Consider the following 72,089-nt stretch of genomic DNA (forward strand, 5'->3'; position numbering starts at 1 on the left):
GAAGGGTTCTAGAGACAAGCCACACCCCCCAAAGATCCATGAGCCCCAATACATTGGCATTAACCATTCTTCCACAGCTTAGGTGCCAAACCCATCATGCACTCAACAGATAACTTGGTCTTCTAAAGAAAAAGAACATCAGTAGAATGACTTCTTACCAACTCACAAACAAATTTTTGTTTAGGGCTGTTGTTCAAGCCCCTTACATTCCATGAAATAATGATCATTTCAAAGGAGTCAAAAAATGAGAATCCAAGGTCTTAACAGACCTTGACTCCACCAAAACCTCCCTTATCATTTTAATCTTTTCCAAATCTTTCTTCTTACCAAGTTTAGCGCTTTTCTCCAAAAACCCCTTCTTGCCATCCTTTTGCTGAATGCCTAGTTGAGGAGAAGGCTTGCCACTCTTAGCCACATTCGAACCAACAATCCATGTAGGAAAAGAAGTGCCTCCATCCCCTTGCCCCAACTCAACATTTGGACCCAACATCACCTGGGCCCCAATCTGCATATCTGTGACCATAGGCATGACAGACTCCTCCTGTGGAGCAAAAGGAGTAATGGAAGTGTGATTCTCCAGGCTAGAACCCACCACACTTGGATCCACACTTATTAACCTTGGATTAACTTCTTGTTGACCCAAATAATCTAGGACCTCAAACCTATTAAAAGTATCTTCATCTTGTCTCTCCATTAAAGTCCTCTTATGACCTCTATTTCGGTTATGAGCCTTGACAAGAAAATAACCCTCAACATCCTTCTCCTCACCAGAAACAAGATTCTTCCCCTTATCAACACTAGGGGTATTACGAGGAGGAGGTGGAGGCTGAGGCTCCATAGGCCTAGCCTTCGGGCATCTATGCAATAGGTGACCATATTCATGACAAAGGCGACATCGAAAAGGAAGGGTCTTATAGTCCAATTATTGCACCCAAGAATGGGAACCTGCACACATATCCAAAGCATCTAGCAAAGGTTTGCTCAAATCAATTTCCACACAAATTCGAGCAAAAGTCATTACTTTCTTACTTAGGGTTTGTGTTGAAGACCCGACCGGCTTCCCAAGCATTGAAGCAAGCATGTGCAGAACTTTCTCACAACAACATTCAATTGGAAATCTGGGCAACCAAACTCACACTAGAACATGATTCAAAAGCTCCTCAGGGGGATTAAAGCCTGCAGGCTATAGCTTGACAAACAACCCAACCTGATTGTGAAAATAACTCCCCCTCTCAAACCCTATTGCAATAAGCCAGGCAAATAAATGTGACCATGAAAAATTATTTGCAAGCAGCATGACCTCCATTTTTCCCTCTAGTTCCCAAGTCCTCCGAGCCCATGTTTCCAAAAATTGTAGACAAACTCTTCCCAAAAATTTACAATACAAAGAATGCTTTGAATATTATTCAATATCTTCAGCAATCATCTCAATTGGAATTACCAGTTTAGGTCTCTCTTTGTAGCGCTCAAGGCAACCATTAATCTTCGAGATCCAAGATCCACAAGACGAATTCAATTCCATAGATCCTATATCCAGAGAGAAGAGGGTGTTTTCAAAAACCCTCGCTCCTTGACTTGGTGATTTCAAACACACCGCAGAACGAAAGTCCATGTCAGACGCAACCCTAGATGGCTCACCTTGAGACAGCCACTCAAAGGCCCGGGACAGACCAATGCAAGACAGATCTAGCCCCAAGAACCACAAATCGGGAGAAGTCCTCACACGCAGAAAAAAACCAAACACAACCAGGCCGGAGCATCAAAGAATGACCACAACAAAAGATCACCCCCCCACATAACAAATTAGACGCCCACCCTCACCTTCACACAAACAGGGAAAGCAAACACAAACTAGGGCTCAGATGCCCTAGCTCGGCTCCTAACAGTTGCAAACCAAAATATCATCAATCAATTCCTTTACATGTCTTTTTACATAGGAGACACAACCTAATTTTGGGCTCAAATACACATGCCTTATTCGTCTTCATAAGCTTTGTATTTAATATTAAGAAAATACAATCTATTTCATAATTTTAATATTTAGATCTTCATATTTACAAATATATCTTCTTGTTGCCATAAAAGATTATATGGAGGTTGTATATGTTTAAATTAAGACAACTGTTTGACCTATCTATGTATCTTTTAATATTAAATTTTTGACATAATATTAAGATTTACAATTTTCAAATCTATCTACAATCTTGAATTCTTTAAAATCAAATTATAAATTTTATATACATTTACAATAAAATCAAATAGTTAATTAAAGATTTTATATATATTTTACAATAAAATCAAATAAATAATTAATAATTAGATAAGCTATCCTCTTCCAAAATACATACATCTTACCTAATATTATTGTTGGGCTTAATTTGACATAAAAAAAAAAAAAAAAAAAAAAAAAACCTTGTCTTCTGAAGTGATGATCACCTTTTAATAATAGACGATTTTCTCTCAAGACTATTGAAATAGAAATAATAGTGTATCGCACTCAATACTGATATTGACCCACCTCAAAAGAGACCAAAAGCGATCCATGATGATAAATATGGGAAACCCTGTGACCATACAAGAAGCGTACATGAAGTAAATATTTACATCAGCCTGCTGGCAATGGTGACAAAATTATCATAATTATATGCTTGACAATTTGTAAAAGCGGTCTTTTTCTTTCGATAATTTAAAAGTGGCGTTGGGATGACGGAGGGGAACCTGTAAAACCTCCTCTTTCAACTCCGCCTGCTCTCATATCTCGTAGAGAGCAGTAACAAAGGTACGCTGAATATTCTTCATTAAAATTGCTAACGAAGCGCATTCTTTTGTTTTAGATAGATTTTTATTTTATTTTATTCTTCTGTTGCATTCTGGATCGAACTATGGCTGTGGTGAGGGTATTTTCAGTTTCTTTAGTTTTTCTGTTGTCTGGTTTTTTGGGGTTTTTTGTTTCTTTGTTTTGAAGGTCGGAAACCCTAAAATTTCAGTAGTAACGGAGGCAAAAACAGTCTTATGAAATATTACCAGGCGTTGATCTTTGGCCTTAGTGGGGCATGTAGGCGCATTCTAAAACTTGGAGGAATTAGGGTCGAAAATGGTTGTTTTGATTGTTGTGTGCAGATTCTTAGAGTTGATTGTTTGAGAGTATATAGTAGCTTCGACCTAATCAAAGCACTTGGGAATTTATAAGCTTGTATTGCAGTTATTCTAAAAGGGATGGTCTTGGGTTGAGTGGGCCAGGGTCTATTTGTAAGTTGGAAGCGATTGCTATAATTATGACCTGGGTTCATGCCTTCCTGAGTTTGTACCCCGATGGTCATGCTGCTTGGTTGTTAAGCAGGTTACTCCTGGTAGACGTTGGATGCACGTATCCTTTTGAAAGATACTTTTCCAATCTTCCCAATGCATTAAACGGGGGTATTGGTCTCTCCTTCAAGTGTGTAATTGCGAAGTCCTGGAAAAATGGATCTGGACTTACTGAAGTGAATGATCTCATCATGGTTCTGTATTTGACAATTTGTTGGTAAACAATATTATAGCATCTTTGGAAGATTATATTCATATTCCTTCTTGTCAGTTGTGTTTTAAGTTTAACTAAGTGGGCAACTTAATCAATGCTGCAAGGAAGTTATACTTAAGAAAACTAAACTGCATATTAGTGCACAGGCCGTGTTTTTGGATAGATAGACTCTGGAGGGATTGACATTATGATATTTCAGTTTCAAACCCACTGGTCTTCCTCTTCAGCTACTTGTGTGACCGTTTGATTAAGGAGGCAATTAATGAGATGAGTTGGTTTGATTTTTGACATAGTATAAGCCCTTCGGAATTTAGTCTCTTAGCTGAAGGGCTTTCCAAGTTTGTTGGCGTCCTATGGTGGCTTTTTCTCTTAGATTTATTCCAGTTGACTAAAATTGCATAAAATTGCATAAAATTGCATCTGGGGGGGTTCTTTAACTCGTTAGCAATGAGTGCTGCCAGATTCTTTCCCAGTTTGTTGTTGTGCTATTGTGGCTTTTGTTCTTATTTTTGTTAGTTAACTAAAATTGCATCTGGAAGGGATCTGTAACTCGTTGGCAATGAATGGTGCTGTCAGAGACTCTTTCCATGGCTGATTTAAACATGGTTAATAATGTTGCTATCAAGCTGGCTAAATTATCAGACCAGGAATTTCTTGTATTATCTTGTTTATCTCTTAATCGGCATTAAGAACTATGTATCTCATACAATTGTTAAATAATTATATATATAATATGATTGGTAAAACTAGCTTACGAGAGCCATAGCCTTGTATATTAGGATCAAATCTCAAAAAGCATCATTTGGGCAACTCCATAAGAGAGCCATAGTTATATCACATAAATTTAAGACAAATACCTTGGAATTTAAATAGCTTACTAATAATATAACATATATCTTGTTTATCCCCATGCAATCATGGACTTGCACAATAGTCCCATCTTCCCTTACACCACCACTTCTCAAATCTAAACTATTAGACATTAACACAAATGAAAAATTGACCTCTGAGAGGTTGAAACACCTTCAATTGTCTTCAGGAACTCAAAGCCTCACTCAGCTTTGTGGTAACGTGAATTGTCATCTTCTCCCATTGCCTTGAAAATGAAAAGTATCCACGGGCTAGAGAAATGTGGACTAATGAGAGGCTGATTCTCATTGGCCTAGTGAAAACCCAACTCAAGCATTGTCATTGACAGCATTTTTCAGTCTGCAACACAACTGAGATTTGATGATCAAATCAACAATCATATGAGCAATCTCTTTGGAATCCCTTGCATCCAGTAGCATGCAAGAAGCACCACCACCATTTGAGCTAAATACCTTCAGCCTGAAATCCAACACCTTACTGGGGAAAGGAATATGGAGCTTTTTGCTTTGAGGCAAATAATTTTATCCATCCTGTATGAAATGAGATGAAGCCAATTTGACTAATCAGTAATTCTTCATCCAACTTGCACGAGTTCAACTGTAATTTTCTAATGAAAATGAATTGTAAATTCAAGGTCCTCATTTCATCAAGACATGACCAAATTCATTTATGTCTGGCAAGATAAAGGATAGAGATTGGAGAGTTAGTGAAATGATAGTCCGTTGACATTTTAACTGTGATGCTTTGCCAATTTGTCGGCTACTCCATTTGCTTTGCAGAACACATGGCTAAGCTGAATTTGTCAAAAAGTGTCTAATGCCTTCCCATACTAATTTTTGTTTTTGTTTTTTGAAGGGCATTGATGATGATCAGAGAGTCCCTTTCAATTATTTATACAAATGAGAAGACCTAACAATAACTAGAAATTCTGCTTCATTGTTTGTTCCTTCTGCGAGTTTTTTGGCCACAGTGCTAGCCCAACCTATTTATGGTTTGTTATTATGTAACCAGCCCCCAACGATCCCTGATTTTTGTTTGCTGCACGGTCGAAGTTGAGCTTATGCCATGACTTTGCATGTCTGCCCTAGAGTTGTAAGAAAAATGAATCTAAACTGCCCCATGAACAAGGGGAGTTGTATCAGTAAATAATTTTGAAAAAAAATTTAAATTTGCAATAAAAAATATCAATAACTTAATTTTTAAAATATTAGAAAATAATTAATTACATATTCCAAGTAAACAACGCTTATTAAATCAAAATTTGAAAACCCCCCTACATTTTAAAGAAATAACAGTAATGTTTTATAAAAGTGAGAATATAAAAGAAACTTTTGTAAAAATAAAGATATGAACTATTAGAAGTAAACAACGATATATCTTTTTTGAATCGCGCAATTTTGAAGAGGACCAAAGGTTCACAAAACACCCAGAAGTGGCTGTTAAAAATGGGAACCACATTTTGTCCGTTTTAATGGGAAACAACATGCTTCCATTTCGTTTTTGGTACCAGAGATTGTAACAAGTAGATAGTGATACTTGACATCCTGAAGAATGGGTTTTGAGTTGATAATATTCACAGTTTGTAGTTTTCAATTAGATTGTCAATATGATAGTATTCCTAGTCGGTTTAAATGAATTGTGTTGAAGCCTTTCTTTCTATCATGCTTATTCTGAATTTTAAGTTTTTATTGTTTAAACTGATACTAGAACTGGTGAGTTTGTTTGGATTTTATTGCAAGTAAGTGCCCATTTATCACTTTTGAGTCATGGCTTTGTATTTTTCTTATTCAGAGCAATTTTTGTGGTATCTTCATTATGTTTTCTCATTCAATAATCTTGTGTCTTTTAAATTTGCTCATTTGGTGTCTAGGTTTTAGTAAATTTCGAGGATATGCAGATAATAAATTGTTTCAGTTCTATGGTTGGGTGGTTGAGCTTCCATTATTCTATTGCTTCATTTGATGTATAAGGCACAATGGAGAATTTTATTTTCACTTATATAATTTTAATTTCAAGAGTAAATGTCTGTTGGCAATATTATCTCTATCTTCCTGTATTTGATTGACAGGTCTGTCATTGTTTCAGCTATTTCGTTAGACCTTTGAGGTAGAATAATACATTTCTTGGTAGAGCCACACCACTTTTAAGTCAGTCTTGCGGGATATTATATTTAGAACATAAAAGAGAGTTGGCTGGAATGATGTGGTTTAACTCTTAGCTACACATGCTTCTGATATTTGAGGGAGCGTTTGCAAGCAGCTGGTGAGTTCAGAGGGACTGCAGCTTCTCTGCAAACAAATCAAGAGGACATGTACAGGGATCGGAGTAAAGGAACGGAAGGGAGATCTGGGGCATCAAAATCTGAACTGGGAAGTCTACGGGATTCCACAGATAGTAGGAAGAGGATCAATGAAGCCTTGGATAAGCACCTTGAAAAATCCTCTGTGTTAACTAACAAAGGAAGTAGTGGTAAGGATAAAGAATTGTCATCATTCCCATCAACATCTGCAGGTAGGAATCCAAGCACAGGGAACTCATGGGATGCAAGGGAGCCACGCAACAATACCTTTGACAAGACAAAATACCCCGATGAAGGTCAGTGAACATCCTATACCTGATACATCCATGGTGATTTATATGAATACTCGTTTTATTTAGCTGAAATGGTTATCAATTTGGCAATAGAAAATGTTTCTAACTTTTAATTGATATTATTAGTTTACAGCATACTTCAATTTTCTCTTAATTCCAAATTTTAATTCTGTTGGCAGTCCTGCTTTATGAACTACAATCAGAATGAAGCTTTATAGCTCTGTAATAAACTAGGAAAAACAAGTTTGATCACAGTTTCATTGTCGGATTTTTTAGAGTTTTCTCATATCATCACTTACTGGGGCTGATTAATAATTAAGATATTGTATTACACATTTTGCGGTTTGAGGTGATCTTCAGTATCATTTGTGGTTACCAGAGTCAAGATGGTTAGGCATACATCTAGCAGTACAGGCATTATTACTGTTGGTAGGTACTGAATTGCACGCTTAAGATTGTGAGTGCCTCTTGTACACGATAATGTGTCAACAACTTCAGTACATGTGTGAACATTGCCCTGTGGCTTGTAGACAAAAGCAAAATTATAAGGTTATCTATACATATGGGAACATCATTCTTATTCCAATCTTCTTTGCTCAATTAAAAATATTATAAGACGAAGTTTCATGTTGTTATCTTGTGTTCTCAAGGTGGCAATGGTGGATCCAATTATTAAGGTTAACATTAAATTATGTAGGATTCTTGACAAACGATATTTCATGCACTTTCTGCAATAATGAAATCATTGCAAGGAGAACCTTTCTATGTGATGGTTTGTCTGTTATATAAATGGAGCATCCATGTGAACTTTTTGGTTGGAGGGATGCCAGCAAATTTATGCAGGGACTACAAATAGGATACCTAGAGGCTATTAAGTGTTGACTATTTTTTTCGTTATAGACATATCCAAATAGACACTTTAGCCAATTCCAGAGATGGAAAATACATGTTTGATAGGATGTACCGGTTTGATAGAAAATAGTGGTTTGAGCAATCATAAATAGGCCTAAGAAAATACAGGTTTGAGCTATTATAAATAGCCTGAAGGTAAGAATAAATAATTGCAGAATTGTAATATAACCATCTTTGTCAACAATCATTAAGATTTTGAATTAGAATGGACATCCAGATTAATGAAGATGGAAAGTGATAGATTGTGTGCTGTCTCAGAAGAAGAAATCACGATGCAGTGTGTGAGATCAAATGGGTTCTTTCTTTATCTTAATTTTGAATTTTGAAATAAAAAGGATAGCCAAATTTTTTAAATAAAGAGGGTAAGGACTGATTGGTAGCCAATTTATACAATCACTAGACTAGGTGGTACATAACACTTAACAGTTCAGTGATTGCATTTCCGGGAGTCACATGACAGTGAAGGTTAAAGTAAACCCTAGATCTATAGTTATTACAAGTATGAAAATGGTTCGTTTATTAAAGGCCTTCAGTATAACTGTCAACATAATAACTTGAAAGTAATTTGGTCCATTTTGAATGGTTTAGACTCATCAAGTTTGTTATCAAATAACTCTTAAGGAGGAAAACTTGCTCAAAATGAAAAACAATATCATAAATGCTAAACGAGGTTTGTACACAAGCAGAATTATTGGGTTTCTATTTAGATTTCAGTGACATACACAAGATAGCAGACAATAATACTATCAAAGGTGAATAATTTCAACCCCAAGTTATGCTTCTGGATGGTAATGTGACTAGAGATGTGAACAGGTATTTAAGACAATTTAGCATGGGGAGAAATATCATCTGTAGTCGAAGTTGTGAGCAAATGGCACTCAATGGGAGTGCATACAGTTTTTAGAACCTAGAGACTTGAAAAGTTATATGTGCAGCAAGTAGAACTTGGAATAGATTTGAAGCTGCTAAATAACAAAATCACATTTTGACTAGCACCAAGAAGGGTTGCTTGTGGCATTTATTGGGATGAACGAACTTCGAGGAAGAATAATTATAGACTTGCTGTTCTGAAGGTTGAAGATTTTATCAAGTGTGTGCATCTGTATCCACACAATCTCAACTGAATTGATCAAGAATCACATCCTATTAAATGATGAAACTATGCTGTTGCTACTAGGATACAGACTATAAGAGGAGATGGTGGGTCTTTTGTGATGCTTATATTTGGAACATATATTGGTAATGTGTTCTCACATTTTACCATGATATGTTCCATCTAAGGAAGACTCTCATTATAATAATTATGTAATCTTTGATAGACTGGAAGCTGTTAATCCCCTAAGGTGGTACAGTTGGAGCCTAATGTTGATGCTGTCACAAGCTGGAATAGACACAAGTTATGATATAATAAAGCCTCTTATTCATGGTGTATGAATGAATGAAATGAAGAATAAAAGTGATATTGGTGAAAGTTGAAACTAAAAGCGTCAGGTATTTATTATTTTAGAATGTGTAGTTTGTTTTATCTGAAGCAATATGTTCATTTGATCACTTGAAGGTTTTTTAATTTTGATTATGCCTTGATGTCTCTTTGCTGCCTTGGGATGTTTGAGAGAATCCTGAATGTCTCTTGGCTGTACTGGGGACATTCGATTAGCTGTAAAAAAAAGTTAACCCAACCAATTTTCAAATATCAGAGGTGGGTGAGTGTGCATCACATCAATGGAAAACTCTCACTCGGCAAAAGCTCGCCAAGCCCAAGAAAAAAACCTGGGAAAAATTTGGCCAGTTTTAAAAAAAACTTGAGGAAAATCTTGGAACCTAAAAACAGTTTAAATCTAATTAAAAATACATATTTTTTGGAAAATTCAACGAGAAGATGCATCCAATGACTTCATTAATTAGAACCCAAAAGAAACAAGCAGAGTTTGTGTGTGTGCGTGTGCAAAGTGGGTACAAAATTAGATTCTCATGCAGAATGCTGATGGCGGTGTCTCAAGGTTAGCGTCTCTATCATTTTGTGGATAGATGTATTTAAGATAGCTGAGCTAGTCATGTTTATTCTGTAGAGAAAAACCATTGGCACTCCTGTAAATTTCTTCTACAACATCTTTGTTAGTGTAAATAATTAATTATTATTACACTTTACTTAAGTTTACTTAGGATAATGCATTTTTATATTAGTTGTCATGTAGACACTTAGGAATATGCATAGACACATGAGTTGTCTTGTTGACAACACAGGAGTTAGCAACTTATTTGAGCACATGGTGTCTACAACATCTCTTTATGAGATACACCTATGTAAACTTATGCTCTCATCATTGCACAAACTCCTATGCTTAATGGAGAATAATCCACTCTTGGCGGATATGTGCTTAGTTGTGATGTTTATCTCTTTGCTGACTCCTAGTCATTCTAGTTGCCTTTATATACAGGCACTTCCATGATGTATTCATAAAATCATCTGATTAATCCATTCTCATTTGATCATATCTTGTCTCTCTTGTGCTATCTCTTGAGCTTCTAGATCTTGGCATTTCATTCTTGCCTTAGGCAAATTCTTACATGGTATTAGAGCTATACCAAATTCTTACATGCCACCAAAGCCATATGAGTTTCATTGCATAGCCATTGGAGAGATTTTTTTTGTAGGTCAAGATTGGAGTTTGTTGGTGCAAATTAGATATTGGTATCACATTCAGAAGGTCAAAAACCCTCAAATTGACTTTTGTTTCATCAAAATCAGACATCTGAGGTGAAATCTAGAGTCATTTGATTTTTGGAGGTGCGACGATGGTGATTCAGGAAAAATAATTACAGAGGTGATTTTCAAACAACGATATCTCCCTCGTATGGACTCCTTTTTTCAAGCAAATTTTTTTTGTTTTGGGGTAGAATTTCGTGATCTACACATTGGTGCAGGTTGTTTATGATCTTTGTTCCTGAATTTTTTTGAAAATTGCTAATCCTGATCTTTACAACTTCAGAGGCTTCGTTCGAGCTCATATGGACACATATTTAGGTGCTATTTTTTTTGAAATGCATGATTTTTTGTCTACTTTCTAGATTTGGTATCAGTTTGGAATAATTCTGAGTAGACATAGTACTTTCAAAATTTGGTCACATTTTGGCCTATTGGCACTTGTAATTAATTAGATCCTTGAGAGGTCTTGTGTCTTATCTTGTTGAGTCCGATATCGCTTCATATTTGTTGTTGTAACGAGCAAAATCAGAAGTCCACTTAGGCCCTAAATTGGCAAGTGGCCATTGTAATCGCACTAAATATAAAGTGCCAAATCATGCTTTGTGGGGGTTTCTTTGATTTTTTTTTGCATTTTGGGGGTGCATACATTATTTGATCTCATGGAGTCATGTCAAAAGTGTCACTTTGGTTTAAGATTCAAATTGACAAAAAGGAACTATTAGAAATGGAGTGCTTTGATGATTGATCATCTAAGAGAACATAACAAAGTGTTTCCTTATCTATATTCGAAGATATTTCCACCTAATACTAATTGGGGACATCTTTCTCTTCTTCGCTTTATGTATAACTGTATGAGTAAGGAATCTTTTGCTCCTCTTAGTAAGGCAAGTAGTCCTCATGACGTTTGAATGTGTCTTTGGGAAGCATATGGAGATCCACAAGTCCCTCCATTACCAGAGAACATTCTACCTCCAGTCACTCCAGTTGTGGTACCTACAACTCCAGTTGAGATCATACCTCCTGATGCTCTTGTTGCTTCTACTAATCCAGTTCTAGCCACAGATGCTCCTGATTCAGCGCAGCAGGAAACACCATGTCTTCCTATTTCAGCTTCATGGAATGTCTTCCTTCCAAACATTGCAGTGTTGTTTGTGGAGTCTTACATTGAAGATGTGGGAGACATTATTGATGACATCCATCTTCTCTTTGTTGAGGAGAATTCTTCTTCACTTGTTGCGAGGGAACACTTTGACCCTTAACCACTTGAGCTTTCTTTTGAGACTGACATGATTGTGGACACTTCTTTTCAGCAGTTGGAGGAGAACTCTTTTACTTCAAATGAGACATCAATCTTTGGAGATTGTATTCAAGTTTCCTCAGTCATCATATCTTTTGAGGATTCTTCCTACTAGTTCGGGAGCATTCTCTACTACACCTATGGCACCACTTCTTCCTAGAAGGAGGAACATCATTCAGTTTTCATGGTGCAGCTTCTTCAGTCATCAAGAAGCTTCTTTCATGGGTGTGCATTCATCATTGAGGAGAGGCTACATTGCTTCTCTTTCCATATTTTCCTATAAGGATGATTCCCTGTCTTTGGAGTTTGATTCACTTTCATACATGGACATGTTACCTTGTTTGCCACCTTCTTTTGGGCATCCACCAAATTGGCTTGTGGCATCTGCATTCATGAAGGACTTGTCAACATATGAGCAGACTTTAGAGGCAACATCCACAGCATACCACATATGGATTCCTCATCCATCTTCTTATCCACAATTGGAAGTATACTTGCACCTATGCTCGGTGTATCTTCTTCCTAAAGGGAAAAATGTTGTTTGTAGACATTGGATACTTTTTTGTCTTCATGACATCCTTGTAGGAGATTATTCAATATGGGGGGATACCATCATGTATTTTTTCTTATGGGGGATATATGCTTGTACATGCATGATGTATGGGGGGTCTTGATTACTCCATCCTTGCATGCATCTTGTACTACTTCATCTCTCTTTTTGGAGCCCATGAGTTTTTCCCTCTTTCTCCATTTTCAGAGAGATTGCATTGCATAGCATTGTATGTAGAGTATTGCATTTGTACATGGGTACCTAACATGGCCTAGTAGCTGGGACCCACATTGCATCTTGCATTTAGCTTTGTGAGTTTAAGTGCTGTTAGAAATGGAAAAAGAAATATGTAAATAAGCAAGACCAGGAGAGAATCTAAGAGAGTTAATGCATGAAAGGATATTACCATAAGATAGGAGAGAGAAAGCTTCAAGATCCAACACCATGAGACAAGATATTTGGAAAGGGGAAAGCAAAGAAAACCCCTTGTGACATTATGAATGAGGCATGAAAAGCCTAAGAAGGGAGAGAGAGAGAGAGAGAGCAATCGCTCATACAATAATTGAGAAGAGGAAGAAACCTCATTGTAAATGAGAGAAGAGGGTCATCTCTTAAATAGAGATGAGAGAGAGGAGTTAGAATGTAACTCCCATGTCTATGAATGCCACCATTCATAAGTGTGTGAGGCCAAGTGTGAGATTCCTCTTAAGGAGGAATAATCTAAATTACAAATAATAATATATATTTGTCCTCACATATTCCACTAGAGGACAAAATAAGATGTAGTGGAAAAAGGACAAAAAAGAAATATATTAGGATACCTTGGCTTATATCCTAATAAATTACAGCAATAAAGGAAGAAGGTCTAACCTTGGTTTATAAATACACCAAGGAAAGATTACAACTTCTAACACCCCCCTTTAATCTTTACTTGGGGTAATTACATCAAAGGGTATTAAATCCATAATTTACAAAAATTTGCAACTTAATCTTCACTATGAAGTAATTTGATTGTCTTCATTTGCAGATCCAAGAGAAGTACATGAGTCCTTTGAATGTGATCAAGTGGAAGCATAGACACATCTTCATATGTGAAAAATTGAGAAGGTTCCTTGATGGATCACCTGAAAAAAAAAGTAGAGAACAAAAAACAAGACAAATATCCACAAGAAGAATGCCATCATATATGCAAATTCGAAATCCTTTTGAATAAGGATAATAAAACTCTCATAGAGAAACAATGAGTAAAACATGTTACCACAAAACAATGGAGATAACCTGATATCAAGTTAAAGTATATGATCAAAATATAATCAGTATGAAAAAATTTTGATCAGTGTTCTCATGAAAAATATATTATACTAATGCACAAATGACCATAGACAAGGCCAACATGATACTTGCATCAATATTGCATCAATCACGTGGATATAGATAGTCCACTTAATTAATCATCCCACTGCAAGCTAATGGGGGCGTCCCTCCATAACATGCATGACTCATGATCTAAGCAATAATGTATGCAGATCATTATGACATTAATATATGAAAATAACATAAATGAGAGACATGCTGATCAAAGTAGAATTATCATGATTTTTGTTAGGATAATCAAAAGAATGGATTATGAGGATATAACAACATATTGCCTTCAAATTGGATCAAATTATCTGAATTTGGAGGGGAAACTCCAATAATAACATCCTCTTCATTGAGGAGCAAAAATGGAACAATATGGAGGGAAACTCCATAAATATCAACCTTTCAAAGTAGAGCATATAGAATCAAATGGAGGGAAACTTCATATAAATATCAATCTTTCAAAATGGAACCAATAGAACCAAATGGAGGGAACTCCACAAAAATATTATCCTATCAAAATGGAACAGATAGGATCAAATGGAGGGAAACTCCATATAAAATGAGTGCACACCAATATAGGATGGAGGGATACTCCATGGGCCAGATAAGGAAACTATGTATCAGTTATACTGAGGGGACCTACATAGTTATCCTTGAAAAAATTGGCTCCCTATGCAACTCAAAATATCATTTAAATCATGTAGATCAATGGTATAAAACCATAAAGTGCCAACATGGGCATAGAACGATGCTATAAAAGCATAAAAGTGCAACTATGGGCACATCAAAATATCACAATGAAGGCAAATGTGTAAGATTACTCATAATCCAATCAGAATTAAGTAAAATGAAGAGATTTAAGGAAGATCAACTAAATATAGATATTAGGTATAAAACTCCATGGAGGGTAAACATGAGTACTCAATTCATTTTGTGAAGGTATATAACAAGTTCTCAATCATAATAGTCATAAATGAAATTATATATTTATTTGGATATATATGTGTGCACCCATATATACTTAAATAAATATACGATAAGTCACAATATTTACCTTTAACAAAAACATTGAGAAGATACTTCTATAAAAAATATATCAAGAAGAATGAATATGATGAATAAAGACAAAGTCTCTTATTAATTTTTGATAAATGTGAAATAGCAAAATCTAATTACAATAATGAGTAAGATTTTTAAAAAATATTGCATTTTCTTATTAAAGAATGTAGATTTACTTAACAGGCATGGCCGAATAAAGACAAATACAATAATAACAAGAAGACCAAATAAAGAATGAAAAGGGCCTATTTAATACCGTGATGTGCATGAGAGTTGTCTTGCTGGTAGTAACTGACAGAGCAGTTCTGCAGGTCTTACCATCATTTGGGTGCTATTTTTGACATTGTAAGATATGTCTGGGTAGCTGTCAGGATTTTTGGAGCCACTCCTGGTCGATTTGGCAGAGATGAAGCGCGGACAACACTTACAGATGAAACTTGCCGCAACAATTTCGCTCCAAAATGACAGCTTCTTCGATGTTGTGGACAATGCTTCTCAAGAAGTAGTTGCAGGTTCTCATTTCATTTGATTCATTTTTAAAACATTATCTTTTCAGTATAGTCGTTGCTGCTAAAAAAAATGTTTCGGTTATTAAGTTCACAATGCATTTTCAGATTTGCCCAGATGGTAACTGGAGTTGCATTTTCAGCTTAGCCACAATATCCACACCCTCCTCCTCACATCCTCCATTCGATGGGTAAAAATACACCGTATCTACAACATATGCAACCGTCTGATCAATATTTGAGAGAAAGAGGCCCTCACCTCCTCTTCTGCCAGCGGCACCCGATTTCTCTGCCCTATTTTTTTACTGTTGTCTTGCTACTCCTGCTCGCTCTAGAACTTGACGCAGTCTTTGCGTAATATAATTGAACCTCTTTGTTCTTTCGGCTTTATAATCTGTGCCCCTTTTTCTGAGGATAAAGATGAAGGGTTTATTCAAGTCCAAACCTCGGACTCCTGTCGACATCGTTAAGATCACTCGCGAGCTTTTATGCTATCTCGAATCGCCTGTTCGAGATGCCAAGCGAGAAGAAAAGATGGCAGAATTGGCTAAAAATATTCGAGAAATGAAATCAGTTCTCTACGGGAATGGCGATGCAGAGCTAGTGCCAGAAGCCTGTGCTCAGCTGACTCAAGAGTTTTTCAAAGATAATACTTTAAGACTTTTTATTGTGTGTCTTCCAAAACTGAATCTGGAGGCACGCAAAGATGCAACTCAGGTTGTGGCAAATTTGCAGCGGCAACAAGTTCAATCACGGCTTATTGCTTGTAATTATTTAGAAGCTAATAAAGATCTTATGGACATTCTGGTCTTGGGATATGAGAACACTGACATTGCTTTGCACTATGGCTCAATGTTGAGAGAGTGTATACGGCATCAAAGTATTGCAAGGTATGTTTTGGAGTCTGAAAACATGAAGAGGTTCTTCACCTACATACAACTTCCAAATTTTGACATTGCATCAATATCCACAATATCTCAGTGTGCAAGCTAGTAGCCATTTACGGCCTCGTGGAGCACGTCAGCTGGCACGTTTTAGCAAGGAGAAGAGGGGAACGTAGGCAATGTGTGACAGTCTAGATCACTCTCGAAAATATAAAGCACACAACCTCTCCTAAATAAGAGCCGGTGGTACACAGTATTTACAGGAAGCGATGGATACAGGAATGAAGCTGGCAGTATTCATACAGACCCACAATCTTTAGAGATCTTTTCAGGGAAGGATGAAGCAGGGCTGTGGCAAGGGTGAAACCATAATGTAGAACACTAAAAAACGACAGCCAAAGAACCTCGGCAAACAGCAACACAACTCGAATAACAGCACGAAAAATCTTCAAAGAGGCTGTCCGATAAGACTGAATCATTCTTAAGATAAATTTTTTAAAAAAAAATTGAAAAATTAATCACAATGTTTAACAAACATTGATATCAAGATAGGAAAACCCTTTGGCGGCAAGCCTTCCAAAGGGGGTTAGATGAAAAATAATAGAAAATAAGAAGTAACCTGCACAAATTAGAGCAAACAGAAGTTAATCGGGTTTGGCGGTAAACCAGCCAAACTCAAAAAAAAATTCAATTTCTTCCATCTTAAGTAGATTAAAGAAGAAATTAGTGAAATTTCTCTCAAGAGTCTCCTTCGAATTGTACCTTCATGCAAACACTCAAAACAAAGATTAAACTGCTCTGATACCATGTTAGAAATGGAAAAAGAAATATGTAAATAAGCAAGACCAGGAAAGAATCTAAGAGAGTTAATGCATGAAAGGATATTACCATAAGATAGGAGAGAGAAAGCTTCAAGATCCAACACCATGAGACAAGATATTTGGAAAGGGGAAAGCAAAGAAAACCCCTTGTGACATTATGAATGAGGCATGAAAAGCCTAAGAAGGAAGAGAGAGAGAGAGAGATCAATCGCTCATACAATAATTGAGAAGAGGAAGAAACCTCATTGTAAATGAGAGAAGAGGGTCATCTCTTAAATAGAGATGAGAGAGAGGAGTTAGAATGTAACTCCCATGTCTATGAATGCCACCATTCATAAGTGTGTGAGGCCAAGTGTGAGATTCCTCTTAAGGAGGAATAATCTAAATTACAAATAATAATATATATTTGTCCTCACATATTCCACTAGAGGACAAAATAAGATGTAGTGGAAAAAGGACAAAAAAGAAATATATTAGGATACCTTGGCTTATATCCTAATATATTACAACAATAAAGGAAGAAGGTCTAACCTTGGTTTATAAATACACCAAGAAAAGATTACAACTTCTAACAAGTGCATTCCCCTATATTGCACTTAAGGGGGGGTGTTAGTGGAAATAATTAATTATTATTACACTTTACTTGAGTTTACTTAGGATAATGCATTTTTATATTAGTTGTCATGTAGACACTTAGGAATATGCATAGACACTTGAGTTGTCTTGTTGACAACACAGGAGTTAGCAACTTATTTGAGCACATGGTGTCTACAACATCTCTTTATGAGATACACCTATGTAAATTTATCCTCTCATTATCGCACAAACTCCTGTGCTCAATGGAGGATAATCCACTCTTGGTGGACATGTGCTTAGTTGTGATGTTTATTTCTTTGCTGACTCCTAGTCATTCTAGTTGCCTTTATATACAAGCACTTCCATGATGTATTCATAAAATTATCTGATATCCAATTATCTGATTAATCCATTCTCATTTGATCATATCTTGTCTCTTTTGTGGTATCTCTTGAGCTTTTAGATCTTGGCATTTCATTCTTGCCTTAGGCAAATTCTTGCAATTTTGATATGCAATAAAGTTTGCCTCTTGTTATTTGGGATCATGGCTTGCAATTAAGCTCTTTTTTAGATAATTGTTGTAGTAAATGCGCAAAGGTTTTGTAAAACATTCCATCATTTGAATGATGATACTTTGAAACTGTTGACAAGACTTCTGTGCATAACTTGCACACATATCCATATGTTAGTTCCAACAGCTAACAGGACAAATATTTGCTCAAATGTATATACTCTAAAATGTTTATAATTTGAAACTACTAATGAACTTCAACTTACACTCACACCTTCGTAGCAACAAGGCTAGTAGTTCTATATTGTTAAATGCATGAGCACATGCTTGAGTAATAGATATTCTTCTTCAAGCATGAGCTTAATAGCTTTTGGAGATGATTATGAGATGAAACATTGCACGGAGTTTGGAGATGGTGTCACGCTATGTTTGGAACAAGAAAGTTACAAGAACTTGGAACATGAAAGACTTAAAACATTTTGGATATGGTCCAAATAACATTTCACATGTTATGGTTCAAAACACCCTCGGTACCTTCTCAGTGGATTTAGGAACTCATGGGGTTAAATTTGGCATCCTCAAATTGTATGCAGTTTACTTTAAGAAGAGAATATGCAAATTGAGCCATTTATCTCATTTTGTGTAAATGGATTTTTTAGCACTCTAAAGTGAATAGTGTAATGTAATGCACTACATTTTAGCAATAAATTCCTCATAACATGACCATTTCCTTCGAAGCAGTTTGAAAATAATGGATTCTTATGTGTTTGCCTTTGGTATGTGTTCTATTTATGCCATACATCTATTTAGTTTACATGCTATATGCGTGTAAAGTGGAGTGTCTAATACAATACATAATTTCCACATGCTGGTGGTACTCGTGTTTTATCACTACAATTTAGAAAGTTCTCATGTTATAATAGGTAACATTACAAGAGAGGGTAAACCTCAACACAGGAGAGGGTATACCTCTCTAAAAATGTGTTACTGTTTTTGAGCATTTTTATTGTGTATTTGTTCTCTGTAATTTGTTTTTAGGACTTACCATCTTTGTGAACATGATTACTTATCACCATCTCTTGGGCTACATTTGATTCAAAATGGATTAGGTTTAAAATTAAAATTAGTTAGTTAAAACTTTAACCAGTCAGTTCTTTTGAAGACTTGACTCCTCTAAGCCATGTGTAAGGCTGATTTAGGAGACAGAATATCTGAAATAGGGATGCAAGGAAAATCGAAGAGCAATACAAAAGTATAGTTCTTTTGTGCAATCCAAACACTCAAGAGAGTAACGTCAGCAGGCTAGCCAGAATAACCTTTCCTTTTTGGTTTGGACTGAAACAAGCACTGTGCAGTTGGGCTTCACAGGATAGCTGTATCTGAAGCTAAAATTTATTCTTTGGCTGATGAAATTGTTAAGCTCACAGGAACTGTAGGAACTGAAATGTTTGGAATTTATGTGTTTTGGGTTATGAAGGCTGTTGGGCTTATCTTCAAAGCATTCTTGTACGCTTGCTCAAGGGCTAATAAGATCAATTCAACTTGTGTGTTGGCTTTTGCAGTAAGCAAGCTCCTGAAATTGGCCATGTCAGAATAGTTGAGACCATAGAGTCTGTTGAAAATATGTAGCAGCAATAGAGATCTACTACGTCTGATAATTGATGCAATCTCCAAGTTTGATCTTCTGTGCATTCCTTAGCAATTTTGGTCTGCCTCATCAAGTATTTTGTTTGGTCCTTCTCTTTTCTCCACGATATTATTTGAATGTTCGATTCTGCTCCTGTATGATTGTGATTGGATGATCCTTTCTGCTCCTGTTATATGGATGTTCAATCTATCGGCACTGCCATTCTTGTCTTATCTCTTCTAGCTCCGTGTCTCATGACGCAGCAGTTGAGTCAGTTTATTATTTGCATATTTGTTGTTCAAAGGCATTGTTGAGGAGTCTACAGCTGTAGTGGAGTTCATTTAACATTTTTGGGTTATATTGTTTTGTTATGTTCCCATTGTGCCGTTTGAGTGTGCTGTTTCTTATCATAATTTAGTGGTGAATGTTTGTAATGGCAGAAGTACTCTCGTTTCCTATTTATTCATTCTTGGTTGATTTGGCTCAGGATTGTATTACGGCTCATTTCCTTGCAAAGGATTCATTTTTTCTTTACCTGAGTTTGCCAACAGTGAATAGAATTTTATTATTTTTCTAAGACTTATTATCGGCATCATTCCTTGCAGTCAATATAATTTATATGGTGTATGTGCAAAGCATTTGATAGATTATTTTTTCATGGGTAGATTATTAGTTCTATCCTGTATCGTGAACTGTATCTGATACTCTCTTTTGTTTGCATCCGATCATTGTGTGATCAATGAGCTGTGTTGATGCCTTATGACTGTAGTGTGGGCAAAGTCGAATCTGAGATTATTGATTGTCATGCTGAGGATGTTCACAAGGTGCAGATATTTTGTAATTGTTTTGGCAACTTGAATAAAGGTATCTTTATTTGTGGGCTGGGTTGTTTCCCTTGGAGAGGAGGGTTTTCCCAGGACAACCTCTTGTGAACTTGTGATTTTTTGATTTCTGTATTTCACTTGTTGGAATCTTATATTCTGGTTCAAAACTTAACAGAGGGGAGTTCCCATGAGATGGTGAAGAACTCTCTTTGCCGCCACCTATTGATTTTCACACCAATGTTAGCTTTAGTTGTCATTGGGTAGTCCAGACTTCCAACAAGGTGTCTGTTAATTCTACCTCATCATCTAATTTCAACCACAGTTTTGCTCCATGGGATTGTTGAGAGGTTTGCAATCTGACACTACAAATCTGCTTAGAATTTCACTAATATATTTAAATATTTTTGTTGGGTGCTGAACATATATTTGGGCAATTGAATCACATAAATACCCGAGCAATAATTTAGGTGCACCGATTAAGAATATTAATTTGCTACAATCTGTCATAGTTGCTTTCACTGCTTCTGGTTTCAATTGTGTCATTTTTTTGCTTCAACATTTTGGATCACACTCTGTGATCCATTATCAGTATCAGACTTTTGTATCCCAAGTTAGTAATTTCAAATTCTTTCTTTAATTTTTTCATAGTACATGCAGATATCTCTCAATTTTCTTGGAGGGCGGAATTTTTTTTCACACTTAAAAAAGGAAAAAGATACATAAAACTGTGACCCCAGAGGCCCACTAAGATGCCCAGCTCAAAAAAGCAATGAAACACGGGGACAAGTCCCCTGGCCCAAAATCCAGCATCCATGTGGTCTAGCTGTTTCATGGATGGTGGGACATTGAGGGGATGTCCCCATCCTGTATCCAGTATCTTCTTAAACCTCCAAAATGCCAGGAAATGCCCCAGGTTGTTTGAGACCGGCTAGCCATATCCGGTACAGCATGGGGACGCTTCTGAGCTTTACAAAACAACAAATAAATTTTCCTCTTTAATTTTCTTTGCTTCTATACCTCTGCATGAGAGTCAAAATAGTAAATTTAAATTTCAAATGTATGAGAATCAAAACAGCCATTCTGATTTCAAATGTATGAGAATCAAAACAGCTATTCTGATTTCAAGTGTATGAGAATCAAATATTTTCAATGAAATATACATTAAAAGTTACAGTTGTTTAATATTTTGTTTATTCTTGAGTTTTGAAATTAAAAAAGTGCACTATTTGATTTCATTGTATGGTTGTTGTTTATTTGCTTTGAAAATATTTACTGTTTGGCACTTTCCATAGTGTCTATCACTAGAGGATCGACTTCTGGCAGAGGGTGATAGTGACTTGGATGGTTCTGAACTTCTGAGTCCTTCGACATTGATAGCCCCAATGGGGAGTAGTTTCACAATCTGTTGTTTTGATGTTTGAGACTGCTGTTATAATGCTTTATTGAAATTTATTGTGCTGTTATACTTCTGCTCTTATGGCTTATTTATATATCGATATTGCTGATATGAGTTATTAACATAACTCTCTCTTTATCTTTCTCTCTATATTATAATAATATATTAAAAAAAAATCATATAGTTCTTCATTTTTAAATTTTTGTACTACTACTCCCCGCTGACCCCTAAAAGTGGCCCAAAAGTGCATACCCCGCTGTCCTTCTGTTCTCCTGCCCTCATACTCAAAATACCGTGGAACTTCGTTAAAAACTTGTATGTTCAATTTCGATTTTACGAGTTATCACTTCTTTTGAGCTAAGTTGCCGATTCGTATGTGGATGCAGTTGTGCAAATGCATGTTTCGTTTTTAGGCTTTTGGATGCGTTTGGATGTGCGTATGTATGTATACATACATACATACATACATATACATATACATATGCATATATACATATATATTATGCAAAGTTCTTCATTTTTAAATTTGTGTACTACTACCCCCTGCTGACCCCTACAAGTGGCCCAAAAGTGCATACCCTGCTGTCCTTCTGTCCTCCTGCCCCCATACTCAAAATACCATGGAACTTCTGTAAAAACTTGTATGTTCAATTTTGATTTTACGAGTTATCACTTCTTTTGAGCTAAGTTACCGATTCGTGTGTGGATGCGGTTGCACAAATGCATGTTTTGTTTTTAGGCTTTTGGATGCGTTTGGATGTGCGTATACATACATACATACAGACATATATATATATATATATATATATATATATATATATATATATATATATATATATATATATTATGCAAAGAAATGCAAGAAATATACAAAATTAAATCATTTGATAGTATGATAATTCACCATTGATCAAGATTCAAGATATTTCATATTTGATAGTTCACAAATGTTTGATTGCAAGAGATTGTAGATGCTTATATGGTTGACCATAGAGGTAGTGTCATGCAATAACTCCCATGTCGTATTGGTCTAAAATTGCAATTGAACTAAGTTTGCTCCCGAAGCAAATAAGCCAAATTCTGTCTTAACTTTTTTGTGCATGTCATCATCTTGGAAGAGTCCTGCAAAAGCTTTCTAGTACCCATTAGCAACTTCATCCACATATGGTGTTACTCTATCTGTTATAGCAAGTATTTGCTCACTATTGTACCTCAGAGATAAGGCATATGCAAGGAGGTGTAATGGGCTGTTCATCCTCTCCCAACAATGATGAATGAGACTTTCCCCTTTATTGCAAAAAGTTTCACATTCTGTGGCATCATTCTCATGTGTTTGTATGGCAAGTTTCACCTTCTCAATCATTGTGTCGATGCCATCATACACATACCCCATACAAGGATAAATGTATCAGCAAAGTAGAGCATAGTTATGCTAGGCTTGGTGAAATCCAATACAAATTGCGCATTAGCCCACCAACTGTCATCCAAGACCAATGCCTTAACGTTTTGGGCCCTCTCTAAATTCGAAGCCTTTCATATACCCCACTGGTTAGAAATAACCATTTGGCTCAACACCCTTTGAAGCTTGACAAGTCATTTCATAACAACAATATGAGATGCAAATGGACTCAACAACCTAAGCAAGTTAACAACAATATGTCAATAAATATCAAGCAAAGCTATATACAATTTGATAATTGAACATGACAAAATTTATTCAAATTAAATAAATAAATTAAACTTAGTAATTACAACCTTCAACAACTCCAATTTGGAGAATGATTTGATAATCGATTGTGACATGTGATGGTTTGTCACAAACATTTGTATCTACTCGCCCTCTTGGTATATTTGTTTCACCCAATCTATTTAAGTGCAAATTTGTTGCATGACCAAGTTGAGGGAGTGTACGGTGCATGGTTTCCAAAAAATATGGGCATACCAGCCCTCAACTAACACACCTGCACCCCTGCAAATTTTGGCATTGCCTATAATCACTTGGAGCACATTATCTGCAAATTTTGGCATTGCCTATAATCACTTGGAGCACATTATCACTACCTACCATCTCTATGCCCTTAATGAGAATTTTGGAAATGAATTGTGAATCTTTTACTTCCCCTTTACAATCAATTTCCTTCAAAAACATTGCCCCTTCGGTGGACACTACAATCACTTTAATCAATGGGTGGTTTCTTATATCTTTCCATCCATTAGAAACAATAGAAACAACAAAAGTTTTCCAAGAATTTATAATTGATTGGATATCTCTCTCTATGAAATTCGTCTCTTTTTGCAATAGAGTGGAACACACTTTGGCAATAGAGTTGGTGCTTTATTGATGGCTGCCACCATTTCCTTCCAATATGGTGACCTCACCAAGTTGAAAGGAAGACCATTGGCATAGAGGCAACATGCAGTAGCTTGATCAACAAACTCTCTTGCCTCCATTTTAAATGTGGTGTCCAATGGACCTGTTTTGCGGGCAGTAATTTCTACTTCTTCCTTTTCCTCTCCTGGTACTTGAATTTGTAGGAATGGATGTTTGGACGATACAATTGGTTCAGTGAGTAGTTGCATTTTTTTCTTTTCGGATGGAGATTGATAAGAACTTTGTTTTTATCTTTTAACCAATTTATCAACAACTTGTTCGTTTGCATATGAAGCTATTTGTGCATTAGGCATCCCCTTTCCATCTTTACCTGTACATATTCCCATTCCATGGCCAAAAAGGCCCGTATTATTGTTTGCCTTTTTTACTTTGAGAATAATTATACTTTTAAGTATATGAGCCACCTCTTGAAACTTGTGATTTTCTTGTGGTATGCCTCCATAAAGGGAATCCTGCATCAATTTTTAAACTATTGACTCCTTGTCCTCCCACTGAACTTTGACTGCTGGTGATTGCCATTCTTGCACATTACAATCTAATTTCTTGCTATGATAAGAAATTAAATAAATTTAAATTAGAAAAATTCTGCGAACATCAAGCATACATGTGCAATTAAATGATATAAAAATACTAAAATAGATAGCTAAACTCGTTTTTTTATTTCTTTAAAGATGAAAAAAACTTGAAAAAATTAATGAAAATCTCAAAAAAATGATTAAAGGATTTAAGAATGAGATCAAATGCTTATCTTAGATGCTTAAAACTCCTTTGTGGAAGCTATCTCTCACCCCACGAACAATCCTCTTCATAAACAATCACCTTGCCTTCAAAATGCCAAAATGGAGACCAAATGAGAAGAGAGCCTAGCTGCAAACAAAATGAGATGAAAAATCATTGAATGGTCTCTTTTAGGGCCATTTTAGGGTTTGGGAGCCAAAAAAGAAAAAAATAGTTTTATAAGCCTTTACCAATTTTTTTTCACGCTTCTATAAGAATCTTATTTACGTTAAGTTCTCCCCTCTGATCAGTGCTGTTTCTGGCAGTGGGACTACAACAGCACATGTTTAATGTGCTTTAAGTCATTTTAGGGCAAAATTTGGCATTTTTCCCTGCTGGGCCCATGAATGCTCAAGGAGGCGAAGGAAAGCCCTGTGGATGCCTCCTGATGTGCATCCATACAGCTTCCATGCCTGTTTCTGTCTCCCCCAGAATCTGCTTCTGCCTCCACTGCTTTCCTAGGTGCATCAGTATCTTAGCTAGTTGAATTTAAGACTTGTTTTAGCCTATCTACCAATAAAGACAAAAACAAACAGTAAAGTTATATATCATGACCTGTTAGCCACTCTCCATAGTGGCTACCACTAGAGGATCCACTTCTGCTAAAGGGTGATAGTGACTCGGATGGTTCTCAGTCTTTGGATATCGATAGCCCCATGAGGATTAGTTTTACAGTCTGTGATATTTTGATGTTTGAGACTGCTGTTAAAATGCTTAACTGAAATTTATTATGCTGTTATACTACTGGTCTTATGGCTCATTTACATATTGATATTGTTGTTATGAGTAATTGACATAAATCTCTCTTCTCCTTTTTCTCTATAATATGATAATATATTAAAAGAAATGCATATATATAAGTGTGTGTGTGTGTCCCTGGCTGTCCCCTATAAATGGCCTTCTAGGAAATGCCCCAGAAGTGCATAATACCCTTCTGTCCCTGTGTCCCTATCACTGAAATGCTGTGGAACATTTTAAAAAGCTTTAAATTATGCTGGCCAATTTTCAATTTTAATGTTATTAGTTTTCATTATTTTAACATAGATTAGTTGAATTAAAGACTTGTTTTAGCCTATCTACCAATAAAGACGAAACAAACTGTAAAGTTATACAGCACTACCTGTTTGCTGAGGCTGATTATTCAACACGTGCAAGCGTAGACTATTCCAATGCCAAATATGGATGTCGAATCCCAGCTGTTCAGCACTAACTTTATATTTGAAAACCCATGTAAATCAGATTTGCAACTTCAATCGGCTTAGTTAACCCTCACAGGGCTGCTACATATTTTCAAATGCAGCATGAACAATGGATTTGAATAGTTTTACCCCAAATATGTCAATTATAAATGTGGGGGTCTTGCCTCATCTGGCAGATTGAGGCCACATATTTTTTGCCGCAGTGTACAGCTATACCTGACTCTCTTCCAAATGATAACTCCATTACAGAAACATCCGATCTCTACGCATTATATTTTGTTGATGTGGTTTTTCTTTACACAATATTTACGAGTCTTCTCATCTCAAACTCTTGTAACCAAAGATCGTATTTGAAATTTCTATAAAACAAAATATATTACCTCAGTTGATTTTGACTCACTTTTTCGAAATTGTATAATTTTAATCAGGCAATTAACTTTACCGGCTTAATTAAACCCCCACAGTGCTGCTTCATATTTTTAAATGCAGCATGAATGATGGATCTGAATAGTTTGTGCCCAAATATATCAATTATAAATGTGGAAGTTTTGCCTCATCTTGCAGATTGAGGCCACATTTCTTCGCCACAGTCTACAACTATATTTGACTGTATTCTAAATGATAACTCCATTACAAAAACATCTGATATCTACGCATTATCTTCTGTTGATGTGGTTTTTCTGTACATTACATATATACGAGTCTTCTCATGTTAAACTAATGTAACTAAAGATCCTAGTTGAAATATCTGGAAAGCAAAACATTTTACATTGGTTGATTTTGACACATTTTAGTAATTGTATAATTGTAATCAGGCAATAAATTTGGCATTATTGGTTTCCGTTTTTATGTTTAGTTCATTTTAATGTTTAGTTCAAATTGTTGCAATTCTTTTGTGTTTCTGATTTCTGCCTTAATTTAATATGGATATGATAGCCTGTTCTAATTGGTCCTTGTTTTTGGGTGGCAATGTTCCAGAGGAGGATTCAGAGACAGACACTGAGGAGTCAGATGTTAGTGGCTCTGATGGTGAAGATACATCCTGGATATCATGGTTCTGCAATTTAAGAGGCAATGAGTTTATTTGTGAAGTTGATGATGAGTATATTCAAGATAACTTCAACCTCAGTGGACTTAGTAGTCAAGTCCCGTACTATGAACATGCCCTTGACTTGATTTTGGATGTAGAATCTGCAAATGGTTAGTACATTAATAACATTTGTTTTATTATAACTTCATATCGCATTATATTTTATAAGTTTATTGCGTAGCACTTATTTAACTTTTATGCTAGCGATTTGACATCTGCTAATACCTTTGTTATATGTTATGTATTTATTAGAAAAAAATATTCTCTATTTTATTTGTTGGTTTTTTGCTTTAGGCCTCTTTTGGTGTTTTTTTCCCATGTTTCATGGAGTTTTTGGACAAGGGAATGGATAAAGGGAGGGGGGGTTTTAAGTAAAATTTGTGGATATGGCAGCTAGCAGTGCTAGTACTATGCATATAAACACAATATATGCTTTTTGATGGACAAATTTGAGGTTCTATCTGCATCTGCTCCCTAAGGGAGAATTATTACAAAAGACATATACTGGACACAAAAAATTACTATTGCTATAATAATTAAACTGGGAAGCTTAAACCAAACATTACAATAGTGAAAAAGCTACCTAGCGCTCAACATGCTTTCTATCCTCTTTTTCTTGTGGGTTTTAAGTTCTAAATTCTCATCCCTTTCATTACAGGGGATTTCCCCCTCTATTTAATCCAAAAAGCACAACCATTGAGGTAGACACTTGGGAAGCATGATACTCCTCTGTAAAAAGCTTACTTAATAGCAGTAGTTTACAGCTACGATAGAACTTAAAATCCTTTTCTAATCTACCAAAGGCTCAAACATTTTGGTCGCTTAGGTGCAGATTTAAGGGGAGAGGAGTTCACATCCAAAGTTGGGCTTTGGGCAAATGATGGGTAGCCACTCAGGGGTAGCTTTCCTAAGGAATCTGTACCTTTGGATAACGAATACTCTTGCATGGGGCTATCAACATTTAAATGAAATGTTAAGCACTTTCCTACTAGGATGCCAATCTAGGGGACTTCTTGATTTTCCAAGGCATGGATATAACAGATGTCATCTTTAGTAGGTTTAGTTTATTATTTAGATTCTATTTTAAATATTCCTTTAATGATTATTTCATTTTGAAACATTGTCTTGTACTTTTCTATTTAAGGAGACTTTATCTCCATTGTTTAATAGTGAAATATCAAACTATCAAGTTTTTTCGGTCTAACTCCCTCATGGGAGGGCCAGGGTTATGTGGGTTGCATGTACTTGTATGTTGCTTGCAAATGCTGTTTTCTACACAAACTGTTTTCTTGCTTTACTGTGTGATGAAGGTTGGCCATTTTCTACGGTCATTTACCACTCAAAGTCTGATGGTTTGCCACGTAAGGTATTTTTGATTGGTTGTTTAAAGTTTTGTTTGCCACAGCTGTGACCTGCTTTTTGCTGTGTGAGCATTTTCCATGATTTTGTCCTAAAAATCATGATGGTGGGTTTTTAATATTTTCCCACAAAAACCATTGGGGTGGGTAGGCTTTCTGATTTTGTACCCCACAAAAAATCACGGTGATGGGTTTTCTTATTTATGTTTTAAAAGAAAAATGTTAGTGGGCCGGTTTTCTCATGCCCCCCTGCAGTCTTGTTTTGCTGTACACTCTTCCCCTTATTTTCTGATGAGCCTTTTTGAGGCCTATTTCTAATTTTGCATTAGTTCCTGGATATCCCCTTTTGAGTATGTCTTTCCTTACAGCTCCATTTTCCTTTTTCATTTTTTCTATCAGAAACTTAAGAATTCTTCATTCTATCATGTCTTCCATCCTCCCCCCAAATCCAATATATTTGCCTTCGGTCATGTTCTCTTTCCAAATCCCCAGCACATGTCGTAATGTCAAATTCTGTCTTGTCTTGGTGCCATAAATTTTCCAGGTAGGAGTTTCCCACCAAAGATCTTTGTTCAAATTTTACATGCAGATCCACATTGTGGCCGCACTATTGTTGTTGTGGTGGATATAAAAGAATGAACAGATCCATTCAGGCATCATCGACAATTACTTTACACAAAGCCCTATCTAAAAAATGATTGATCAATTGTGTTCATGTGTGAGATTCAGAGAACAAATCCCCTTTTATTTTGGAAGTGAGAGGACGAAATCCCTTTGGTTTGAAGCCGTCTCAATTCAGAAGTTCCGTAGGAGCTACATTGATCACAGATTTCAGCCACAACATAGTGGGTCAATTTGCTGTTGTCTTGGATATGACATGAAAGTTTAATTCTGTTGTAAGTTTGTAATTTCCAATGTTCCAAGCAATTTCAATGTCACTCAGTTTTAATTTGTAATAAGAGAAAGTCAAGATTTATATCTGATATTTTTGTTTGTCAATCATACTGTGATGATAATGATAACGTGTAACAGGAATTAAATCTGAGTTATTCATAATCTGACTTAAATAGTGTCATTTGATATCATTGTTTTACATAACAAGCATTTGTAGGAGGTCAAAATCAGATCTGTATAAGTGTTTTGGCCTGGGCCATTACATAAAGTGAAAAATGCAACATAACATTTAATGTAGCTGCAAGAGGTCATGATAAAGCTATGTCTCATAAGATATTAAGGCTGTAAAAGAAGGTTTAACTAAGAATAAAAACATATGGAAGGAGATTCCTGCCAGTGTTAAAGATGTGAGGTCAGCCCACCAATGTGGACAGAGAGCATCTAAGATTCCTTTTGAGTTTTTGCCATTTCATAATATTACATGCCACACACTGATGTGCATAGTTTGGAACACAACTCTGTGAATTCTTGTGGAATTCTAATTCATGTGGTTAGGTTAAAAAATAATCTATGTTATGTTTGTAAATTCAAATATTATATTGTGATTTTTCATAATTTTTCCCATAAGAATTCTAGGAGGGCTTTATAATTTGTCCATAAAAAAATTATTGTTGATTTTGTGCAATTTTTCTGCCTCAAAAATCATTTCGTAAAAGGGTTTTGCCATTTTTCGACAAAAATGAAGTTTTGTATATTGATCTGTCTCAGATTTGGTGTTGGGTTTTGATCTATTTTTTTTCTTAAAATCTTGTTTGATTTTTTCAAACTAATCTTCAAAAGTTCTTTCCAGGTTTTGCATATATTGTCCTAAAAAATCATGGGTTCTCGTTTGGAGGGTTTTCTAAATTTTCCACAAAAAAAATGCCATTTTTTGAAAAAAAATTGTGCTTTGTAGACTTCAGTTTTAGGGTTTGGTGTTTTTCTCCATAAAAATTGTGTTTCTTGCAGTTTATTTTGCAATTTTTGATAAAATTGTATTTGGAGGGTTTGCTGATTTGGGCACAAAATTGTTGTTTCAAGTTTTTTTGGTTTCAATAACTGATCTCAAAGGGATAGCTTTGTTACCCAACATCAGGTTGAACGGATTTGAGTACTTTGTCATTTCTAAAAGTTTTGTAGATTCAAGGAGGGTCTCAACAACAGGCTCATGTTGCAAAGTCTTTTGAAGAGTAGGAGGCAGCCTTCTATACTTTTTTTGTAGTTGGCATGATGATTGTTAAGGCAGGTTATTAGAATGATAATATCTCTAATGGTCATATATAGTATGTTTAGTTTTATTAGTTAGTTTCCATTTTTTGGTATTTAGTTAACGATTATTTAGCTTAGAAACATTGACTTGTACTTTTATGTTTAAGAATACGACATCTCCATTGTTTAATATCAGAAATCATACTTTTCTGTTTATAACATTTCAAAGGTTGATATACACTTTAGACCATAGTTGCATGGGTACTTGTACTTACACCCCTAGGATAAGCACCAGGTATTGGTATGCGTAACTTGTACCATGTACTCATTGGAGAGCATCACAGCAAACAACATTAATTAAGACTTATGATTTTTTTTTTTGTTTGTGTATCATCTTGATGCTTAGCAGACTTATTTCAATATGCAATTACTGATCAATTCGGAACTTTGATACAAGGATTCTATGCCGTTCAAATTTGTGTACTTAATCTTCAAAGTTAATGATTGACAGTAAATGTCATCACGATTCTTCTTTAGAATACTCAATGTCATAATATCTTCAGATTTTTTATAAAGTATTAAATTATATAAAAAACTCAACATACCCAATGTAACCTGTCTTTTCTTTTGAAAAAATAGCCTTAGCCATACCCATCTCCAAAGTACCCAAGTACCCTGCGTCTCCGTGCAACCTTTTTGAGTTTGGACTAAATTGCTATGGGAAGGTCCTTTGACATATCCAACTTTACCAAAATTTGTGCAAAGGTAGGTTCAGAAAGATACGATGCATAGAGGAGATGAAAATAAAATTACCTTGAGTTACCAATACACTCCAATTAAGAAGAAAGCACAAAGACACAGTTTATAAATCCCTTCTCAGACTGGTGAAGCTGCTGAGATTTCCGTGAGAGTTTTAAGATTTGGGAACCATGGCTTTAGATAGAGGCACACTACACCAGATCCACAGCTTTTCTGCAAGAATAAACTTTGTCAGCCTAGGATACTAAAGCCTTGATGGCAAAGAGAAATAACTACAGCTTCGGAGAGAGTTTTTGGTCATTCACTCGTGTACATCTGGAATTTTTCTTAAAAATTAAATGACGTGAACCAGAACTCAATCTGGGCATGTGTATTGACTTTCTCTGCTACATCAATCCACAATTCCAAGAACAAAATTTTCTCTGTAACTCATTGATGTCATTCAAATGAAAAGGCTTCTTAGAGTTGTGGGAAACCTTCAGTTACACAAGTCTCTTCCAATAGCTGCTGCATGCCTCAAAGCTCCTACAAAAGATGCAAATTATTTCTTAGAGGAGGCAATACAAATATCAGAAGACATACCAACTGCCTTTCTAGAAACCCTAATGGTGAAAAGAGGATAAAAATGCCTGAGGTAGCAGAGCTTTCCAACTTATTTTGAGTGTCCAGAGAAGCATCCCTGCTTTCCTCATTCAGCAGAGAGTTATAAAGCTCTTTAACTGGCAGCTTTGATTTCATCCACTGAAGCTCTTTACCTAAAGCTGAGGTATGATGGTATCCTCTTCGGAGACCTTTGGGATGATCCCTGTTATCTCCTTTCTGACAACCTCCCAAGTCTTCCGTAGAGAATAAATTACTGTAGAAATCGAAGAAGGCCTTCAGAATATCCTCCTGAGAAGTAAGAGAGAGACCTTCTTCACAGATGCAAGAAATTTTGTCCAGTGTATGAAAGAAGAATTTAGACCCTCTATCACCCAAATTCAACCAAGTGATCCTAGCTCTCACTCTGGCACCTCTGATCTTTCTATTGTGAACTTTTCTGAGAGAATCTCTACAGAAGGCAAAGCCGTCCACCAGCCGTGCATCTGAAGGATTATCTTGTGCAACTTTTTCTGCGTATTGAAGGGATTCAAACAAACAACCTTCCTCTCTCCTAGCGTCCTTGGCCTTCTTTCTTCCCACTGCCTTAAACATATTCTACCACGATTTCGTTGTTTGCACCCATCTATCAACCTCATTACTATGTCTCACAAAATGTTTGTTGTACCAATTGATGATATTGATAGAAGACAAGACAGCCTCATCTTGCAAGAGAGAGGAATTAAGAGAGAACCCCTGTTTCTTACTAGTTCCTTCATCCTGGCTGGGGATCAGTAGAATACTGAAATAGATAGGATGGTGGTCTGAGAGAGAGAAGGGAAGGACTTTAACACAATTATCATCAAGGGGCGTTTGAAACTGAAAAACTGTTTGTTCAGGAATCTATCCAACCTACAATATACAAGATATCCTCTTTTCATCTCTCTGAAAATTAGACCAAGTATAGCACACCCCTTTGGATTCCTCCTTCAGTTGCACAGGAGGATCAAATAGGTTGAGTTTGCTCACCATTCTGTTCTGAAAGAATATTTCATTTCCTGTTTACTCAAATTTCAAGCCTTCATTCTTATCTTGGGGTCTGTCAATCATATTGAGATCCCCAACAAGCACCCAAGGTATTCTATCTAGTTCTGAAATCCATTTCATTATAGTCATTAGGGGCATACACAGAGCAGATTCCAAATTCTGTTTTGTCATATATCTTTTTAGCCCACACCACCCTATTGCAGGGGGAGTAACCCCAACACTTGACATACTTCTTCCAAGCAGGACCAATACGTATAGAGGTTCCCACATTGCCTTTCAGGTGCCTGGTTGAGAAAGCTACAACATCGTTCCATATGCATTTTAATGCAATGTCCAAGGTAAAGCCTACCGATTTAACTTCTTGAAGCATAAGGACATAATATCCTTACACATTCTTAGAAATCTCTTCACAACAAGTTTCCTATCAGAAGACTCAAGCCCTCTGACACTGTAGGAAGCACAATTCAGCTTCATCCCATAACTACTTAGTCATCAGTCTCCATGGGAGCCAGAAAGCTCTGGAAGCAGTAGTGTAGTTTGTTCTTAGGGGTCTTAGCAGGCTTGGGGTTATTGTTAATAAGAAGGTACTTTTTAGCGTGAATGCTGATGGTACTCCTATGGGTGAGTATCCTAGCAGCATTGGAGACATGTTTCACTGGTTGTGTGTCACATTCATGACAGAGTTTGTCATTGATGTCAACATTCTGGATATTCTGTAAAGACTGGCAGAACAACAAACAGAGTTTGGCTTCACGCAGTTTGAGGATTGAAGAACAGCTTATGCGCACGTGGGATTATATTTTTGATATGTCTAGATGCTACAACTAAGAGCGCATATGAAAATATGAAGGATTTGGTGAAGGCAGCCTTCAGATAGCATTTCTGGAAAGCAGGTACTGATGTTTGGATTTTATCTCCTAACAGAGATGGAATCTGGTCGAGCAAACATAGATAGAAGTTGAAGACATGCTGAAGATGCTTTGGTTAAACACGCATAATCAAATGATCAGCGAGTATGAAGTTATGAAGACTCTGAGATGACAGATTACTTGTAATTGTGAAAAAGATGTAATGTTGTATTGTAACATGTATTCTAATATCTTAAGTTGGTCCTATATTATTATTATAAATTGGGAAAGCCTCAAGGCCGACTCAATAATTTATTCTAGGACATGGTATAAAAGAAAGATTATTTCCTTGGATGTAAAGTGTGATATGCAGTCTGATGGAACTCTAAATTTTTGCAAAATTTAGAGTCCCAAATGCTATGCCAAGGGGAGAATCTTCATATTCACTAGGAACAAGGAAGTGTTTTGATCATAACAAGATAGCAATGTAAATATATGTATCATTCACTTTTATCCATTGAGAAATTAGTATCAGGGTTGCAGGTTCAGATTGTTCAAAGCATTATGACTTGGGGATACTTATATATATATTGGTGTCCATGATTTTATTAAATGAAGTGATAATAATGGTGTAATAAGAGTGAACAGAGCAGTGAACAGAAATTGACCGTTATAGAAGCAGCAGTGGTATGTATGTACAATGAGGGCAGTATATATTGTGTATATTTTCAATCAGTAAGTATAAGACAATGACTTCACAAGTCATAGTCCCAAGTGCCATGCCAAGGGGAGAATCTTCATATTCACTAGGAACAAGGAAGTGTTTTGATCATAACAAGATAGCAATGTAAATATATGTATCATTCACTTTTATCCATTGAGAAATTAGTATCAGGGTTGCAGGTTCAGATTGTTCAAAGCATTATGACTTGGGGATACTTATATATATATATTGGAGTCCATGATTTTATTAAATGAAGTGATAATAATGGTGTAATAAGAGTGAACAGAGCAGTGAATAGAAATTGACCGTTATAGAAGCAGCAGTGGTATGTATGTACAATGAGGGCAGTATATATTGTGTATATTTTCAATCAGTAAGTATAAGACAATGACTTCACAAGTGATAGTCGACAGTGCCAAGGATAATTTACAAACCACATCAGCTATGGAAGGAGACATGGACGTACAAGATTGGAATCATCCCTCCCAACTCAGAGTTTTACATTGACACTATGGAAGTGGTTTGCAAAGATTTGAATAAATAGTTCATTCTGATGCAATAGGATCTGTGAGAGGAGTTGCGAATGTGCATCTCTCTTCTCAAACATATATCGATGCAGAGACTATATCAAAGATGACTTCTTTCAGCAGTACCAAGTTCCAGTTGACAGGAGGTAATGATGTTTATTGCATTGAATACAGAATAAATAGTTGTTGAACTGAAATGTGGCAATTGATAAGCATTCAGTAATATAGCTTGAGATAACACACCATACTGATGATTACGTTAAAGACTACACACCAGCAACTGCTTATTATTTGGGCAAAAGTATATTGTGCTGAGGTCTGGAAAATAAGTACAATCTTGCCTTCAAAGTTTGTTTCAGATGTAGAGAAGAACAAACATCAGTATCACAATGTGAAAAGAAGAAGTCTGATTGGATTATAAATAGTGTTTGTTCCCATCACATGACTAGAGATATGATTAAGTTTGTTGAACTCAAAAGCTATGACGGAGGAGTAGTTAGAGGTTGAAATAATGCAACCTGTCATATAAAAGGAAAAGTATCTGTTACACTTGATGGAAAGACTAACATTGATGATGTTTACTTTGTGGATGGTTTGAAACATAATCTTTTGAGTGTTGGACAACTAGTTGACAAGGGATATCAGTTGCAGTTTTCAGATTAGACTTGCATTATCAAAGAAAAAAATAACACATTGATTTTTACTGGTACAAGGACAAGAGGTAATGTATTTCAGTTGAATCCTATTGAGATGACATGTTTAGTTTCTAAAGGGGATGACAGTTGGTTGTGTTATAAGAGATTTTGTTATAACATTGTAAAGGTCAGCACTACATTTGCAGTTAGAGATTTGCCTAAGATTGTGAAAGCTACTAACACGGTATGTAAGGAATGTGTAATGGCAAAACAAAACAAAAGTTGGAGATTGTTCACACAGACTTGAGTAGTGCTTCAAAGACGAACATTTTATGGTGAAAGGTATTTAATGATTTTTTTTTACTATTTCATTAGAATGATGTGGGTAGCATTTCTTAGAGAAAAATCTGAAGCTTTTGAGAAATTCAAGAGATTCAAGAGTAGAGTTGAGAATGAATCTGTTTTGAAGAGTAGATGTTTGAGATCTGATAGAGGGGGAGAGTTTGCTTCAAATGAGTTCAACAATTTTGGTGAAGATAATGTTATAAAAAGACAACTTTTAGATCCTAAGACACATGAACAGAATGGGACAACAGAAAAGAGAAACAAAACAGTAACAACGGCAGCAATGGCAATGATGCTTGAAAACAATATATCAAAAATCCTTTGGAGAGAAGTAGTAAATATAATAGTATTCACTATGAACAGAGTACAAATCAAACAAGGCACTGGTAAGACATCTTATGAACTTTGGTTTAGACATACACCTTGTGTAAAGTATTTCAAAATCTTTGGAAGTAAATGTTACATAAAAAGAGATGATGATGTTGAAAACTTCAATTCAAGAAGTGATGAAGGTATGTTCCTTGGGTATTCATTGGAAAGCAAGGTGTATAAATGTTTTAATCAAAGAACTAAGACTATTGTTGAGAGCGCTAATGTGAGAGTTGACGAAAAGTTTAGAATTCATGAAAGGTTACTTGATTTTGATTCTGATGAAGAGACTAATCGAAGGCCTAATAGAGGAAAAGTTGAGGAAGAATTATTTTATGAGACTGATATTGATTAGCAGAATGAAATTCAAAGAGAAGTACATAGAGAACAGAGAAAAGAACCTAGAACTGAACCTAGAGAAAAAATTAGAGTTGAGACAGTGACATCGAATAGAAATTTGATAAAGAATCACCTTGTTGAACTGATCATTGGTAGCAAAGACATAGTAGCTATGACAAGAAACAAGGTTTAAGAAGAACTATGCTTAATTTCTCAAGTTGAACCTAAGAATGCTGATGAAGCTTGCAAAGATGATTATTGGATAAAAGCTATGAATGAAGAACTAGAGTAGATTGAGAAGAAGAAAACATGGGAATTGGTGTTAGAAATACAATCCACCAATATAATTGGGGGGGCAGGGGTGGTTATCCAACTATTATCACAATTATCAACCTTAATCAAACTTAACCATGTGAACAATATAATCAGAAACCACAGCAAGATACTCATGCACAATAGCACCAGATATGTTAACTAAAGAAACCCTTGATTAGAGGGAAAACCTCGGTGGGGATGATACATACAAGGTGATGTACTAATATAAATATTCCTTGTTAGAGGATGCACCCTGTGAAGAGTCTATAACAACATTCAATACATATCAGTTCCTATTAGGAGATTCCAACCCTGTTAGGAGATATGGAAGGCAGGTGGACGCACTGTCCAAACAGCTTCAAGGGCAAGACCAATGAACCCACTGTCCAATTGATCTTTGTATTATTCCTTGCAGAATAATAGAATAGAATTGTACTTCCTTCCTCATTCTTTGTCCTATCAACAGGAGTTCTGCTCCTTTTGATCTTGTAACCAGATTACAAATTTCGCATCCAATAATCCCTTGGATCGCTTACTCGCATGCACCTAACACTTCACTCCTCTTTGCACTTCGCATAGAACATATATTCAATTTGCATTTTACAAACAAGGAAAACATCTTTCCTTTATGCCCTATCTTCAAAATAATTCCTTGAGTCAGCTTTGAGGCTTTCCTAATTAATTAGAATAAGATAATTAATTAGTAGCACTGTCGGCTCACAGTATATAGAAAGCTTCACACGTGCGACTTTAGGACTTGCGCACTCGCTGACGTCACCACCAGACTGTCATCTGTTATTGGTTGAGTGCATCACTAGATTATATCTCTGTTAGAAGATATAATAGGATAATCAGAAATTGCTTTCCATGTACTTTATCTTTGCACTGCTCTTTGTAAATTACTTATAGCTTCTGTACATCTTCGATTTAGACTCTGCTCATTTAACCTCATCATCAGGACACAAGTTACAACATGTCCTTAAATGTGCCTTACTTGTATATCAAAACTCTGTCCATATAATTACGATCTCTCTCTGCTACTTTGCTAGTCTTCACAAACTTACTGCTATGTTGACATCAATGACAAACACAGTCATGAATGCAACATGTTAATACTCTCCAATTCTTAGGATATTCCCTTTCCCTCAAAGGGATACCATCAGCATTCATGTTAACAATTGGTTCCTCGACTTAAGGAGAAGAATGTTGTTGGAACTAAATGGGTATTTAGAAACAAGATGCATTTACAAGGTGAGGTTGTAAGAACAAAGCAAGATTGGTATGTAAAGGTTACTCGTAACAAGAAGGAATTGACTTTGAAGAAACTTTTGCACTTGTTGCTAGATTAGAAGTAGTAAGAATGTTTTTGGCATACACAACTAACAAGAATTTTATACTTTATCAAATGGATGCCAAATCAACTTTTCTGAATGTTGAACTAGACGAAGAGGTATACATTGAGTTGCTTGATGGTTTTCCTTTGATAGATAAAGAGGACATGGTTTGCAAATTTAAAAAGGCATAGTATTGACTAAAACAAGCACCTAGAGCTTGGTATGCAAGATTGGATAAGTATTTGACAAACTTGGGATTTTTAAAAGGCAATGCTAATGGTAATTTATATTTGAGAAAGAATGGCAGTGGCTTATTGATTGTTGAAGTGTTTGTGGATGACATAATTTTTCGAGGAAATGATGAAGCAAGGTATTATTAGAAGAGATGAAGAAAGAATTTGAGATGAGTATGATTGGTGAGATGAAGTACTTGGGATTTTAGATTGTACAAAACAAAGATGGTATTTTCATATCACAAGCTAAGTACCTTAAAGACTTATTGAAGAAATTTGGTTTGGAAAGTTGTAAACATGTTGAACTCCTATGGTAGCCGGATATAAATTGTCTAGCAAAGATGAATCCCCTACTGTTGAGCAGAAAAAGTATAGATCTATGATTGTTGGATTGCAATATTTGACACATTAGACCTGATATAGCTAATGCAGTTGGAATTGTGGCAAGATTTCAAACAGATACTAAAGGGACACATTATGTAATAGTAATTTTTTTTTCCAGATATTTGAAAGGCAGACCTGATTATGGATTATGGTATGACAGATCAAATGATTTCCCTTTATGTGCATACATTGATGTGAATTGGGCAGGAAGTGTAGATTACAAAAAAAGCACCAATGGTATAAAGAAAAGATTATTTCCTTGGATGTAAAGTGTGATATGTAGTCATATCCATGTTATATATTGTGCGAGCTTGAATGCGAATATCTTTTGGATTAGAGCAGAGATTGGTGCAATTGAGGCACATTGAGCTTACAAGGAATTGTATTTGGCAAGAGAAGCTGGTGTTGGACAGTTGTTGATGTACACTTGTATTATTCAGTGAGGATAGTACAAAATCGGTTTGGATAGTGGGTCGATTTGTCTTCCTTTCAACTCGTAACAGGGATTCCAAGTCACCTAACATGGACTCATATTTACTGATTGTATTTAATTGACTCCTAATAGGGTCCGTCATTTAACAAGGAACATTTATATTAGTATATTAGGCACCGGGGTTTTCCCTTTGATCAAGGGTTTCCCTAGTTAACAAATATGGTGTTATTGTGTATGGTTGTTGCATCTAATGTTTACATGTTTCAGAATTAATAAGGATATTGAGAGTTATTTTAATTACATGACTGATTCACACCCTCCCCCCCCCAAACCTAGTTATCTTGGTGGACTTTACTTTTTAACAAGACCTGCCTCTCTTTCTTATGACGATCTCACCTGCTTCAAACTCCAATGGTTTCTTGCTTGGATTCCTATTCAGGTCATCCTTTGAACCTATTTAGGTCATCCTCAGAATGGTTGTTGTCTTTGGAGGAGAGAGGCTTATCCTCACCATCTCCCCTAGAATGACCTGTAGAAATCGAAGGTGCAAGGGGATGCTATGCAAGCCAACTAGTTGAGAACCCCCATCCATGCTTTCAGTGGAGGGTTGGGTGATGGGTAAAGAGGAGGTACTACCTGAACTGGGGGGAGGAATTTGACAGGTCTTCCCTCGAGGTTGGGGGGCAGCTTTAGCCATCTCAACTTTCTTCTTAATCCCGTCTTGAGCAATTTGCTGGGCATTTTGGGTGTGGTGTTTATGTTCTTTTTGCTAAGGCTGAAATCAAGTTCTTGGGCTTTGGGAAGACACTTCATTCCCTTAGAAATATAATTATTGAGAGGAGGGGGAGGAGGGGTTCCTTTAAACCGATCTTTCAACTTATCGAGAGAAGCATGGATGCCCCCCGAATGATTCATCCGTTGCGCAGGTGGATGCTCCTTTGGATTAGAGTCGGCCTCCAATGAGGGAGTCAAGGTACTGGGCTTGTTTGAAACAAGATTGGAATTGTGTTGTTTGTTACCAAAGTCTGGTCTAGAGTTAGGGTTGGGGGGGGAGACTTGTTTCTTAAGTATAGGACAATCTTGCCTCTTGTGGCCTTCCTTCTTGCACAAATAACACACATTAACACCTTTGAGGTAGGTAGTCGGGCAATAAATAGGAGTATTATCAAAGTCAAAATGTAATTTGTTCGAGATGTCAATGGAATGTTATCCTTAGACACCAATAGATTACTAGGCATTGAATCCTTTGCTCCAACAAAGGAAGAAATGGATTTATTAACATTGGTAGATCCACCTACTTCTCCTGGCAAGGAAGACGCCATTAATGCGACACAATCTCAGGGAGAAACCCGATAGGCCTTGCATATAGTACGAACAAGACCTCTGGCCCTAGTTGTAGGCTTTTGCCTATTTATATACATTTGTGATATATTAATTTTATATTTAATTTTAATGAATTTGATAAATAAAGCATTCATAAAGCATATGCATTTGTTATTAGTTAAGCTATTATATATTATAATATTTACTATATAAATTTGTTATATGTAAGTAGAAGCTTTATTTTGTGGATGAGTAATGGGCTGAAGTTGAGCCAAGATTCATTATTAGTTGTCGAGATGAATTATTATTATTTGTTATGTTTGAGTAGATTTGAACCCAAGACCTTCCAGATGAGAGGCTCACAACTTTACCATTGTGTTGTAGGTTGTTACATTATAGAAGTAGAAGCTTTATTGGGGCATTCATTATTTAAAACTTAAAGTTCATTACAATGATAAAGATGACATTTTGGCTTATAATTTCCTTTTCAGTTAGCTACAATTGTTCACTGCATGAACTTACGATCCATCTCCATATCCTCTTCTTCTCCTTTGATTCTTCCATCTAAGAAAACCATTCTTCATAAAATATTAACTAAGCTACTGATTCGTGTGCAGGGATGGATTTGAGTTTGAGTTCGTGTTCATTGGTTCGGGCAAATTTTTTTTGCCATTTGGGTTTGTGGGTGGGTTCATTCGTGAGTGTGTGTGTGTGTGTGTGCACGCGCGCATTATATTTACAAAAAATAAGACAAACACGCATAATTGCAAAACCTAGTCATTTCATAGTATGGATATATGTTGCTTGATCATTGTTCAATGCCAAATGTCTAAGATAAACATTAAATACCCACTAATGGATCTATGTTCATGATTGTAAAGTAAATCATGCATTGATTTACTAAATTGCAAAATGAAATTTCAAAACATAGAGTAGTTCATCAAGTAATAAAGTTTGAAACATAACGATAAATGGCAAGTGTTTAATAGTTTATCAATGATCATAGTATCAAATGCTCTTCAAGGGTCAAATGGGTCATCAAACAATGAGGGATCAATGGTTTCATCCTAGGTTGCAACTATATCTAGATCCTCATCATTGGAACAAACAATCTCTACAACCTTTTCTTAGAACTTGCAAAATGGGCATTACCAAAATGAGAGGGCAAATGAGAGATTAGATGAGTGAAATGTTTTTTATTAGGCTCCTTTTAGGGTTACACAAAAAATATATTAAAAAAACATTATTTTAAGTTGTTTTATTTCATTTTTTGGACCCTACTATTGCGGTCCTCTGTGTTTGCCCAGGTTCGTGCCAGCAAGGACCTTGATAGACCTAAGTCTGAAATCCGGACCCTGCCCGAACTTGCAATGAACATGGAAGCAAATCTAAGCCTGTGCGAACCTGAACCTGAATCCGGATTGAAGAGTGCGAATCCGACAACAGAGAAAATACATGATCAATACCTTTACAAAGGAGACTATTGCTAACATAACAACATCCATCTATTGCAGATCCAGTGAGGGCACATTCAATCCCCAAGAATACTGAATATTTGCACTATGCCCCACTTTCACACACACACTTGTGTGAGTCGGTGTATTGAGGCCACACCCAACTGTAGTGGACTTGGGGGAAAATATTGCCATACCAGCATGCTCTAAACAATATTGATGTGTTATCCTCTTGATTAGTTATTATTTTACCCTTAATTCATGTCCTTGCCATGTTTGGATTTATCTAACAATATAACTCTACTTAGGATTTAGCATATATCCTCTTGGTCCATCCAATCAACTGTAAAGGTTTCAGCTAGCTTTAAATAATATAACCTATGTTTGCCAGTTTTGTTATTGATATGAGGACAATGGGTACAACATTTTTTTTCTTGGGGATGCTCTCTCTCTCTCTCTCTATATATATATATATATGCCAAAATTGACAATGCGCACTTAAATAGAGTTTTACAAATGCCAATATTAGCGCAAACCAAAAAGTTGTCAATTAAAAATGTCAAAAAATAGATTAAACTAAGAAAACCCTAAATAAGCCTAAATGGCCATTAATGGCTAAATTTAGTAAGAACCCACGATACTAAAAATAATCTTATACCCTCCCTTAATGGTCATTCTATCAACTACTTTGCAGAAGACTATGTGTTTTGTTGTTACAAATCCTTAAGAACATTCTACTGTTGTTGTGATCCTCCCTGTATTTGCATAATGTCAATGATGAAGATTAGCCTAGAAAAAAATAAAGAAGGTTGTCCCCTTCTTAAATATGGTTTGCAACAAAAGACTAGAACTTGCCACTGACTCTATGACTGAGTTGAGTCTACCACTATCCCTCCCAAAGTCTACAAACCCTTTGACCAAGATCATTCAGAAAATGTCCAACCTAATGTTGGATAACAAAAATTGTCCTTCCATGTAGACATAGACAAATATTGAGAGCAATCGCCATGATTTTGAGGAGCTTGGCAAACCCTCCAAAATTTTGTAGATGTGTAGGGTGCCCCAAAATAGACTGCTAGATACTGTTGTGATCGCCAATCACCATCGCCCCAGCCGGGGGCCCCCCTCTCTGTTTTTAAAATTTTTGTTGCTAGCTTTTTTTTTCCTTCTTCCATGGAGCGTAGTTTTGAAGAAGTCCTGGAAAACTAAAATTCCTCCAATCCTTAAGAATCCCGCTTTCCATTAAGGCACAGAGTGCAGTTTTGAAGAAGTCACGGAAAAACTAAAATTCCTCCAATCCTTAAGAATCCCGCTTTCCATTAAGGCACGGAGCGCAGTTTTGAAGAAGTCACGGAAAAACTAAATCCCTCATTCCTTGAAAATTCCGCTTTCTATAAAGCATGGAGCGCAGACTTGAAGGAGTCATGGAAACATTTCATAAAGGAAAATCCTTCACTCCATAAAAAGCCCGCTCCAGAAATCATGGAGCACAAGTTAGCAGGAGTGGACGAATAAAGGAAAATCCGCCATTTCATAAAAAGCCTGCTCCGAAAATCATGGAGCGCAAATATGAAGGAGTAGGGAAATATTGTGCAAAAGAAAAATCCTTGATTTCATAGAAAACCCGCTCCCGCTCCCGTAAATTGATTGGAGCACTAGAATTTGTTCAAAAATCATGAAAAGCAAAAATTGAAAATTTTGCAAAAAAAATAAAAAATCAGAAAATTTAGAGGATGAATTTTCTTATGAAGTGAAAGTTGGATTCAGAGAGGAAAAGCAAAAAAAAAAAAAGATTTTCCTTCAAAAGATTTTTTTTTAATTTTTAATTTTTAATTTTTTGGATTTACATTAAAAAATTAAATATTAGTTTACTAATATTTAATTTGATTTTTTTTTTTTTTGAATAATAATCCAAAAATAAAAATGGAGAGAAAGTTGCAAATGAATTTGATTTTTCATTTAAAAATGGAAATTAATTAAATATTGATTTTTTTTTGATATTTAATTAATAAAACTAAAAAAAAAAAATCAAAATAGAAATACTTAGCTTCATCATGAAGTTAAGAGCATTAAAGATAGCAACTTTTTGAATCAAGTAGCAAAAAGGTGACAAGTGGCACAAAAAATGGAAACCTTAATGGTTAAGTAAAACAGCGGCCTAATCTTAGTCTGCAGCTTTAAAGGCATCTTTTTGAAGAATGATTTATATAAGATACCCTCTCATTCATTCAGGCTCACACAGAAATTTGAAGAGCAGATCGAGAATAGGAATAAGATTTGAAGAATTCAAGGAAGTAGATTTTTTTTTTTTTTTTGAGAATTTTTTTGAAACTGTTGAGGTGTTTTCTAGGAATTCACGACAGAAGAATTTGAATCCTATCAGTAAGGAATTTTCTTCCCAGTGAGTTGTGGAATTTCATTTTTTTTGCTGAAGTGTTGAAAAGTGAATCTTGAAAGGAGTATGGAAATTTTGGCGAAAATCCAAAATCTTTGTCTTATGGACAAGTCATATCTGTTGTTTTTAATGCTTTCCTTGCATAGTATTATGTATGTATGTTTTCTATTTTGCAGGAAAGGAAAATGGCAGAGCCCAGGGGAACAGGAGAAACGCGAGGACAATTGATAAAGAATGAAAGGAGAGGATTCTATCCTGAATCCAAAATCGTGTCAAAGTGGACAGAAATTGGAGATACAAGTCTTGGCGGCCTTGATTTGAAAGATTTCAACCGGAGAATGCTTGGATATAATGACTATCACCCAACACACTTGGCTACAAAAATTGTGAGAAGTGGAATTTTTGCTGCAGCTGGTTTCCCTCCTCCTTTTCAGCACCCAGAGTTAATCGTGGAATGTACCAAGCATTACAGTCCTAGAGACAGAACCATCCGAGATTCTGAACGAAATATTTTGGCAGATTTTTCTCTAGCATCCATTTCTGAAGCATTTGGAATTCTTTCAAATCCAAGGATGGTCACTAAAACACAAGAGCAAGCACTAAGAATCTATACATCTGGAATCAATTTTTCTGAAGAAATAATCAACAAAAGATGGTTGAAATAGAATAGACCACATCATTCCAAGATTCCTAAAGAAATAGTATGGCTCGACTTGCAGAGGGAATATAGTAATATGGTCATGATGTTGAGTCGCATATTTGGCATGCCTTATTCTTATAGGTTTGAATCTTGGATGTGGTATTTTGTTGAGCAGGTAATGGAGGAAGGTGACAGAATAGATTGGGCTGGGCTCATAAGTGATAACCTAAATGAGCAGTTGATGAATCTAGAGCATACAAAGAAATTTTACATGAGCTCCTATGTCATCTACATGCTAGCACGGAGGACAAATTATGATGGACTACGATGCAAAGGACCAATTGGAAGCGGAAGCCAACACCTCAAAATCCACGAATGTTACCCGCAGTTGCATTTGTATTCAAAGGATGATTACATGAGGGTTAATGATATATTTGCCATGCGCATAGTAAGAACACTACAAAAGAAGCCACATATAAGAATGTCAATGGGTGCAATGAAGTTGGTTGAAGAATATGGCGCCTGGTTCATTCAGTTTCCTACCTTTTCATACATCCGAGTTCAAGGATTCTCCACGGAGCCATACAAACTTTCCAGGTATCCAACGGATAAGATGGTCTTGTTAGAGCTTACTCGACAACTTACTGCCTATGACAAGATTCAGAAAGGGAAGAAGAAGTTGGGATTGCAATTTCCAATTTCCATAGGAGAAGGGAAAACTGAGGTTTGCCCATGTCTAAAAGTTGCAGAGAAATCATCAGATGAGCTCCACTTCTTTCGCCTTCCGCTTTATCCAAAGAGGAATGATTTTGATCCTTTCAACAAGATCTCATCAGGGTCAAAGTACCAACACAAGGTTCACCTTGAAGACTTTTGGGCAAATGCAGCAGATGAGAACGAGATTAGAAAAAGTACCAACACAAGGTTCACCTTGAAGACTTTTGGGCAAATGCAGCAGACGAGAACGAGATTAGAAAAAGATTGCATTCAAGATTACCATTGAACATTATTAGAACATGCAATATATTCAAGGTTTCTGATCAAATGGAGGAGTACTCAAATGTGATGCGAAAAGGATTCAATCCAGAAATGACAGCTCAACCATTTGATTGGAAGAAGAAAGAAATTACAGATCTCGAAGCCCTTTCAAAACCAGTCTTAGATTTTACAAAGTGGTGGATCGAGCGTAAGCTTGAAAAACTAGTTGCACCAGCTAATGGATTCACATATAGGTTGCTTAGCCACAGACCACTTAGGGATGAAAGATCAAGACAAATATCTGAAGGGACTGTTGAAGAAAGGGGAACTCCATCCGAAGATGTAGGAACCAAGAAAGGGAAGGAGGTACCTCGAGAAAAGCATTCTAGGATTGAGGAAGTCATCCAGGAATCTCAAAATAAGAAGCAAAAACACGGAGATGCTCCCTCTTCTCCAAGGCGAACTCCAAGTGTCCAAGAGATAGAAACTTTTGAAAGGTAGGATGTGGGGACAAGTATAAGGAGATTTGAGCAAGAAGAGAATTTGGATAGGCCAATTCATGATAGGTTGAGTATAAATGCTTATGAAAAATCCATGCAAGAAAGAGGGAGAGATCAAGATATTGCTACAGAAGAAAGTCTTGCCACGATCTTAGAGCGAGAAATGATTAATGATGGAGATGGTCCACTAGAGGAAGAAACTCCAGGGGTAGCAATACATCTTCCAAGTGCCGAAGCTATAGTTCCTGAGGTTACAATGGATAGTCCAGGAGGTGAAGAAGAGATTGACATTCGAGCAGTCCAAAGGAAAGAACAATTGGTAATTCCGGGGGACCAAAGTATACCCAATTCGGAATGGTTGAGGCAACGAATTCAATTGCATCAACAAAAGGAGGTTGATCCAGCAATTGAATTACAGGAAATTTTGGACCGATCAAACCGATCAGAAGAACAAGGGAAAGCAAAAAGATATACTAAATTCATCAGAGGAGAATCAGGATCCAGAATCTTGCAGATTGCAACTCCCACAGTTGACAAAGAGAAAAATCAGATTACTCCAGATGAATATCATGTTACAGAAGTAAATCTTGGTCGGGCCTCCCGAGAGCAAATATTAGAAGAATTTGATGACTCCACACAGGCTTTGAAGGATAGGCTGAAGAAAGTAGAAGGGTATGAAAAGCAAAAAAGAGAAATTTGGGCCTTATGTCAGTACATCAATAACTTGCCTCATCCAGTAAGAGAGGAAAGTCCATCATTTGTCCCTCCAACAGGTGTTTCCAGTGTGAAGTGGTAGGTGATATTGACAGAATCAAGCGGATTGCTCAGGGTGCAAAGATTTGGATCGAAGGAATTCAGGAGGTAGCCTTCAAACATGCAGAAGAATTAGTGCAAGTGCACAATAGGGCATTGGCTGCAGTCTCTAGGATTCAGTGCATGGAGGAATCATGGGTGGATGAGCATATTTACCACGAAGAGGTGATTGCCGACATTCAGAGTCTGATGGATACCCCAAAGCAAGAATTGATTGATGGTCGAGTTATCAGAAAGGGGGATTTCTATGATTTTATTTGATGGTACAGTGCAGTCATCATGGCTAAGGAAATGTTCGAGAGCTTTGCCAGGGAATCCAGTCGATGGAAAAAGATTGTTGATAACATCAAGCAAGGAATATCAAATGCAGTTGCATCCTTGTTATCACAAAGATTGGGGGAAGAGGAAATGACAACTGATAATCTGAAAGTCAAGCTAGAGGAATTCTTTCAGCTAAACGTATATGGAATAGATGATTTTGAGAACTTCTCCATCTTCTCAAATACAATGCACACTACTAAGGACTTACTACCAGATTGGGATGAAAGCTTGGGAAAAGCAGAAAGAGCAATTGCAGTTCTAGAATTCAAGCAAGAATCTGCACCAAGCATCAGTACAGAGGAGTTGGAAATAGTATTAGATCGATTTCGATCTTTCAGGGGAAAAAATCAAGGATAGATGTATTAAATGCAGAGTGGGTGTGCATAGGGATCATTTATTACACCCCACTCCTTAAATTAGCATGCATGGTGGGCATTTATTACCCACTATAGTAATGGATTCCTTATGGCATTAATATAGATTCCTTTACATTGCCCTAACCCTAATTAGGGCTGATGTGGCATGATCTCGGCCATTGATTATTGTTATCATTCGGGCCACCCGTTGTAATCGAGGACCTATATAAAGGCCTCATTTCTCATTTGTAAGGGGGATTTTTATGAGATTGTTGCTATGAGCTATTGAGATAATAAAGTTTTCATTGGAGTTTGGTGAATACTTGACGTGTCTTAGTGCTTGCTTGTTCTCCTAAATTTCTTCAAGTAGATTAAGTTTAGCATAGTCAATGTGTGGTGATTACAATGGAGAATATGATGGTGTATTGATGAATTCCTTTGGTTCATACTTTTGACGTTTTAGTGATTCTAATTCATTGTGTAAAGTTAACCTGAATCTTTTCATGCATATGCTCAACTTCTATTATTCGTATACATTGTTCTTTATGATGGCGTATGCGGTGATATGAAAATCTTTGGCATAACCCTTGAAGATTGCACTGGTTCATGCTTAGTTGTAGTATAACTTGGCGAAGCGGAATTCAGTAAATTGAGGAATTTGTCCACTAGAATACTATTTGTTGTTATCACTACCCTTGGGATTAGAATAGAATTCCTGAACCCCATCTTATTTAATTTCTGCATATTCTGTGAAAAATCCAAAAAAAAGAAGCGCTTCATTGCAAAACCTTAAGATAGCTCCCTCATCCAGTATGGCTTGAAATGAATATGAATAAACACGTAAGGCCCTTTGTGATCATCAGCAAATCACATCAACCACCGATCTTATCCACAGTCAAGACCTGGCATTAAAGGAACCTTGAAGTCATTGTATGATCTTCTTGCAATCTTAGCATACACAAGACTTTATTCAAGAGAGGATAAGATATTTCGGTATTTTGTTCTACTGTTTGGTGAGTCATAAAACACACATCAACAGATACCATGATTTGAGGTTTACAAAAATTGTAAAACTCTAAAAAAAAAAAATCCTTGACATAAGGTCCCATGCAATGATTTTTGAAGAGATATCAACCAAAGGCAAACACAATTTTTGAGGTGAAAAGTCATACGAAACCAAACATAGAATTTGGGATATGGATTAGCATACAAAGAATCGTTTTTAAGGAAAAAACAGTAAAACCCTTCCACAAACTAGAGAGCTCTCCCAAACATGTGGAAACCATGACTAAGTCATATGGGAGCAAACCCATAATTACTGAGGAAAAAATTATAAACACCCCAAATTTCTTTTTCCCATGGAACAAAATTATCTATACCTGCCAAGTAATTTTTGAGGAAAATTCATTATAACCCACCAGAAATTTTTGAAGGAAACAATTTGTGAAAATCCCCAAACTTTTATTCATGAAATGCCCAGACCAGCTCTTGCTCTGTGTTGCCATGATTTCAGTCCCCTATTCTTAAACTTCTAAGGTTGATAACAAGTTAGGTTAGGGTCTTTTTTGGTTCTAGTTTGCCATTTAGGGCTTCTTCTCTCATCTCTTCCCTAAGTTTATATTCGTGGGAATCAATCAAGTTAAAGTGCATTCAAGTCCTGCCAGGTGATTTAGGTGGGAGGTAAGTATCAATCCATTCGCAGATGAGAGGGAAGCAGTTCTAATTCTCTGAGAATTTCTAACTTTGTGGTCAAAGGTCTCTATCTAAAGGAAGGATACATTTAAAAGAGATCATAGGCATATTTAGAGCAAACGGTAGTGGAGAACATCGAAGATCGAGGCTAAAAGATGATATGCAGATCGTGAGAACAAGCCAAAAACAATATTAGTTGAATTCGATACAGAGTGAACACTGAAAGAAATGGCGAAGAACTCGGTCAAAGGTGGCGAAAACTAAGTTGAAATTGAATCGATGGTCCAAAACACATCTAAATGTCCATGTCATCGAGTTGAATAGTCAAGTCACCTTGGAAATAAGACCTTTTCCACGACTGTCAAATCTTAAAAGATCTACGCTTGTCGTTATGTCGCTTTCCAAAGTTGCATGAGAAAAAGTCATAGCGAGATAGCGACAAGTTGGCACTTGTCCGTAGGACCCAATTGAGATGGGACCTTCTTTGAGTCATGCGCAATAATTAAGAAACACAATGAGGATCATTGATCTCAAGACAAATGTACGACTATCATTATTTTGCCATGTAAAGTTGCTCGATTGTTAATTATGGCAACATAACAACATGTGTTTCCATGGGCTCGTCACTTTCTGCAATTGTCAAATTCTTTAGGCAATGAAATAGTGCCACTTGTCTGCCACGATGTACACAGTTGGAAGGTGGATCCACACTGTAAACCAAACAAGAGATATTTTTCGCAATCGTCAGATCTTAAAAGATCAACGCTTGTTATGTCACTTACAAAAGATGCAAGGAAAATAATCTTAGTGACATAACGACTATTTCAGACGTGTACCTAGGTGGACCCGTGAAGAAAGTCATAAAGGGATATGGCTGGGTTTTAATCGTGATCGTTGGTTTAAGATCGGCAACCAAAATTCAAAATCGTTGTGACCGTTGACATACAAATTATATGGATTTGGTGCCAACAGTAGAATATGAAGGAAATAAAGAGTGTAACAGAGTTTTCTGAAGCCGCATGAAGATGACTGGTTTCCAGGTGTTCTTAGAGGTGCCATGGGATCAATACATTGCCGGGAATGATGTCACATGTCTATACCATGTTGAAGATTAGATATTTTTCATGTATTATTCATATTTTCTTTCTATTTTGTGACTGTTGCTCTACTAGAATTGAGGGATAATAGAAAACTATAAATGTAATTTCTTTTGATAATATAGAGGTCGGCAAACTTGATGGTGAATTGGTTCTGTGATTCCATTTACCCTATTTGCTTGTCATTTTTTGTTGCCCATGCCTAAATTAGTTCTGCATTAAGAGTTGAAAGACTATCATATGGATTCCATTTCATTTTGGTAATTATGATAAAGGCGATCTATTTACTTTTTTCATATATGGTTTTATTTCCTCTCTTGCTGGTTTCATAACATGTTAGATAGTTTCATTGGGAAGTGAAAGATAAATGTGTATGAATCTATTAGTTACTTGTTGGATTCCATTTCATTCAAGGCTGATAGTTAAAAACAATTCCATTGTCTTCATATGCATTTTTTCTTCCATTCCTCTTGTGCATTTAGATGGTTAATCTGCATTTAGAATAGATGTAAGAGTCAGAAATCTCAAGATAATCTACTACAGTCATTCCATTGGGTGTGATCGGTTATTCAAATATATTTTGCCTGAATTGTTTGTGTCTACAAACAATTTGGTTATCCTTTACTGCTCTCAGGTTAAGAGCTTGTAATGTCAAAACTTATGATCCCTTAAAAATATATTCATTGCATATCATTGCAAATAATAAGGGAGCTGTACCTAGTAATTCAAAGGGCAGTGATAGAATACATACACTGACCAATTTGTTGGTAAACATCCTTTTTGTCTCTCCAAAACATTGGCTATCAAAGAGTTAGGTTATAAAATCTAATAGGAAGACAAACTGTTAACTGAAACTATTTAAATGGAATTTGGAGTTTATATCAACAGTGCACATTTAAATAGAGTTTTATAGATGCTAATAATAGCATGAATAAAAAAGCAAATTATCTAAATAAAGACATCTTCTAAATATAGACTAAACTAAGAAAACTCAAAGTAAGCCTAAATGATTAATTAAGGTTCTGGAAGAACAAGCTAAATTTAACAAGAACCTAGGATACTAAAAATAATCTAATATGCACACACCAATGAAACCATAATTGACAATAATTTTTTTAAAATCTTATGATTGAAAAAGAAAAAGAAACACATAAATTGATTATTTAGTGGCTCATCATATGTCAATATACCATGAAAATTTTGATCAATATTCAATAATCTTCATATAGCACTTCATTAGGAACATTAGAGTCAACATTTGGCTGACTTTAATTTGAACCACATTTAGTTACATGCCACTTCCACTAACTGTTCATTTCTAGAAGCTTCTCTTCTAAGAAGACTTTTGGCAAGTTTGTGCGACAATAGGATTCAACACACACTAGGGTTATATCACAATTCATCATCACCCCTTCATTGTAATCAAACTTCTTATGTGACAAAAGATCCCTTTAATTAGCGGGCTTTAGGATTGGAGACACCATGGGTTTGAGTGGCAGTGTCCTCTTGGGGTGTATGGGAGCAACACAATCCCCCAAAATTTATCACCTGAGGGTGAAGTTAGGTGTCTCAACACTTTTGTGTTTATAAAAATGTTTTTTAAAAATGATTTTTTTGCCATTGCATAACCATTCCGCCCTTGTAGGTTTCCCTTGGTTCAGCCTACCTTGACCCAAAATTTCTACTTAGGAACTTGGTTGGGACCTGGGCCAAATGCAGGTTGCTCCAGTCACCGGACCAGTACCTTGGCCGGATTTGGGAATAGAACCCAAGGTTTTATACCCAGCAACATAGGATATAACTGCTAAAAAACATCACAAAAGATCTAAAACTCCAAAAAAGGTTAATATTTAATATAAGTAGACTTATTTCTATTGAGTTGAACTTGGGCTTGGTCAATGAATTGTGTTGACAGTTATACTAGTGTTTGATCTAATCCTTTATTTTTGGTTTTACATTCAAGAAAATCCCACTAGATATAATTATACTTATTTCTTTTGAGTTGAACTTGAGCTTATGAATCACGTTGACAGTGATTCTAGTGTTTGATCTAATGCTTTTTCTTTGGCTGTACATTCAATACCTGGACTGAGAAGTATATATTTATTCAAAATATGAGTGGGATTTATACCTGTATCCATCCCTGTGTTTCTGATGCCATTGGAGGGTAGGACATCTCTCTGTAATGGCTCATAACATAAATTTAGGAATCTCACTGGTGAAATGTTGTTCTGTTGGCATGATCATATAACTGGAATCATCATCAAAATTATCTATAAGAAAACAAGACAAGCAGATATGGTCGATATCATTAAATTGTTTCTTACAATTCTGTGAGGTCCTAAATGACTATAGGGAAATATTTACAAGTAATAACTTGAACTGGGATCTGCAATCTTTAAAATGTGAGCAGACCGTTAAGTAGTTTAGTTTGCTGGGGTGATGAGCAAAGATACTTATAAAATTTAACTTGGTAACTATTGGCAAGTTCTCAATTCATATGATAGAATTATTGCTTGAGTAACGGAACAATCTACTTACCAAAAAGTTTTAGAATGAAAATAATTTGATACGCCATTATTTTGGGTTGAAATTTGAATTTTTGTTTTGTTTGTTAATTTTAATAAATTTGATATGAGAGGATTGTACAAATCCTTCTTGTATTCTGTATATTCTGAAATGGAATTTAATATAGTTTAAGGAGAACCACTATAATTTAAATTAGGTGCAATAATAAAAAAAAAAATTTTGTAGCCTAGAACGATTGCATGCTGTAGTGAGCACATGTAGCATTTCTGGCTATGTGAAACTGGTTGAATGAGCAGCCAAGAGGATTTATATGAATTACAGTATGCAGTCTTTCTCATTCAAAATTTAACTATTTTATTTGCAGAGGATATCCTAACTGAGGACCAGAATGAGCTTGTGGAATCGGCTGCAGAGATGTTGTATGGTTTGATTCATGTTCGTTATATCCTAACAAGTAAAGGAATGGGTGCAATGGTAAGTACTATGAAGATACATGTTAGCAATTTTATAGATCATACCCATAATGCTTATCCTCAAGATTATCTCATGGTGGTGATGTAGCTAGAAAAGTACAAGAGCACAGATTTTGGAAGGTGCCCACGAGTTCACTGCTCAGGCCAACCATGTCTCCCAGTTGGGCAATCAGATATTCCTCGTACAAGTACAGTAAAAATATACTGCCCCAAGTGTGAAGACGTATACTACCCAAGGTCCAAGTATCAAGGCAGTATCCTTTAAATAAATAATGTTCTTACTTAATATTTGTTTTTATTTGCTAGATTGTTCTCTTGTGATTGTTGTGGTTCCATATATAATGTGATGCATAGTTTTAATATTTCTTATATCATTATGACATTGTTAGCTAGAATCTGCAGGATATTCATATAGTTAAGATTTCTCTGTGAACACATCTGTTCTGCATGTGTTTGCATCTTCATTTAAATTGATTTCTCCTTAAGATGCTTAAATTCAATGTAGATATTGATGGAGCATATTTTGGCACAACTTTTCCACACCTATTTTTGATGACATACCCGTACATCAAGCCAACAAAGCCTGTGCAGGGTTATGTTCCTAAGATATTTGGATTTAAAATCCACAAGAGTTCACGGTAAACTGAGGTCATTAATGTCGAAAGGTGTAAACTCCAGTCTTTACTGCACAAATATGTGCAGGATCAGATCATGTTGTGGTTAACATTATTTTTGTTTCATTAGTCATTACCTCTTATTTAAGACAACTGTATTATTTGTTCCTTTTTCATTATGGTCATGTCAAGTTTGAAAAAGGGTAATGGAGAGTGCCCTCTTGAGTTGTTATTTGAGACTCTGAATAGCTGCGCTGGTCTTTTTTGACTGACTAGTCACTTAACTAATAACCTCATCTATTCTGAATCTGAGAAAAAATGCATTACATTTGCCTTTTATCTTATGTTCCTCAATGCATATGTATTAATCATGCTTGAATGGTATCATTTTTTGTGTGCTCGTATGAGAAAAAATCTTTTAGGATGAATATCTTTTGCTCTATTTAGTTTTCTCTCTGTACTGTTAATTTTTCGATTGTAAATCCTCTTTTCCAATGAAGCTGATGGGCCTGTGGATGAAGGGTTCTTAAGTTATACCAACGCACACTCATTTTCAACAGATAAAATGGGATGGAGGGGTTTTTCTTTGTTACAGTCACTAGGAAATTAACCAAGCGATCACCCAAGAGAAACATGGATATGGATGATTTGATTAGTTCAAGTCTTACAAAAATTAAAAAAATGGAATAAAGACATCATATGAAGTACTGCATGAAAAATTATTACTCTTATGACATTGCCTTGGAACTGATATGATATGCAGATTCCATCATCCTTGCAGGGTGGAAGACCACTAGGGTGGAACTGATATTATATGCAGATTCAATCATCCATGATGGATCAGGAAATTTAATTTTGAAGCTTAGCTTATAGGTTATGTATGTTTCAAATTTGGGCTGATACTTTTGCAGTTAAAATATTCTATTGATGTAAAATTGCTGCTTTTATTTTTAATAATGCTAATTTAGAGTGCATTGCTACCTAAATGTATATAATTACAGATTGCTCACTATCTCTTGATTTTAGGTTGTAATGGTATGCATGTTTTTTTCGTTCTTGAAAGAATTCTCTGTGTTACAATGAAGAACGAGTTACTTTAGCTGATCAAGTAATCAACTTGAATAATCTCTCAAAAAGTTGAGAACTCTTATTTGTCCCAAAGGGGATATAAAAGATTCATCCTGAAAAACAATCTTGATTTGTTCGTAATTGGTGCTTATGATGTAGTTGCATAGAATTTAGCACTTGCTTGTGCCGTCGTGGAATATCAATATTCTTCACTTCGATTACTAAATTGTCTTGATCATTTCATTTTGTACGAATAATAACTTTCTCACATTGAAAATGATCACAATGGAACCCACAAAGCCGCACAAACACCTTCGATTTTAAGGATGTCAATAAACCGTATTACATGAAAGCCTTCTAAACAGTACTCCCTCATTTAAGTATCTTACCGGAAAACCAGGTCGTGTATAAGTTCGATGGTGTCTCTGCACTGGCAACAGTCCCACTCATTTAAGCATCTTACCGGAAAAACAGGTCGTGTATAAATTCGATGGTTTCTCTGCATTGATTTTGGTTAGTCATTTGTTTTAACAAGGTTTACACTTTGTAATTTATGATTTTCTTTTAATTCTAATTTTGTTCACTAGTTGTGAAATCATCAAATATTAACCTTTTTAAAAAATAAATGATTTCATCATGTTACAGGATGTTTTGGGTGATTGATTTTGGTCAACGAGGTAATGATCAATTGCAAATTTACACAAAATAGTGTGCACGCTTGGGCTTTTGACAGTAGTTCGAATGCGTGATCAATGTACCTTTTGTCAAAAGTACTGGCAATTTTGTTTTTATTAAACCAAATAAAGGTACGTAGATTTTACGGAGGGTAATTTAAAATAAAAGTAAAAAGATGAGATACAAAAAAGCTAAGCATGAAAGAGGAAGCAAAGCATTTCCGGTTTGTTTGCAAATTTGTATGCTATAAATTCATTTGAAGGAATGACTCTTTTTTCAAAATGGTGTCTATTAGATCGAGGGTCTAAGGGACCAAGGATCCAATCCTAAATTGTCTCCATGTTCATAATGTCAGCTCTTCTCACAATTTTGTTCATCATTCCTTCTTTGAAAAGTTGGTTTTGACCTTCTTTCAAGAGGTTCTCATACCTTCTTTCAAGAGGTTCTCATATTGACCAAAAATATCTTGATACGCAACACAACTTTTCTTCCCAAGCCTCTTTGGAACCATAATCTATTAGTTTCGCTCCTTGGGTGATGAGACCTTGATTTTAGTTGTGCCACTAGCAATCTAATCTTACCACTGCTTTTTCACCCACATGTAATATTTGTCATTGCTCCAAGTGGGATTAAACTCTTTCACATTATGGGCTTTCTCCATTTGAGTTGTCCATAAGGCATAATTGATTTTTTCTAGCACAAATAATTTTTTTCTACCATTTCTTGTTTTGTTTCATCCATGTTATCTTTCTACAAACTAGCTTACCTTCAAGTATCAATTTAGACCAACAATGAATATGCATATTCTCAACTTTCTTAATAAACCAATTATTGTTGAGGCCTTTGTTGGGAACATAACCAATTTTGTTAGAACTTCATATGGAATTTTTGATTTGACTATGAGGTTTCTAGTGTTAAGATGCTTTTGAATTCTTTCTATTTGTTATCATTTGTGATTTGAAAGGCTGCCTTCCCAAACTGCACAACCATATAGTAGACCCAAAGTTACTAGCAAGTTAAAAAAAAGTTCTCTTGGTTTTCCAATCCCATAGCTTGGCTTCTTTACACCTGATTTATAGTAGAACAGCTCTCCAACTCCCTTGTATTCATTTAGTCCTACATGTCTACTAGCTAGCTTCTTGTGCAAATAAATTATTAAGTATTTATGTCCCTCCACAATATGTAATGTAATTCCTTTAAAGATGAAATGATCTTCTTGTTTCTTTCTTCTTAAAGAGAGTCGTGATGTTGGTTTTGCTTGTGTTCACTTGCATACCCACTTCTTCACAAAAGCTCTAGAGCTTTTAGATGTTCTCTCAATTCTTGGGTAGTTTGTTCAATTAGAATGAGGTCCTTGCATAAAGTAGTAGTTTCACCACATAATCAACACATTGGATGTCCACCCTACTAGTTTTCTATAATCGATATTCAAGTTTATCAATATATGTGCCAAGTAGAGAGTGGGTGTCCTTTTTTTAACGTTTCCAAAGCATTTCAACATACCTTCTTAAGGTTTAATCTAGCTCAAACTTGTTCATAAAATCTATGTACTATTCTAAGCTCATTTGGAATCTTGAGTCCTCAATTCTTTTCCAAAGTTTGTCTCTAGGTACAATGTTGAAAGCTTTTATGGAATCTCGATAAGGTGCTTAGAGTGATGCTTAGAGTGATGCATTGGTATATGGTAGTGTTTCAGCTTAAACCTAGCTTGCTAAATCACTCCTTTCCCCCCTTTTCCCAAATTTTTGAATTTGGATTGTATCATGCTCTTAAATAGCTTACCAAGAAGTGAAATTGTTAAAGCATTTAGCTTTGGTTTGACAATGACTGTGATCAAAATCTATATATACATATGTATACATGTATACCAATATGATGTACATATTGTTTTGATGTACATACTATTATATATAAATACATATCTATATAACGAGAGTATATGTAATTTTGCATATGATCGATATAGTTGAACAGATGAACATTATATATTATTTGAGATCACATCCCAGCTATGATCGAAAATTATTCTGATTCCTTTGATTTAAAGATCACTATCCATCTATATATAAATATCGAGCTACATATGAATCGAGTTCATTATGATTAGTTATACATGTTTAAGACTTGTGTTAAGTCCTATAATTGGGTATGATAAACAAAATTTGAACCGATATGACAGTGAATGGTCATGTCTCCTTTCATAGACATGTCCATTCACTTTCACACCCCTCCATGTAATATGTATACTCGATCTGCTTGACATAACAAGGCATCAAAATCAATTAATGCAAGCACATCAAAGGATCATGAGCATCTAAAGTTCAAGATCATCTTTGTTATCTCTATTATTTCTGTACAAACATATACAAATTTTGGAGCATATTGAATATATTGACATGAGTGTTCAAACTTGCAATCAAAGTTGTGAATCAATCAGCCTCTTAATGAAATTTGGTAAGAAACTTTACATGGTATCAGAGCCTTGTTAAGGAGAGATCTCATTAAGTTTTAAGTGATCAGATTTCACATTAAGTTGCAGTCACTTATTATTTTTGAAGATGACAAACATGCTACGATTCAAACAACACCTTACAAGTTCGATGGATATGTGAAGAGAGTAAGAAAACCAGATGCTATATGATATAGATGAAAGTGTGGTTTGTTTGGAAGTACATTTCTTGTGATCGACTGCGTCAAAGAAAGGTGTTCATTCTAAATTATACTGCTTTGGACTATGAAGAAAGTCAATTATTTTGATTTATACTATATCAGATTTGGAATTATTTTGAAGAACTATCAAACATATTAGAATTTTGATTCTTTGATATTTGCATATAGTTTGGCCGTTTATATTCCAATGGACTATCAACAATACATATTGTTTGTTGCCTACAAATGTGAAGACATTAAACCCATGGAGATGTGGTGGCAATGTATTCATGGGAAAATATGTAGATGTGATGTCGTGGATACTCAATAATCAGGAAATGTAATCAACACTAAAAGATTTGAGTTCAACTTGTCATTCACAGTCAAAAATTGTCTTGCAATTAATCATTGATAGCTACCTATACATAGAGACTTGTACTTTATCATCAATTGAATACAGAGACCAAGTCTAAAATCACTATAGAAGTTTGAAAGCTATATCTAATAATTTTTATTTGCAATGATGAGAAGTGATATATATTTCGTGTATAGTTGGGAATATAGGTTATTCACCAATCTATGATTGGAAGATAATCATAGTTGATTGTCATGCTACTAGTGCATAGAAGTTCCTATTTTAAGTATATTCAAGGGATAATTAAGAGACATTCATCTTGCGTTTGAGTATATCTTTTGGCAGTACTTCTAATTTCATGTGGCAAGAATCCAGGCAAAGATCATATAGTTGATATAAGTTGCTATCACGTGCTCTATATTATGGCTGTGTTGACATTTACCGAGCACCATCATGATGTGTTGTCAAGTTTTGCAACCGTTTTTTTCTTTTGCCTTCTATTGTGCACATAATAGAGAAATAACTAATTATCCGGTTGTAAGTTGGATAAAATGGGATTTCAAGAATTATGATACTAGTTGGAATGTCAAGAAATGCCATAATAGTTGCCTATATACTGGCCTATATGTATACATCAGAGATGGTAGGACTCAACTTAACATTTGTGGAAAGTTGAAGCTACATCCTAAAGAGTCTAAGCAATATAAAGTGTGACTACTTCGTGTTGAAGTTGAATATTACCAGAAGATATGAAAATCCTGTGAGGCTCTAGTGAATGTCCAAACATATGATATTGTTGAATGATATTCTTAATTTGGAAGGTTGAATAGACCCTTATATTAGTATATGCCAAATATAATAGAATAATGTATAATCTATGGAAGTAAGTGAATATGAGGATTGGCACCTAAATGATGCTTCTGGGACAAAATGTCAAAGGTTACAAATTCACATGAAACTTTAGACATTGATCATGATGTCTGGGTGAGAGACACTCTTTGCATTATGGTTCATCCATCATGAATCATTGGACAAAATCTAGACCCAATTGAATTCTTGGAGCAAGATATGCTTCCGTAAGAGAAGGGACAATTAGAGGACCTACTTCAATGACTTCTAAGGAACTTGGTAATATTGGCTCAGAGGGAGTGGACCATGATGCTACCACCTAAGTCATGATGGATGCGTACTCTCTGAGCTTGAGATCCCTCTTATTAAGGAGCAACTAGAGGATCTGCAATAATTGACTATCAAGGATTATGTTCATTCAGAGGGAGAAGACCATGTCTAGATGAATTGTCTATTGACAAGGAAACTATATCAATCAAGAAGTAGATATACAATAATGGTTGTGAAATTCTTCGTGTTTTGCTTGGAACAATCAAGATAGAAAAGAAAATAATCTTACTAGAGTCTTGTGACCCAGCTCTAGACTAGCTTTTTGATGTGCTCACATAAGAGATAGTTATTTCATACCCTTGAATAATGTTCATTAGTTCATGCTATAACATTGGGATGACAAATCTTGTATGCTTCTATGATTAACATTTACCTTTGAGATAGTTTAGTTTTATCAAATTTTGAAATGTCTTCAGGATGGAGCAAGAAGCATAAGAAATTGAATTCAAGGGAAAGAAAACTTAATACTTCAAGTTATGAAGTTGAATTTAAGATGGAAATCAGATTCAGAGGGAGTTTGATAATCTATTCAAGGAAACCAAGGATGAGAAGGTCAAGAGGTTGATGCATGTACTTGGAGCTTCAAATAGAAGCCACATTATCATGAATGTTTGGTGTCACCAAGCTTGGGGATAAATCCAAAGCTTATTACATTCACTCATGTTACTATGGAATCAAATAAGTAAATTTGTGTATGAAAAATAACTGCCATGAATAATGTTGTGATCAAAACAGAGGGAGTTGTTAGAAGACTTTGATCATAGTGATTCATGGAAGTAGACTGTGGAGATGGTTTCTAAACAAGGTACATTATCACTGAAGAACAAGTGGTTGATATTCTCACCAAGTCTCCTACCAAAATATTTTTTGTACATTTTGATACTATCTTGGAAATTGTGGAGAATGAAGCTAAGATTGGATAAAGAAATGTGGCATATCATCTAAGACTGGATGATAAAGTGATATGTTGATTCTAATTCTTTATGTTGATGACCTTTTGATTACAGGAGAAGACCCATCTCATTAATTATTGTAAGAAAGAATTAACTTCTGAATTTGACATGAAGGACTTAGGGATTCTTCATTACTTTATTGGATTGGAAGTTCGTCAGAAGTCTGGGAATATCTTACTACATCAAAAGAAGTGCACTCTCGATATTCTAAAAAGATTTGGAATGTGGAACTATCAACCTATGGAAATCAACTTACACAAGCTAAAGGAAGCAAGTGCTGAATCCAAACTAGTTGATCCCACTTTATACAGACAAATAATTGGGTCTTTGATATATCTTGTGAATACTCGACCTGATATCTGCTATGCTGTGAATGCATTAAGTTAGTTTATGTTTGAACCTCGTGAAATTCATCTTGTTGCCTTGAAGCATATATGAAGGTACCTTCAAGGCACTATTGGGTATGAACTTAAATATGAGAATACTAGCTTCGAGTTACATGGATATACTAATTATGATTGGGTCGAAAGTGTAAAAGATCAGAAGAGCATATCAAGATGTTTCAGTTTAGGATCTTCTATGATCTCATGGATTTGCAGGAAGCAAGCTTTAGTTGCTCGGAGTTCTACTAAGGTAGAGTATATTGTAGCAGCAATGGGAGCAAGAGAAGCAGTATGGATTCAAAAATTACTTTCTAGCTTATTCTGTGAGCCTCTAAAACCTACCACTATTCATTGTGATAACCAAAGTTGTATCAAGTTATCTATGAATCCGATATTTCATGATAGATCCAAGCATATAAAATTCCTTACCATCGGAAGAAACATGGTGGAAAGAAGAGCCATTCAGTTGGAAAATATTGATACAGGCGATCAAACAGCTGACATTTTCACCAAGGATCTTCCTAAAGTGAAGGTTGATCATTTTAGAAAGAAACTTGATATGGTTGAAATGTAAGTTTATAAGATTGAGTCTCAACTTTGTAAATTTGTATTATTTTTAATAAAGATGTTTAAAGTGTAAACTCTTTTGTCATATGTGTGACTCTATGACTTATGGGCCTACCCTATGTACATTATTAAAAGGTGACAATCTTTTATAATGAAATGTTGACTCTAATATTACAAGGTGATGACTTTATAATTATTAGATTACTATAATGATGAATATCATGTGACTTGATATTCATGGACAAGTCATGATGGTTAAAAGAACATGTTGATAGATATCATGTGAAGTGATATCTGTAGAAGATTAGTATGCTCATTTTTATCATGGTGGATATTATGTGACATAATATCTATGGATATACCATGATCTCTTATGGTAGATATCATGAGACTTGATATTTGTGTACACACCATAATTGGAATGAATATCACGTGACTTGATATTCATGGACAAGCCATGATAGTTAAAAGAACATATTTTGATTAAGTAAAAATAGGTTTTGAAAGGACCCAAAATGTTGTACAAAGAGATGCGAAAGATATAGTAGTGAAGGATCTTAACACAACTATGGAACACCACCCAACAAACTAGAGGGGCACACAAAAGTTTCCAACAAGAGGGCTAAGACCAACCCAACAAAAAAACAAATGACCATCAACATTTACATTTTGGTCTAGTCTTTTGAGAATGTAAAGACATATCAAACAAAAGTTTGGAGGATTTGACTTTTTTTTCTTTAACTGATGTCCATCCATCCTCTACCTTTTCAGCAGCCATCTACCAATCCGTAGATAAACCTAAAGAATCAAGGTAGACCACAAGAGTATCCATAGAAGGGAAAGGGGTAGCACCACTGCTAACCCCCAAAACCCTCATAGAAGAAACATGGGCATCAATACCCACATCAACAGGAGATAAGACAACTGATCCAGCTCCAACATCAATGTTCTGGATAGAGCCAACATCAAAAAAAGGGAAACCATTAACATTCTAAACCAAAGCTGCCTTAGAGACAACATTTGTATCATCAAAGACAACAACATTATCATCTTCCAAAGAAAGATCACGTTGAGGTGAGAAATCCACTCCATCCCCTTCCTTGGAAATCTTTTAAACTATGTAATGATGGTTCACAACCCTCAACCACCAAGAAGGTGATTTCTTCGATCTAACTGTATTAGAAGAACATCACACAACATGATGACCAATCTTGTGACATTTCGTGCACCTGATAGGAATACCCTTGCAATCAAGATTCTAGGTCCAAGAACCATTTGGAGATGCCAAAGTAATCTATTTAGGGAGAACCTTAGAAACATCAACCTCCACAAGAATGCGAGTGTACGTCATCTTAAATATATCAGAAGATTCCATATCAATCATATGGAAATTCCCTATGGCCTCCCCCATAGACTCCAAGACTAAATCCAACCAAAAGTGAAGGGGAAGATTCAACAATCTTACCCATAAAGGTATCTTATTAAAGGATTTTATGGCTGGAACAAATACTTGGTACCAATGTTTGGCCATTAGGGGGAACCTCTCCTCCCACGAGAAACAACTATTACACAAAATGGTTTTCTTGTCAGCAATATTAACAAATTTCACAATAAAAAAACCCCTTTCCATAGGGTAAATCTGAATTGTATCATGTTGATAGATATCATGTGACATGATAATCGTACAAGATCAATATGTTCATTTTTATCATGGTGGATATTATGTGACATAATATCTATGGATGTACCTATTGGAAATATAAGGTAGGCTAGGGTACTGAGAGGGGAGGGGTGAATTAGGAACCAATAAATTTTTAACTCACTTCACCAATTAATCCTTCATATATTATTCTGATCTAATTGCATGCATGAAAGAATGAAAGAAATAAATCATTCGTAACACTTTGACACAAGATATGGTGACTCAGAAATCTTCCAATTAGAAAGTAAAACTGGGGTGGGGATGATACCCACAAGCTTAATATTGTAGTATAAAATTGTCCTGTTAAGGCTTATAATTGATCTCTTCTAGTGATTTTCCCTGTTAGGAGCAATAAGGATTGTTAGGTCCACCTTGTTAAAAGATTTACAAACATACTGTGAAGTATGCACTCTATTAGTAGATTTAGCAAAAGACTGTTAAGTCCACCCGATTAAAGGATTTGATCGATGCACTTGTTAGAATGAATTAGTGGATGATCTTTGATCTACAACTATGATTTGCTGAATGAGATTCCTTGAATTGAAATAATCACCTGATTGTGATAGATAAGTCTTTGCTTTACCATATACTGCTTGTAGCCTTCTTCAATTTGCACACATCTTTTCTTACTTCTTTACATACTTATACTTGATTGTATTTGGATATGATATAATACACTACATATATATCAATCCAATTAATTACCTTCTGGAGTTAGCTACAATAGCAAATTCATCATAATTCACAAAGTCAACCCATTTTTATAACTCGGGTTTAGAAGACAAACTCAATGATGTTTTGACACTTGGAAAACACTTTCAACACTCAACATACTCTGGCATTTGGTTGACGTTGAAGCTCGGTCCATACTGATCACTTCGAGTAGCACAAAATTAGTCAACACTATATGACTCGGTGAACACTGAGAAGCTCGGTAGATACAAAATCACTCAGTTGACACTGCATCACTCAGTCAACACTGTATTCACTTCATTAACATTGCGAGCTCGGTAGACACTGTAGAACTTGGTTAACACTTCAAAGCTCGATTAACACTAAGAACTTCATCACTTCTATTGGATAGCTTAGTAGACTCTTCCATGCTCTGGCTATATTGTAAACTATCTCAGATGCTCGGTAGGCACTATGAAGCTTGACATGAATTGCATTTTGACTACTTATCTCAGTAACAACTGAAACACTTGGTTAACACTGCTAGATGAGTGATAAGACGAGTAGCAACTATAGAGCTTGGTAGCAATTTAACCAACTGACTAAGTGTTAAGTCACTAATAGACAGATTGACCTTAATGTCAACAATCTCCCCTTTTGGCATTAGTGACAAAAACACTTATCATACCAAAAATATGAATTTTGAAAATTAGAAGTCAAAAGCTTCATTTATCAACATTCTGCATCTTCAACTTGATTTTGACTTACTACTACTATAGCTCAGTAAATTACTCTATTTTTCTAACTTTTCAAAATTTCTTTTGTAAACATATTTACTGCTTAGCTGTACATATATCTGCATATTACTACTTCCCCATACATTTATCTCTCTTCTATACATATCTTTGGAGTATGAAAATATTTTCTATAAAAATAATCTTCTTCTCTCCCTTTATCAATAATATTTTCCTCATTATTAATAAACATATCTTCTCCCCCTTTTTGACATAAATGCCAAAGGTGTATAATATCTATGAGTTAATACCAAAAGTGAACCTTCAAAATAATTGACATAGTCCTGTCCCAATTCTCTTGCAATACCTTACTTGCATACAAGGCTATCTATACCTCAGCTAATAGTTCCATGATGTGGTCAACTATGGAGAAGTTGTTTTCATGGATGAGTGTCTTTGCATGTGAAATGTGCTTTTGTAGTGCATCCATGTTTGGAAGAATCATGCCCTAAATTTTTGCAAGTGTGGCCCTAATTCTAGCTTCTTCCCTTAACAATTCTGCCTAGAGATTTGTTAGATATATGATCTTTGTAAAGTGAGTAGAAATACAACTAGGATCAAGTGATAACTCATGTGCACTTTTCTTCATATCGTCATCTATCTTGGATAATTTATCCTTAATCTCCTTTGTAAAGATAGATTTGTCACTTAAATTAACAACTAAAGAAACAACATTATTGATAGATGTTTCCAGTGTAGCAAGAATAGTAGAAAACTCTACTTAAACAATAGCAATTTTATTTGCTACTTGTTCTAAAACTTTATTTTCAATTTTTCTCTCAGCTTTCTGCAACAATTTTTCTTGTCCATTCAATTCTTCATTGTACTTGTGGACAATTTCAGCTAACTGATCTAGAATAGGTTGTTTCCCATCAACCTCAATATTTAGAGCATCAAACAATATGTTCTTTATGTCCTCAAGGACTTGATTAATATTTTTCCTCTCTTCTTTAAGATTCTTATGCTTAGCCCTTTTCTTTCAAAGTTCTTCAATGGTATCCATCTCTTCTGGAGTGAGGTTAGAGGTATCCCAATTTGGAATAACAATGTCCTCATCTAGATCAATTTCTCCTCTTCTTTACCCTTTTTCAGAACTTTAGTGCTCAGTTGAGATTGTATTTCAACTGCCATTGCACTAGCCATGGTGGAAACAATAGTTGAAAAAGTAAGAATTGCACCAAATGTACTAACAGTAGAAATAGCATTAGTAACAGGAATACCTTGCCGTTTCTCGATCAGGCTTGATGCTGGAAAGACTTGTTGCTTGGTAGATGAAGTGCTAGGCACTTCAGTTATTGAAACACTTGACTAAGAAATTCTAGAGTTTGGTTGTGTGCTTGGTGTTGCAGATTTGACCTCAACGAACTCGGTAGAAGCCTTCTCTGAGCCTGATTGTACTAAGGCTTTTCCTAGAGAGTGAGGAAAGAAAGTCATAACTTCTACTGCAATCTTTTCTGGATCAGTTTCCTTAATACTATGTATTTTTGGAAGGTTTTCTCCAGTGGTTTCTTTCTCTTCTTCCTCATCATCAAGATCAACATTGTCTATTTCATCATCTTTGATTTCTACTTCTTCTTCTGCATCATCTTCTTCACCATCTTTGTCATCAACATGCACAACAAAGTCACTAGGCTTGTGCAACCCATAGATGTTTTTCCATGTGGTAGTAGTAGACTTCACCATAGATTCAATATCCTTTAGTAGTATTAGACATGTATTGAATTTTGGTGTTATCTTCTTCTCATTTGCTTTTAAAGATTCCTTCACCTCTTTTTCACTGAGACTCGAAATAAGCTATCTCAAAGTTTGTTCATTGATGTCTTTAGCAACTTTCATTGCATTATCCCACTGAGGTTTGACTATTTCAAAAGTACATCAAGAACTTTCTGTGTTAGCTCATCAGGTGAATACTTCCACTCACCTAATTTTTTCACAAGGTAATCCTCAATTTTCTTTTTCTCCTCTTCTCTCCTAGTCTCATACTTAAGAGACTTAAAACATGTCATACCTGTTCCTTATTCCATATTCTTCAGTCTTTCTTGAAGGGTAGAGGCAGATCTCTAAAAGATAATTTGTTCACTGTCATCCTCTTCACCCAAATTTAGCTTACTTTTGGATTTGGCAGATCTTCTTGTAAACACAATAGGGGAAGACTTTGCAGGTTTGGTTATTATAATCTTCCCTTTCTTCTTGGGAGGCTCCTCTTCCTCAAGTTTTTCTTCCTCTACATCCTCCTCCTTGTATGAATCTGCTATATCATCTCCTTTATCCTCAATAAGCATGAGAGGAGAGCTTGATTTCTTAGTGTTCTTCATTATTTTCTCTAACCTTTTCCTTCCTCTTCTCATTGCTTGGCGTAACTTGATCTCAAGCTCAATTATGGCCTTAGCTTCTTCATAAGTGCCAAAATACGTTGCCTTAGGATCCATAGGATCATTTAGTAGAGCCTCAATGATATCTTTAGTTTCATCTATGTTAACCTCATATTCTACAGGCTTAACCCATGACACTCTAGGCCTGACTGCTTGAATATAAACCTTGTCATAGTCAACCATAAAATATATATCCAGCTCATAATCTTCTACTAGTTTCTTGGGTATCCTAAATCTACTTTGCATCTTCTCCTTGAATTTCTCGAAGTAATTATCCATAATACTATCAAAGTGTTCTCCCATCTCTGCTATAAATTCATTGATTTGGTGCAATATTAGAGTATCTTTCTTCCATATTACAATTTCTTTAGAAGGGAAAAACTTCTGAACATAGAAAAATAAGCATGTCAAGAGAGAAAAAAACTTACATAGATTTCTCTTTTATACTTAGATGCTATCCATGTTCTTTCTCAATTGATTTAGTAGCAGCTCGACAAGGTCGAAGGATATGTTGTTCTTTACCACCTTGTACGCCAAGTTGACTGCTTCACATGACATGCTGTTCAATTGACTTGAGCTGTAGATTTTGTGAGCTATCACATGGATGTCAAAATTCAATTCCATGTTAGTTACACCACTTAGTTTCACACCTCATCTGTCCCATTTGGAAAGAGTCCTCTTTGCCAATTCAACCTGACCTAGGGTTTTTGCGGTCTTCACTTTATTCAACATGGGTAATCCAGTAATCTCATGTATCATCTTCTTGGTTATCAAAATAGGATGATCTAACCATAGCTACATGTTAGGAACATGGATCAAGATGAATCTATCACTTTACTTGAAAATCCTTCGGCATATGTAAAATATGTGTCAAATCCTTTGTCTCCAAATGTTTGTGCTTAGGTTTTAGAACACCATCCACACATAGTTCGTTGAATGCCTCATTCATCTCTAGGGTTCCAAGCTCCTAAATATAATAGTGATAAAATGATTTGATGTCATGAACAAGAAGTACCTTATGTGGAATTTGGGATTGTGTTCCAGTAGGGTCAAGTTCCTTTGCAATTGCCAGACTCAATTTGCATGTGAGAGCCTTGCAATCAACTCTATGAACCAACATTTCAAAACCTTTCTTTACCTTGTTGCTAGAAGATTCCATTGCTTGATAGGGTTTCAAACATGATAGAAATCTTTAAAAACAACTTCTTAAATCATTCAGAGGCTCTGAATTCGCTCTTTTCTCTATGCTCTAAAAATTTGTGGTGAAACAATACATTTGATTTCCTTCTTTTGACAAATCTCAGTCTTTACGATCACCATTAATGCTACATACACATATCATCTCAATGAAATATTTTCTTCCACTTGGTTTGGTCTTTAATGCTTGGAAGAAACCTATAATTCATTAAGATCTCTTGGCTCAGTAGGAACTACCAACTCGACATCTTCATCCTAAAAAAGATATGCAATCTGACCTTGCTCGGTAAGGTCTTCCATCATCACTCGGTAATCCTTGTGCATCTTGAATGTTGATATGAATCTTTCTACTTGGTTGGAACTAATGTTAGATGACTTCTTCTAAATTACAATTTCAGTGATCTCCATAGGGAACTAAGTTGAAAATGTCGAGTCACCCAACTCATTGACTTAAGCATCAACAACTTCATGACTTTGTCTTGGATTCTCTTGAGATTTCTACGCCTATTTCTACCTCATTTGTTTTCTGATATTGTCAACTTTGTCTTTTTTTTCATCTTCTATTCTACCTATGTTCATACAGTTCTTGGCAATATTTCCAAGTTTTGTAGAAACAAAAAATCTCTTTGTAGTGTCACTTTTCTCCATGTGATGTTTTACACAGTTTGCTCCAATGTGCCCAAACTCACCACAATAGTGACATCTAAACCATGTGTTGTAATCCCAACCAAATATTGCTTTCACAATTTTCTCTACTGTATTCCATTTCTTGGTCTTACACTCTAAAGATTTGTGTCCTTGTTTGTTGCAATTGTGACACTTTCCTTCAAAATTAGGTCTCTCTGTGCATTCACTTGCTCTATGACTATGCTTATTGCAATTGTAAAATTTTCCATTGAATTTTTCTTTACAATTTCTCCAACACTTATTTGATGTATGACCTATCTTACAAAAATGATTGCAAGTAGGTCTTTTTTTCTTTTGAGCTCCTTGCTGAGATGATTCACTTTCATCTGTACATCCTAATCCAACTTTTCCTTTGTGTCTATATTGAGTTTGCTCATTCAACTGATTCATGCTTTCTTGAAATTTCATCATTCTCTCATTGGTTTTCTTTTCTATGTTGAGATCATTTTGTAGTCTTTCACTCTCTGTCCTCAAATTGCTAAACTCTTGATTTGCATCATTGAGTTGATCAACAAAGTCTATTTGCTGAAGGGATAGTTTTTGAATTTCATTGTCCTTTTGTTCTATCTCTTCTTTGACTTTGTCTTTTTCTCCCATGACTTCAGATAATCTGACCGATTGGATTTCTTGCTCTCTTTTTAACTTTTTGAATTCTTCTTGAAGTTTGGAATTCTTCTCAAGTGGTCTTTGATTGTTGCATCAACTTCATCTGAATTTCTTTCTGGGCATAATTGTTGAATTCTTTCTTCAATGTAGAGATTGTCATCCATTTGTGTTGCAAGATCTTTCCTTCTTTGTAATGATTGAGAGAGTTTCTCCTTTTCTTTCTTCAGTTTCCCAATAGCTAATTTAAGATCCATCTTTTCATTCTCAATAGCCTTTTCTAGCCTGTATAGTTCCATTGCCTCTAATCTTTTCTCAAGCTATTCAACTTCTTCTATGATAATGAATTGCTCTGATACCAATTGTTGGAAATATAAGGCAAGTTAGGTTATTGAGAGGGGAGGGGTGAATTAAGAACCAATAAAACTTTAACTAAATTCACCAATTAATCCTTCAAATATTATTCTGATCTAATTGCATGCATGAAAGAATGAAAGAAATAAAAAATTCACAACACTTTGACACAAGATATGGTGACCCAGAAACCTTCCAATTAGAAAGTAAAACTAGGGTGGGGATGATACCCATAAGCTTTAGTATTGTAGTATAAATTTGGCCTATTAAGGCTTATAGTTGACCACTTCTGGTGATCTACCCTGTTAGGGGCAATAAGGACTGTTAGGTCCACCTTGTTAAAGGATTTACAAACATATACTGAAGTATGCACTCTATTAGGAGATATAGTGAAAGATTGTTAAGTCCACCTAGTTAAAGGATTTGACTGATGCACCTGTTAGAATGAATCAATGGCTAATCTCTAATCTGCAACTATGACTTGGTGAATGAGATTCCTTGAATTATAATGATCACCTGACTGTGATATACAAGTCTTTGCTTTACCATATATTTCTTGTAGCCTTCTTCAATTCACACACATCTGCTCTTACTTCTTTACATACTCATACTTGATTGCATTTGGATATGATACGATACATTACATATATATCGATCCAATTAATTACCTTCTGGAGTCGACTGCAATAACAAATTCATCATAATTCACAAAGTCGACCCCTTGCTGTAACTCAAGTTCAAAAGACAAATTCAATGATATTATGACACTCAATAAACACTGTCAATGCTTAGCATACTCTGGCACTCGGTTGATGTTGAATCTTGGTCCATATTGATCACTTCGAGTAGTA

At 35.6% G+C, this 72,089-nt stretch overlaps 1 protein-coding gene and 1 pseudogene across 3 annotated transcripts; both read left to right on the forward strand.

Annotated features, from left to right (window-relative positions):
* Positions 1–2,580: 2,580 nt before the first annotated feature.
* On the forward strand, positions 2,581–55,367 carry LOC149531997 (putative casein kinase II subunit beta-4). 2 transcript variants are annotated; one of them, XM_089809119.1, is made up of 6 exons: positions 2,581–2,779; positions 6,459–6,985; positions 27,361–27,582; positions 54,306–54,415; positions 54,503–54,668; positions 54,920–55,367. In XM_089809119.1, exons 2-6 carry the CDS (start codon positions 6,700–6,702, stop codon positions 55,054–55,056), a joined length of 921 nt encoding a protein of 306 aa, XP_089665245.1. In that variant the 5' UTR covers positions 2,581–2,779; positions 6,459–6,699; the 3' UTR covers positions 55,057–55,367. The 2 variants fall into 2 exon arrangements, with proteins under 2 accessions (XP_089665245.1, XP_089665246.1); XM_089809120.1 differs by having other exon boundaries at positions 6,476–6,985.
* LOC149531998 (putative MO25-like protein At5g47540 pseudogene) lies at positions 14,050–16,846 on the forward strand (annotated as a pseudogene). The gene has a single exon (XR_016358527.1). The product of XR_016358527.1 is annotated as a putative MO25-like protein At5g47540 pseudogene (transcript).
* Positions 55,368–72,089: the final 16,722 nt, after the last annotated feature.

This window comes from Cupressus sempervirens, chromosome 11 (assembly GCF_028749045.1).
Source record: "Cupressus sempervirens isolate cs-2001-9-10 chromosome 11, ASM2874904v1, whole genome shotgun sequence".
NCBI classification, from domain to species: domain Eukaryota; kingdom Viridiplantae; phylum Streptophyta; class Pinopsida; order Cupressales; family Cupressaceae; genus Cupressus; species Cupressus sempervirens.

Coding starts and splice junctions, on each gene's coding strand:
- LOC149531997 (XM_089809119.1), top strand. CDS start 6,700: ATGTACAGGGATCGGAGTAAAGGAACGGAAGGGAGATCTGGGGCATCA. Junction 27,583..54,305: donor GGATGTAGAATCTGCAAATG/GTTAGTACATTA, acceptor TTTTATTTGCAG/AGGATATCCTAACTGAGGAC. Junction 54,669..54,919: donor AAGGTCCAAGTATCAAGGCA/GTATCCTTTAAA, acceptor AATTCAATGTAG/ATATTGATGGAGCATATTTT.